This window comes from Cavia porcellus, unplaced genomic scaffold (genome assembly GCF_034190915.1).
Source record: "Cavia porcellus strain 051 isolate PalLab524CR breed Dunkin Hartley unplaced genomic scaffold, mCavPor4.1 scaffold_1, whole genome shotgun sequence".
Lineage (NCBI taxonomy): Eukaryota > Metazoa > Chordata > Mammalia > Rodentia > Caviidae > Cavia > Cavia porcellus.
The window spans coordinates 78,706,737-78,776,356 of NW_026947484.1; the positions used below are offsets into that span (position 1 = coordinate 78,706,737).

General features: G+C 38.7%; 1 protein-coding gene across 1 annotated transcript; it reads right to left on the reverse strand.

The window, feature by feature from the left end:
• Nucleotides 1-19,586: 19,586 nt before the first annotated feature.
• On the reverse strand, nucleotides 19,587-54,885 carry Pum3 (pumilio RNA binding family member 3). Its single transcript, XM_003472193.5, has 18 exons — nucleotides 54,679-54,885; nucleotides 50,428-50,519; nucleotides 49,042-49,260; nucleotides 46,815-46,950; nucleotides 46,173-46,248; nucleotides 43,545-43,638; nucleotides 43,239-43,305; nucleotides 42,150-42,324; nucleotides 41,296-41,399; nucleotides 40,025-40,103; nucleotides 38,202-38,300; nucleotides 37,610-37,663; nucleotides 35,520-35,600; nucleotides 29,396-29,538; nucleotides 28,535-28,757; nucleotides 26,051-26,138; nucleotides 24,050-24,140; nucleotides 19,587-21,095 (listed from the first exon to the last, which is right to left on the reverse strand). The coding sequence occupies exons 2-18, from the start codon at nucleotides 50,510-50,512 to the stop codon at nucleotides 20,963-20,965; spliced, it is 1,947 nt and encodes a 648-aa protein (XP_003472241.1). The 5' UTR covers nucleotides 50,513-50,519; nucleotides 54,679-54,885; the 3' UTR covers nucleotides 19,587-20,962.
• Nucleotides 54,886-69,620: the final 14,735 nt, after the last annotated feature.

Genomic DNA, 69,620 nt, shown 5'->3' on the forward strand with positions numbered 1-69,620 from the left:
CTTTGCAAAAAGATCTGAAATCTTTCTCTTGGCAAAATTAAGTTATTCAAATAATATTCATGGCCAGATTGTTTGGCATCGGCAAGAAGCATTAGGAGCTATGGAGGTTTCAATTATAAATTTTGTTACTTGTGACTAATCTCTATGCATACAAAACACTAATAATACTGCACTTATCTTCAGTAGTCTTAGATCCACTCCATAGTTAAAGCCTTTGATTTGATTCAGATCATAGAGACCTACGCACAACATAGAATAACAAATAGAAAAGAACAATGAAACTTTCAAGTATGCCACTAAGGAAATTACTGAAGTCAGATTTTTTTTTTTCGTTTTGAGACAGGGTCTCTGCTACACAGTTTAAGCTGGCCTTGCACTTTGTAGCCCAGGCTGATCTCGAACTTACAATGATCCTCCTGCCACAGTGTCCCCAGAGCTGGAATTAGAGGCATGTGCCACCACGCTAGGCTTGAAGTCAGACGTTTGACTGAGTACAAACTCCTTAGTAACCTGAATGCCTCTGAATACCAAACCTACTTTATATCACGTAAATAACATTTTTTATACTGATCAATATTTATGGAAAAGGGATCAGTCATTTTTGATGACAGAATGCATGGATTACTTCATCAAGTTCATAAAAATGTTTTGTGCTCCTATCCTAGTTAAAATCACAACCATTCAAAATGGCAATGTACAGATGCCAACATGCATTAAATAATCATGATATTCATATTACTCTGGATTGGTGGGTAATCAGGCCTTGACACTCTATTAATAATGTTGCATTGTTCACTCTGTGTGGTAATAATATGTATAAAGATCTTGACTCAAATAGTCTGAATATTGCTAACTGAATTGTCTCTCACCTCAAATAACTAGATATGACTTCCTAAATAATAGTCAAATTCTTAACTTGCTCTAATATGTAGTCAGAACAACAACCCCATAAACAAATTTTTTGTGCACCTTAATACTTGGTTATACAAATTTTTGTGTTTCATTATGGTATAGCTCTCGTCTCTCAACTTAATCTTTGAATTAGAAAGATCACTTACCAATATTTCTGAAACAATTCTTTTTGGTCTTTTTGAGACAGGCTTTCAATATGCAGTTCAGGGTGACCTTGAACTCATTTTGTAACCCAGGCTGCCCTTGAACTTATGCTGGCTTCGAACTTGCAGTGATCCTCCTGCCTCAGCCTCCGGAGTGCCGGGATTACCCACATGTGTCACCATGCTTCAGCCTTTTCTGAAACTCTTGGAAAAAAGTTTTAATGATGCTTTAAATTCTCTTTAAGCAATACCATCTGAAATGAGTAATTTAGTCTCAGGTGTACTCCAAAAGACTTGATAAAATAACTTTTCCACAAGGAGGAGCCTTATGCTCTTAGCGAAAAATGCTATTTTTTATGTAGTCAGAAACTGTTGCTCTGAATTTCAGAGACCTAAAAAGTTAAGGTCTAATACTCACCTAATCTGAAAATCACGATCGTTGATCAATCCAACTGGATAAATCTTGTCTCTTGCAACCTGGCTTGAAACTATTCTTCAAATGCTTGGCATTAACCGCCATTCAATCATAGTGATAATATTCCTGTACACTGCATTCTCTTGGGAGGCTTAAATTGTTGGTCAGAAGCCACTAACTTCTTAGATGGCCTCCTGGAGACAGAAACTATGTAAATCTGAATCACTGTGAGGCAATGTGGGGGGGGGAGATAGTATGAAATCTTTAGAGGACGAGGAGGAGAGGATACCTGAGGACAGTGAGAAACTCAATTATTCTACTGAATGACCAAAAAGGTGAATTGTTACATGTTACATAGAAACTTTATGGAGGCCATGCTGTGAATACAACCTAGAACAAACATCCATAGCCACAGAATCAAATTTTAAAGCTCCCCCTATCTCCCAAAACTGTAAGCTCTAACTATAAACAAAATTCACACTTTCCCAAGTCAGCATGAATCTTAAAAATCCCTCGCCATTCAGCCACAAACAAGTATATGCAGCACTGCTACCCTATAAAGAATGTAAGCTTCAAGAAGCCAATCACGACCCGAAACCTCATACCAGCTCTTGTGCTTTAGGAGTTGTGTGCTGTGTTTCTTACTGCCTTTAGTTTGAGGTCTCCCAGAAAGTGGTCTGTACTTTCTCATACTCTATGAAAATAAACTTTGAAAGTTTTCTAACTTCCTGTGATTTTATTTTTGACAAAGGGAAAAGTCTGTTAAATTTGATTTCAGACATAGATGGAAGACGGACTTACATGATGTCACAGACTCAGTTTCTCTCCTGTTATTTAGTTGCTTCCTCTACATTGGCTTCCTTCAGCAGTTTTTTTTTTTTTAATTACATCAGCACTGTAACTTCTTTCCCAATAATTTTCACCAAAGATCCAGTCACCTTGCTCAGGAGACAGAAGGTTCTAATCATTAATACTGGAATAGGTTCCCATGTTGGTACAGAGGCTGAGAGTGGAGAAGTATCTGACCAAAGAAAAATCATGCAATTGTCTCAGTTATATTTTTCTCAATGCTGACGCAAAATACCTGATATTGAAGTGAAAGGGGGAAAGGTTTTTTAGCTCACAGTTTGTAGAGGTTTCAGTTGCAGTAACTGGCTAACTCCAGCACAGTGGCTTGGCAGGACAATGCAGAAGAGAATCAGTTCATGGCAAGCAGAAGACAGCAAAAGCAGGCCAAGAAAGGGAGACAAAATTCCTTGTCCCTTGTATTGAATGCAGGCTGCCCACCTAGGACAGGTGTAGCACTCATCTTAACTAGAACTGCAAAATAATCAGTGGACTGATTTAGAAATCACACACGCCCTTAATTCGAGCATCACACATTCTAGATTCATCCATCTCTGAGAAAGGCCTATCACCACAAGAAACTATGAGGGGACACCTAGACCACAAACCATAACAGTAATTATCAGTAGAAAGGGAGAAGGGTCCTAGGAATCCAAAAGACAATAGTTATCCATCAAAGACATTAATCTTAGAGAAAAGGAACTATAATTTAGCTAAGAAAGTATGATTTTAAGATAATGTATATAAAATATCAATTAAGGATATCAAATTATGAAATATAACGACCATGTTTAATTGTCTAATCACTCCTGGGATACTGAATACAGTTGTTGGCATTGTGCTTTACAAGAGGTATTAAGCATCCAACAGAAGATTGATGAGGATTTCCTAAAACTGTGCACATGAAAGAATTTATCAAGAACAGATGAAGAATTCAGAGGATGTTTTGGAGAAAAACCTAGGGGACATAAAAATCTGTGTCATTAGTTGTTCAAAGACTTCACTTACAACAGGCTGTCCTCTGTGTGACTTTAGAGAAGAGTCACAGGACTGGGCAGGATGGGGAGAGTTTTAGGATCAGGAAAGTACTCTGATAGTGACAGCTGACTTAAATCAGGGAACTCCTTTCACCAAAAATGTTCACCAAAAGGGTTTGAACGTCAAACTCCTGGAATGCTTCAAGAGTCTATTGGGGTATTACATAGTGGAATAGCGTTTTACACAGCAGTTAGGCTATGAGTCAGAGTAAGGAAAAAGCACTCACAGCAAAAAATGCCATGAAAGTCACCTATAATGTATGGCATACAGACCATAGGTTAGGGTATGTGATGTAAGTGTATACTACACTTAATAACACACATTATAAATATGAATGAAACACTGGTATTACAAATCCCTGTGAGAGGCTTGTACAATATGTTGGGACAGAATAAAACCACCACTGATTCCAGTCTCCTGTTTGCATTCACTTCAGGGCATTTGCTAAGTGAACCGGTCAGTACATTGTTGATGCTCCTCATGCTCTTCCCTTACTACCCAACAGGCACCTATAATTGAATCATGCTGTTGTATAATAATGAGTTTGACTAGCTTTTATCCTGACTCCCAAAAGGGAGACTCCAAAGACTTACAATTTCCCAATTAACAAGAATATCTTTGTTATTCATGTGACTCTTGGGTCATCTCTGAGTTTACAATAAAAGGTGCCTCAGGATGGCAGCTGGTCACAAAACACAAGAAAGACCAAGGACGTGAAAAGAAGGCTGAGATTTGAGCCAAAACTCTAAGGAGGTAGAGGGGCTGGAGATGGAGTTCAGTCACATGGTCAACTGAGTCCTTCAGTCTTGCCTACATAATGAAACTCTAAGAAGAATTCTGCACATTGAGCCAAGTGAAATTTTCTGGTTGGTGAACCCATCAATGTCCTAGTGGATAATGCACCATGATTCCATAGAAAGGTGGTATGGAAACTCTGTTTAGGACCGTTTCAGACCTTTCCATGTCTTTACTTAGTGGATTCTGATTAGTATTCTTTATGAAACTGCAATTGTGATTATATGCTAAGTTTCATGTGTTATTCCAATATATTAGCAAACCTCAGGTTTTTGTAGGTTGAATTTGCAGCCAGTGATCATAAGTTACAGTGGTCTGGGGACCCCAGAAGTGTGGCTGACATCTGAAGCAGGGACAGTCTTGTTGGTAACCATGCCCTTTACTCTATGGATACCGACACTATCTCTGGGTGTTTGGTAGCACAGCAGATGGCATCAGAGCAGGTCCTAACTTAAATATGGATGTGACTATAGAGTACTTCAAGAGCCCTGTAACTTCATAATTTCTAGTGAAAGAGAGAGAAAGAGAGAGACAGAAACAGAGAGGGATAGAGAGAGACACAGAGACAGAGACAGACAGAGACAGACAGAGAGACAGAGAGAGAGAGAGAGAGAGACCAAAATTAGTATTTTTATCTTGGGCCATAGAGAAGCTATTAGATAACTGTCTCTGTCTCAATGAAATTAATGCTCAAAAATATACAGGAAAACTGGAACACAGGAGTCTTGAGTTCATACTATTTTATGTTATTTATCTGTTACCATAAAGCAACTGAGGCCTAATGATGGATTGGCTTGTCTAGAGGGAGGCCAGGTGAGTAAGGAAGAAAAGGCAGAGCCCTTTTTTCCTGAGTCAGAATATGGCCTACAGACACTGACACCCCAGTAGTAAGATAAGCATGCCCATGGGCAAGCAGCTCAAAAATGGCCAAGAATTTTCTTTGCCTTCAAAGAACTGTGAACCAAAACTACTGCCAATTTCACAGCAACATGGTGGGAGGGGGAAGTGTGCTCGCAAGATCTTTCAGGGCCGTAAGGACAATGCATTGTTTTCACAGTTCCTTTAGTCAAAGGCCAAACAGAAGCAGCATTCATCTCAAACACAACGTCTATTCAATCCCATATGACGCCCTCAGAAATGTCACCCTGTTCCCTTGGCACAGAAGGGTAGAGTGAATTCCCAGAGAGCACAGCTGGGAACAAAGGTAGAAGGTACAGGAGAACTTCTCGGCTAAGTGTAAGGAACAACTGACTTTCTGAATGGCAGGTGCTCCTCAACAATTAGAGAATATTCCCTTACCAGCAGGGACAACTGAGGGGATGCCCTTAAAGGCAAGGGGTGAGGCCAGCAGATGACTCCCCACATTCTATAGTTGTGACAGTGTAACTGTAGCATCACGATGTGTGTAAAGAAATGCTAGGGAAATTAGCCCCACATAACAAGCTGTTGGAGCTGTGTTCTTACCACCAATATTTCTCAACAATAAATCCCAGTAGAGCACCTCCTGCATGATGTTATTTAGTGCAGTTAAGGGAGATTTTGGAATTACTGCAATGCCATTTAAATTCATTATCTAATGCTAATTAAAATGATCTGTTTCGCTGTCACCAAGGAAAATCTTGTTAGAGAAACTGATGAGCTGCAGCGAGCTCTCTGGTACCAGGTTGGGAGCAGATGTGTGTGACAGCACCACATCTCCTGCTGTTGACAATTAAGGATGAGGGAGAATTAACCTGGCGGTGCCCCCTGCCTCAGGCAGATTTTGAGGGTCACTCAGGCTTCAAAAGAGCACTCCATGCACAGCAGACCTGTCTCCGACCCTGTGTGCAGTCTCTTTGGAGTAGTCATCTCACTTCTCTGGGTAGGACTAAATCAATGGTTTTTAAACTTGCACACATACTAAGATTCGTCAAGGGAACTTTTAACAATCTGGGTTCCCAGCCACCCCCAGCAAATTAAGTAAGAATCCCTAAAGGCAGTGCTCAAGCAAAAGTGTTTTAATACTCTTTAGTAGGTCTAATACAGAGGTAGCGTTGGGTACTGCTATATTCAATGGACTCTAAGGACCCTTTCAGCCCAGTGCTCCTGCGTCCCTCTCCATTTCCAGACTGGTTGACAGGAAATCATTTGCTTATTCCATCATTCTCTTGTAGATGCTAATTATAAATCTGAGCCAAGTGAATTTCATTGGAGTACCAGCTAGGCAGTAACCAAAGCTAGTTCACTTGGTTATCTTAATATATGTCTAGCATACATCAGGTGCTCGATACTCATGTGATGAATAAATGACACAGAGGACAACTCAATTTGCAATTCATATTGGCTTTCTGCTTCATGTCCAGTAGCATTTTAATTGCTTTGCTGTTTAGAACAAGGAAAGGGAGTTGCAAATTTTAAATAACATACTAAATTCAACAGAATATCCCAAAATAATAGTGATTTTGAGTGTATTTCATTGGATTTCAATATGTGGTCCTTGAACTAACACACTCATATCAACTGGGATCTTGTTGGAAGTGTAAACTCTGAAGCTTTAGCAAGAAAATCTATTGAGTAGGAAGCCTTGTTTTCTTTTCTCTTGGTTACTTTTCTCTTGGTGCTGAGACAAAGTATCTGACACCCAAAAAAAAGGAAGGAAAGATTTATTTAGCTTAGGGATTTTGGAGGTTTCAGTCCACACTCAGCTGGTTCCAAGGCAGGGTGGCATGGCTAAAGGGCAACTATTCATGGTGGCTACAAGCAACAAGAGTAAAAGAACAAAGCATGCCTCCTTCCCTGTCTGTATAAGATCTGTATAATATTGGCTAGCCTGTGGTGGTGCACACTCACACCATCAATCTCAGAGCTAGACAACAAACCAATCACAAATGCTAGATTCAGCTGCCTTCCTGACTGTACGAGGCTTCAGGGGACATCAAAACATAAACCATAACAGAGGTAGAGCAAATAAATGTTTTAACAAGTTCTCAGGTGATTCAAGAACCTATGTCCTTAAAATAATTTGTAAGGTAAGGCAATCTGCAACTGGTACAGTCATCCCATGAAGTTGTTAGGGACCAGGTTCCTTCCATTTTCATCCCAATGATATGGATCCTGTCCATAAAATACAAATGGCCATCACATCCAAGTTTAAAAGGAGGAAAAGAGTATTTATTCTTCTTTAGTATGACTGTCAGAACACACCTCCCTTTACACCTCAGTGAAAAAAAGTTTTTTCTGTGAAGCTGCAAAGTTAGTTGGATATCCAGCCATCAGGCTAAAATTGAGGCGGTGCTTCCCAAGTTTTAAGACAGCACACTAGCTGTTTCTGTCTTAAGGAAAACTAATTTATGAGTGCTTTCTCTACATTCCAGAATTGTGTAAATAGCAGGACGTTGTTTCACCTTCACAATTCTATGAGGAGTTTTTTTGAACTAGGGATCAAACCCATGACCTCACATTTACCAGACAAGCACTTGAGCCATTGAGCTATAAATCTCCAGCCCCTGGAGTTGTCATTTGACAGATGAAGAAGCTGGGGTGTGAAGAGGTTGGTTAATGTGCCTTGTAAGTAGAAGTGATGGAGCAGGATTTTAACCCAGGCAGTTTACATCCAGAGCATGCATTTTTAGCTTTTAAGGTATGCCACTCTGCTAAGTGTTGGTAGAGAGGAGAAATGAGTAGCAATGACACTTTATACTCAATCCTCGTTAGCAAGAAAAACAGTTTTGCCATCACTTAGTAGAACTGAGCTTGCAAAACCACCCCAATGCACGTCCAAATGGCTGACTTGTTCCAGGACTTGGACAGGTCTGCACAGTAACAGGCTGAGGCTAATGACAGGACGTAACCAGGATTTGTGGCTTGGGGCTTTGTACAGTTTACAGTACTTCTCTAAGAAAAGGAAATTTATGAACATGAAATTAGGTAGTGGGCTCCAGAGGGCCCAGCAGCAAGGGGCCAAGATACTTAAGCCTTGTCAGCTTCACATGAAAGCCACCTACAGCTTAAGGCTGCCTTTCCAAGCACTACCAGCTGACAGTACCAAGGACACAACGCAGGTCACAGCAATTAGGCAACCACGTGTTTCATCTAGAAGGAACACTGGAGATTACACTGATCACTGATTCTCTAATGTCTGTTTGATGTTCTGAAGAGCAGAACCCTATTACAAAAGTAAATCTTGCTTTAAGTTAACCAGATATAATTGAGGCAACTCCTGCTGGGGCCCAGATGGTAGCTCAAGGGCTTCCTGCTCTGCCATACCTCCTGCCCCCTGCAGCTTCTCATGCATCTTGGGCACTAGAGGCTTCAATGATGCTGGCAGAAAATATATGATACATTTCCCCCTCCTCTTCTTAGGGAGGACACAGGAAAGACAAAAGTTTAATCAGCTCAGCCTAGGTCACTACTAGCTTATTGGCTGGGTGGAGACTAGGACTTACCATTCACAGACCTTTTCACTATACCATAATAATCGATTCCCAGGCCAGATTTAGAAGCTCTCACTTTATCCTAAATGTAGTATTTTTAATACAACAGAATCAAACCACAAGGAATTACTTGCTACTTTCTGTCTCCCCTTAGCTCAACCTGTACCAGAACCAAGTCCCTGGCACACCTAGGGAAAGGGAAAGGCAGAAATGAAACCAGGGGCAGCACTGGCACTACTAAAGTGGTCAGGGGAACAGAAATATCTTCAGCCCTTGGGTCTCCAAAGGAACAGACCCACCGTGATAACATAAGATCTACAGATGCCCAACTGCTATGTAAAACTTGTGTAGTATTTGTATATAACCAAAACACATCTTCCCGTACACTTCAAGCCACCCTCTAGATTACTTATAACACCTAAAATAGAAATGCTATGTAAAAATTGTCACATTGTACTATTTAGGAAAAGTCTGTACATGTTCAGTACAAACACACATTTTTTTAAGTATTTTTGATCTCCAGTTGGTTGGATCTTCAGATACATAGGTCTACATGAACATTTATTAGTTCAGTAGAGGAAAGTTACCTTATAGGATTAAAAAAATCTCAAAGGTTTAACGAAGCATCACACACACACACACATTTTGCATTTTAATTCTGCATTAACTTTGTAATTTTTGCAGTTTACTGCTGGTTTAAATATGGGCAGCAAACTTACTCCTATTTTTGGAATTTTGTATCTTTTTCTGACTCTTCTTTTGATCTTAACAGAAACTTTAACAAATATCACCAGGTATTTTAACTTGCTGGTTCACTTTCACAGAAGTATCATTTTATACCTTTTGCCCACCTAAGCCTTGAAATCAATTTTCCCATCATGTCTGTTTTTTCCTTCACTGCTTTTCTTGATTCAAACAATTCAAATATGTTGCATATGGGCAAATTGAAACAATTTAGGTTTTCTAGGGGAAGATCTTAGAGGAGCTTCTTTCCTCAATCCCTTACTTTTCTTAAGAAAATTTTGCTTAAAAATCTCAAGCCTTAATGTTATTCAGTAACTAAAATTGTAGATCTTGAAAGTTTTCTTCAAGCCAAGCCAAATATGTAACAACATGTAATCTGCATGAAACACAGTAGCATTCCACAGGACAGTCTCATCAGGACTCCCACTGACAACACAGCAATTGCAGTTTGCTTCTCCCACAGTGAAACAAGCATCACCTGGCTGTTACCTCCTAGGAAAAACAAATAGATCCCTTGGGCTGAGTCCCAGGGAAATGTGGAAAATATCAGATCTACAATTCCATACAGAAATGACAAAAAGCAACTTAGTAACTACAAGGGTGTTATCTTCAAAACATTAAACATGATTCTCAAACAAATACAAGATGAATCCAAGATTTCTGTAACTCATTAAAGAGAAAAAAGGTGGTAAAACTAGTTCAAAAGATAAAGCAGGCTGAAATTACACACACACATGCACGCACACACACACGTACATATTACCCAACAAAATGACTGGAATAAGACTGTATACTTAGATCAATTACCAGGTGTTAACATCTTTAGAGCTACCTCTACTACTGGACAAAAATTATTTGCAAATTACCAACCTTCCAGAGTCAGTATGCAATCTTATTTGATTCTGACCCCAGCACCCTTAGATTTTCTGACATTCTGCTTACCTTTTCAACTGAAAACACAGACATTCCTGGAGACTGGGACTGGACCGCATTCCTAGCTAGAACCAGGGCCACGCTGAGAACCTAGGCCCTTCTGAGACAAACCCTGAGGGCTGGTCACTGTGCTGCTGCTCTCAGCCTCTCACACCACAGGGCATCTATTAATCAGAAAATCATGCTAACCTGAGCACTCTAAGCAGGTGCTTCACTTTATAAATGAACAAACTGAGACTCAAGAAACTGAGCCTAGTGAGTTAGCAGAACCCAAACACAGCACTTTCTCCAAAGGGTCTAAGACTGCTTCTTATACAAAACAGCTCACCCTGTGTCCTGCTCTCACCCAAACTTGATCTCTGGAGGATGACAGACTTCACAGGAAGGTGTGAGGACAGGTGACTGCTAAGGGTGCTATTCTTACCAGGGTGATTTGCATTTAAAAATGAGCCTACTTGGGCTCAAGTGTTCACCTGTGGTTGTTAGCTTGCGGAGAGAAGTAACTGCCAGAGGTCAGCAAGCTGACCTTTCAGACAAGAGCTGAAAGCAGAACTAGGCCTCAGCTAGCCAGGTGTGGTGCCGCATGCCTGTAATCCCACTACTCAGGAGGCTGAGGCAAGCGGATTGCCATAAACTCAAGGCCATCCTGGGTTACATACTGGCTTGTAGATGAGCCTAAATTAAAGAGCAAGAGCCTGTCTCAAAACAAAATGAGGGCTTAACTCACTTTACATACTTTGTGTGCAGAGGTTGAGGCCACTGAAATGCTCAAAACATCTGAAGGATGCAAATTTTATTTGATTTCAAAGTCATGACTTTCCGAGTTGTCATGTGGGCCTTTCTGGTTACTTCCAACACTTCCATGATTCTACCTGCACTTACGGCAGACCGGCCTTGAATGAGAGTCCTGCCAGGTTCAGGTCCAGTTCTAAGTACTTCACAAATATAAACTCATTCAGTCCTCACAAAGACAAAGTGAAGTGTGTACTGCCTTCACCTAACAGATGAGCAAATGGAAGCAGAGCTTGCATGACTTGCCCAGCTACACAGCCAGGCTTCAAATCATAATGCCCCAGCCTAGCGTTCCCATATACCATCCTACACTGTCCCTCACCTTTCTGGTTTTTATCTTCCAGAGGGGTGTGATTTCTGTGCAAGTATGCTGCTAAAGGCACTTCATCCTAAATCTGCTTGCCTGAAAAAGGGTCCAGGCCAAAGATGATTTTTGAGCAATTTTGGAAAGCTATTACAGAAAAAGCAAGCGAGAGCATTTAAGAGAGGAAAGGCTGGAATACTGTATTTTGCCAAGTGTAATATATTTTGACTCTAAGAGCCACCATCATTTGTCATTAAGATAAAAGTTGGTTAATTAAACACTGGCCATGTTAACATGCCACTGAAGATGAACACTAAAAGATTTGCTAAAGTGTTCCCCGCAAGTTTTTCAAAATTTTATTGGAAGATCTGAAAAAATGTTCAAGAACTAAATTGAGGAAATACAGTAACATCCAGGTAGACAGGTCCAGGCTAGAGTCTTAGGAGCATAGGATCTAAGGGAAAATAAGAGCACTCTTTCACTCTTTCTCAAAGCTCTAAAACGCTCAATGTTCTAGTTTGGGTCTAACAACTGATCTTAATTTGATGCTACCAGAGTACCTCATCCAGTGTTGTGATTGGGGAGACCAGGGTAATGATAGTCCCCTCTCTCACAAATAAGATGACTATGAAATGTGAAAGAACTCCTGGAGATGCTCCTCAGACAAAAACATTATGTCCACCAAATTACTGTTACCAGTGGAGTGGGTTCCAACACATGTGAATTTAGAAGTAGACTTAGACATGGAACAATGGTGCAGAATAGTTGAACTAGTAAGAAAACCAAAATCTACCTCTGGTCTATTTCCTCAAAAGCGCTTTCCTGGAGTTATACTGGTCTTTAAAATTGGTACCACTGTCTACTGTTAAATGAAGCAACATTGATATAGGGGAATGAAACTCCTGACCTACTATATCCAGTACGAGTTCATGTTCTCTAAAATCAAAGAATGAATTTTAGGAACAACGGAGGTTAAGAGTAGCATATATTTATTGAGAGAAAGAAAGCTGCTGTCTGAGAGAGACAGAAGGGGTCCCGAGCAGGTTGCCAAGGACTCAGTCTTTTCCAGGGACTTTTACAGAGTACAATCAAGGGTGAGACAGGTTGAAGGTGGGGAAAACTGGGGACTCACAAGGCAGATTGGCATAAGGTGGGACAGAACTACAGTTAGCCAATAAGATTAGTAGTTCAGGTAAAACTGATTCAATTGGAGACAAATGGAGAAGCGAGTCACGTAGAAAGCGGGTATTCTTCGAGAACAGTGACTTGACTTTCTCAGGGTGATAGGGAACTATTCAGAATATCAGTCCTTAGGATATGGGTGCATTTGCTTGGAGGTCCTTTGTCTTGGAGGCCTGGCCCACAGCAAGAGGTGTCTGTGTCCCAGTAGCTGCAAGGTATGTGGGCTTCTGCACTGGCTCCTTTGAGGACCTAGCCCTGTCTCAATGCCTATAATATTTCTAACTCAGCTGCTTGCAACATCAAGTCAGCATGTCTTCACTACACGATGGATCAACAGAAATAAGAGTTAAATGCAAGAGTATTTCCATCTAAAAGGAGTCTGTTTTCAAGCAACTGGAAGTCATTTAAAGTATCGAAATTACTCATTATGCTTAATTATAGTCGCCAAGAACACAAAGTCAGATGATTCTCATGACCCCAGGCTTCTATCCCCTTCCACTCAGGCCGTCATCACATATCAGGCACTACTAAGAGCTAATCATTTCCTTTCAAGATATAATTAGCTCCCTAAAAACAAGAGAGCATGGGCCAGAATTTCTCATTCCCATGTTTTTTTGCAGCTCTATTTGTCTACTTCCATTGAGCAGTGGGCATAAGTCCATGCTTACAAACTGGATAAAATCTTTTTATAAATGCATGAAGCCATTTCATTTTTATGAAAGACTCCAACTTCATTTTATTCCAAGGATGGGTGTGGAGGTATCAGCATATTGCAAGGCACTATTTTTGGCACAGACTGTACTGTACACAGCGAACAGTATCTGTCTGCACACTCTGCTGAGCAGAGAGCAGCTACTCAGTTACTATTCATAAGAGAGATGCTGCAATTCAAACAGCACACTGCATTTCTTAGGTGAGGTTATTGTTTTGAAAATCTTAAAATTCATCTTGGAAGAATTTGGGGTACTTGGTAGCATTTCAAATTTAGCAAAGACGGAGATTATTATATGCTTGTTTCCTTAGGATCAGCAATATCAGAGGTGAAAAAAGTTTAAATGATAATGGCTTTATTTGTTTAGTTCATTAGTTTTGACCTAGAGATACTCTAACTGGCTCCATATAATAATGGCTGGCATGAGGAAATCTTTTCATATTTATGACTCATTTTAAAAGAGATCAATCCGTGATAATTAAAATTTAACTGTAAAATTTTACTGAAAATACAAATAGAAATTCTATCACCTACGTAAAAGAGCAATCTTTGAGTTCAGTCATGTAGGAAGCCACATTGTCTAAGGTGTTTAGTCTGTTATGGAAATGCTCATTATATCAGGTAATAAGAAAATAGGGTTTATTATGCCATGCAATAGGAAACTGGGTTCTCCTTCCTTTTAGGCAATACCAATCCCTGGAAAAAGTATGGAGTTGCTACAAATTATAAATTGCAGTAAGCTAACTTTTCAAGTTAAGGACATGTTAAAATCCAGTAAGCTCTTCCACAGAAAATATGGCCTCCACTAAACCAGGTCTGTTGTTTTATTTTGTATAAAGCCATTTGTAGACTGCCACTTAAAAATGGTCCTTTGTTTAAAAAAAAAAAAAATGGTGCATTGTTACATTTTTCTCTATCCCTTCCAGGAATAGTACAGGGCTAAAGGACAAAAATGGCATAAATTCATTAGCAACAAGGCAAACAAGACAGAAAGCAGAAGCCATCCATGGGTGAGAGCAGCAATAAACACCTGAAAGAATAAGGAGTAGAGAGCTAAATGTCCCCTGCATACAGAGGACCACAGCAGTCCCCAACAAAATGTATCAGGAAATCCTGATGAGAGGAGCCATGTCTGTGGAAGACTGAGCTGAGCCTGGGGCAGGAGGTTGAGGTACATTTACTGGTTCAACTGCTCAAGACTGGGAGACCCAAGTTTGGCAGCATGAGGGACAGGAACTGCACTGAAAGCAAGATGGTTCATTAAAACTTGCACAGAGTGCTGAGCAGCTGGAATGCTGGGTGCAGGAGGATTGCTCTCCAGAGGGCACCAAATGGCTCCAGAGAAAGAGCCTACAGACACTGACATCTGGAGGACCCCAGTGAAACAGCAGGATCCATACCTACTCATCATACAGTACAAAGAATAGTGGAGAACAAGTCTCCATCTTTCTCATCATTTTCAAACATCTGCAACATATGAGGCAAGTCAAAGATGTCTCCAGGCAAGCCTCTAACACCAAGACCAAAACACACAAAGCACAGACAACAGAAAAGAGGCAAAGCAAAACAGAGCAACCACAAAACAGAATCCCCAATAAAATCTAACATCCTCAATAAAATACAACATCCCCAATAAAACGTAATACCCCCCAATAAAATAGAACATTCCCTGACATGAAATACTGCATCTAAGAAAGAAGAAACACATTAAAGACATTTCACCAGAGGTCTGACAGAGAAAGTACCTTACTCAGAAAGTGAAACAAAAAGCCAAAGAAATGAAAAATAGTAAGATAATAATAATAATAATAATAAAATTCAGAGATTCTAACTAGTGTTTCAGACCTGAATACAGTAACAGGAATTCCACAAAGACAAAGCAAGGGAGGAAGAGTGTGAAATATAAGACAAACAGTACATAAACACCTCCTAACATAGAAAGGGCTTGCCTTTTTGGATTCAAATGGTTTGCCAAGTGTCCAGCACGAAGAACGGAAAGGACACATACATCACATGTCACAATGCACACGATCCTGAAATGAGAAGGCTGCGAATTTTAAAAAGTAACTGTATCCCTGCCCAACATCCACACGCAGAGAACAGTGATGGCACTGCAATTTCCCTGCAGCTTTGCACACTTAAGACAGTACCAACCAATGCTTTCAAACTCTAAGGCAAAATTAAACCAGAATTCCAGCTGAAGTAGGGACCTATCTGGATCTGAAAGAGTAGAATAAACATTAAGATTTGCAACAACTTTAAAATTTTACCATATGCTTTTTTCATAGGAAATATACCTAAAGTTGTGACCCATGCTAACAGGGTGGTAAAACTATAGGATCAGCGAAACAGGCTTTCTATAAAAGACACGATGGAAAGAGAAGACGGACTCTTCCCATAATGCCTAGTTGGGCATGGTTTCTGGTTTGTCTACAGCTGTCACACCCTGTCCCCAATTTCCATTGGCACCCTTTGGTTCTTCTTTCCGAGTGCTCTCCCACACTTCAGGTTTCCTTATGGCCTCTCTCTGGGGTACTGAGGTGCAGCCAGACTGTTGGCAGCAGTGTCCTCCTTTTCAGCTCTAGCTGCTGTGGTCTCTTTAAAGCAGCAGTAGGGAAACCACCCCTAACATGGCAGAGCTGAGGCCCATTATTAACATCCCAACCCTCACAAGCTCCAATAAACTGTGATTAACAGAACTAACCTCTTATGCAGATTTCCTAGTTTTGGCCCTGCAATTTCTTAAGAGACAAGACAGATATGAAACACCTGCAGCCTCCTATAGTCCACCGCCATGACAGATACAGCTGTTCTGGACATCCCACACCTGGTCTGGACATCTGCTTTGCTTTAATTTGAACTAAGCAGAATTGAGTTTGCACCAATCGACAGGTGCAGATAGCAGACTTACATTTAGACCAGTTTGGACCAATCAGCAGTTCAAATTTAGATACTCGCAGGTCTGAATTTGGACTAATCACAGGCATTCTATGTAAGTAGCACTCTTTTTCTAGGGCTGATTTAGGTAACCTACAGGCCATGTGTTAATGTTTCTCTTTTAGAACATTTTTTTCTAAATGAAAACTTCGGTATTTAATTCAGTATTTAAATGCAGTGTGGTACTTTGTAGTAAGTGGGTTTTGAGTTGCAGTTTGGCACCTGGTCTCTAAAAGGTTCATCATCACTGATTTAGGGTCTCTCTCAGGTATACTCACCCCCAGGCAGCAGGACAGGTTCTGTTCAAACAAAACCTCTCCAGTCTTCTTGTGTATCTTCTTAAGCTTTACTTCTTGGGTGTTGGTGAACTTGGAAAGTCCTAATGAATCTACTATAAATTTTTATCCCGAGTGGTGTGGACACAGAAAGAGCTATACATACTAGGAACTGTTAACTCGAAGAGTGCTAGAACCCAAGGGACAGCAACCTGTGTTGACTGGTATCAATGATGATGAACAGAGCTGTGGTTTGCCAGTTCATGATTTCTCTCTGAATTGAGTTAAAAAACCCTCAAATGACTGATGACAAAAGAAAGACCTAGAATGATAATCAAGGTCTAGGAGTTCTTTATGACATCCAGAAAGCAAAGATTGGTGTTTTCAGAAGAAAGTGTGCCACAACCCAATGCAGTTTCTGAGGTTCTTGGGGTTAAGGACCGTAGATGATGAGAAAAAAGAAGAGACAAAGCTAGGGTCAGGTGGAGTCCTTATCCTTCTGATGGAAGGAAAGGTACTGTTCAACCAATGCAGCGGTGTTTATTATTAAACTGGGAAAGATGATGTCAATTTCAGCCCCTCTGTCTAGCAACGCACTGCTTGGATTGTCTAGGAGCTTGGTGTTTTTCTGGGCTGTAGCAACTTCCTCAAGTGGCTGAACCAGGTGTTTTTGTTTTCTGGTAGGGCCACGTCTAGTTCATGCCCTAGGATCAATTATTTTTTTTTAATTTAAAAAACAAAAATCAGACAAAAACAAAAAACAAAAGGCATAAACAACAACAGCAGATTCAAAACAATAGCAATACAGGTATTCAAAAGAGAATGAAAGAAATTTAACAATGGTTGTTATATTTCGTATTGTTCACTTTTTTCAAATACAGACAATATTAAAGAAAATAGAAAAACAGAAGTGTAGAATACCAAATTAAAAAAAATTATCATTGAAGATTCACTATTTGTTACATTTCTCATTATTGTCTTAAAAAAATAGTTGCCAACGGCACAAAATCAAAGCATAGTGGCTAGACACTCAAACATTGATAGTACAAATCCTTCTGTTCAGTGTTCCAACAGAGATTCAATAATATTGTCATCTATCTACACACTATACATACTGTTATACTCTTTAGAGCACTTTCCTTTTGCTTTCACAGTATCTATTATACTTTCTGGATCCCATTTTTCTGTCAGTTTTTATTGTTTCTTACACTAGAGAGACAATCTGGTATTTACTCATGTGAGTCTTGTTTATTTTGCTAATGAGGATATTTTCAAGTTGCCTCCATTTACCTATAAAGGCCTCAAGATTATCCTTTTTATACCTGAGTAGTATTCCATTGTATAAAAATACATTTTTCTCATCTACTCTGCAGTTGATGGGCATTTTGGTTGTTTCCAAGATTTAGTTATCACAAATTGTGCTGCTATGAACATGGGTGTACATATATCTCTGTGGCATGACCTGTTCAATTTTTCTGGGAAAATACCTAGGAGGGGAATAGTTGGATTGAATGGAACTTCTAATCCTAGCTTTTTGAGAAATCTCCATACTGATTTCCATAGTGGTTGCACCAGTCTACACTCCCACCAACAGTGGAGAACAGTTCCTTTTTCCCACATCTTCGCCAACATTTGTTATCAGTTGTTTTCTTGATGGCAGCCATTCTTTCTGGGGTGAGATAAAATCTCAATGCTGTTTTAATTTACATTCTCGAATGACAGTGATGGTGAAGATTTCTTCATATATTATTTGCCATTTGTATATCTTCATCTGAGAACCTTGTGTTCATCTCAGATGCCCATTTTTGGAGGGAGTCTACCTTATATTTGACAAAGGGGCCAAACATGAGGATAGCCTCTTTAATAAATGGTGTTGGAAAAATTGGCATCCCACATGCCAAAGCCTGAAAATAGACCCATGCCTCTCACCATACACTAAAATAAAGTCAAAATGGATCAAGGATCTAAATATTAAAAGAAAAACACTACATCTACTGGAAGACAAAGTAGGTAAAAACCTTAAAGACATAGTATAGTGGTAGAGAGAGAAGTTGTGAATAAAACGCAAACCACACGGGAAATACTTGAAAGAATCAACAACTGGGATCTCGTATTACTAAAAAGTTTTTGCACTTCAAAAGAAATCACCAACAAAGTAAAAAGAAAACCCACAGAATGGGAAAGAATTTTAGCCAACAATTCTTCAGACAAAGGACTAATATGCAGAATATATAGAGCTGAAAAACATCAAGGTCCCCAAATTCAAAATCCAGGGTCAATTTAAGGCTTCAAAAGCTCCCAACAAAAGTAAGTGCTACTTGACTTCAAAGTGCTGTCTCATAGAGCTGGGTAGCATATAAATTATATTGAGATAATTTGGTATGCTTTGGCTCCAAGTTTCTGAAGATCCAATCCAACAATGACCTAAACTAAACTAGGGGTTGATTTTCTCACATTTGGAGGAGCTGCAGGTGGCTTACTGCAGTGGCTTGTATCAAAGTTCTAGATTCTTTCCACTCTTGCTCACCAACCTTCCACATTTACTACCTTCTCTCAGCTGCAAGATGGTACAACAGCTCCAGCCATCCTGCTCTTGCAAACACAAGCTAGCAAGCTGAGGAGACACTCTTCATGGGAGTCTAGGGCCTCAAAAGCTTCCCAGAAACATCACCTCTCTTCCATGGTTTACTGGCTGGCTCTTTCTTAAACCTATCCATCACTTAAAACATGGACCCTTAGGATTAGCTCACAACAGTACTCTTTTGCCCAGGGCATTCAAGGTAAGTAGATGTATGGCTGGGTGAGTAATTTCATCAAACTTATGGCCCACTTGAGAGAAGTGGCTGAGAAAAAGTGAATTGCACTAGTTAAGATATTACATTAGTAAGGACAGAAGACTCTCCGGACAGAGTAACATGGGAGGCTTATCAGGCTGAAGGTGCCAATGGCGTCTGTAAGAGAAGAGTTCAAGCAAATCTGGTGAAATTAATGACAGGATGTAGAAAACTAAATAAAAATACTAAGACAATTACTGACTCCTGGAGAAAATGCAACCATTCACTTCTTGACTGAACGCTTAGGTCTAGTATCATGAACCCTTTGACTCATCAAAAATGTTCTACAGGGAAGAGAGGGGAGGGAAGCAGTGGCAGTAAAGCTTTTAATCTGTACTTTCAGAATACAACATCAAGAAAATACCCAAAACCAACAGATTCAAAATATACACTATAAAAATAGTATATTTAGAAATTCATCAGAGCTGGGAATAAGTGAAAGGCTACTGAAGAGGGTGAGACAAGGGATGAAGCGGGGAGCAAGGAAGTGGCTGCTCTTGTCAACTTTATGAAAATATCTTTCACCTCTTTACCCCATCCCCATTCCCCCAGCCATCCCACCCCACCCTGCGACCCACATGGGTGACAGTCAGGATAAGAATTCACACCAAAAATTACAAGTCATACCAGGTCTTCTGCTCTTTGGGGAAGGGTCAATACACCCTGGCAGGGGAGAGGGTGGTAAAGTCCCAGGAGTTTTACATTGGCAGTAATCCTGGGGACCCCATAATCTGGACAGGAAAGGCACAGCCAGTTCTCTAGTGGGTGTAACTGCAGTGACAGAGCTCAGTGGGAGGTCATCAGAACACTCAGAGGCTCTTAACCAAAGAGCATGGATATAGGAGCCCACTTGACCTACTAACCCTTCTAACATCCCAAAGTAACTCCTGCACAGTAACCAGTTTACTCGGGCTTTGCTTTGTTGTTGTAGTGCTAGAAATCGAACCCAGATCCTCACATACGCTAGCTAAGTATGTTTTACCACTGAATTACCCGTGGCCCTCCATAAAGCCTTGTGTACTTTAGGAAAAGTGTCTCATCATAAGGAGCCATTTACTTGCAACCCCCAAATCCAGAGACAAGACCTGTTCCCAGTGATCCTGACCTTAACAGTGCTACCCACTGGGATCCTCTAATTCACCTAGCACATTTCCCACGATGTGTACAATTACTTTGGTGGGTTTCAGAAACAGCTTGGCATGGAACTCAATCCATGCAACAGCTAGAAATGCAAGCTATCCCTCAAGGCTTCCTGAAGTTCAGTTAAAAACCATTAATTTCCACTTACTGCTCCCACCTAGGGCTCTCCTTGGCTCTTCCTCTCCATATCCTGCCTTCCTTTAGCAGGACATAACCCACCTGCCCCAGGAAGCCTTCTCTGACTATTCACTGAAGGATCTTTACATGTAATCAAATCATCCAACACTGAGTTCCACCACGCTAACCATCCACACTATTGCCTCACACTTTGATGTTATTCATAGCAATAAAGGAGATAGCTGGGCTTTAAAAAAAATAAAAACCACCATTTTATGTAATTTTATATAAACAGATTCTTATGAAAAGAAACATAAGTATAGCGGCCTCCAAATTACCAGTGAGGTGGACCTTCACCCTTCTTTTCTGCAGTGGGAAAACCAGACAGCGAATGGGAAAAATGATTCCATTCTGTTTTTAACCGTTTCCACCTATGCAGTCAGTTTTTCAAGTAGAATTTCTATTCCTTTGCTGGTGTTTTTGTTTTTTTCCAACGTGGGAATCAGGCTTTTCAGTCCAGCTCTAACTGTATTTGCAACTTCTTGGTCTGTACTCTGTAGAAGGCTGAGGAAGAAAAGAAAAAAAATTAATGAAACTTAAATTTAATACAAAGCCCCAGGTAATCTACAAATACTTTTATACCTGCAGCATAAAAAAATTCACTAATTTTGAGTCAAGTCCTGTAACTATATACAGTATGTATTTTCTTTTTTTAATTCACCAGGTAAGTAAGGAGGGCCACCATTCTATATTCTATGACCACATTAAAAAAGTTTATAATCTTGCAGGGGGAGTCACTCAAGCAGACTTGACTGACTTTATCTTAGGACTTAATTATATCCTGCATTAAAATTATTCTACCTATACTCTTTATCTGTTCTATCTTGTTTAGATTAGAAACCTGAGCGCAAAGCTGACTCAACCCAAGTGAACGTGCAAACCAAGAGGCCAACTGTGGAGCATGAATGATAACCATCAGTAAGTCCTTCTAAACCACAGCTACAGCACTTAATGAAGACAGGATGAATTTTATCTTCAAGTTTCACTGACTGGCTTTGAAACTGATCTCTCTTACTAAATGGTTATACAACCAAAAAGATACTATTTAAATTCTCATGGACTCAGTTTCCTGATTTGTAGACTGGAATTAAAAACAGGACTCATCTTCTCCCTCAAGGAGTTGTTGTTTTTGGTACAGAAACTGAACCCAGGGTTTCATACATGTTAAGATCACTGAGCTACACTCCGAGGCCCCACAGTGTTCATTTCACAAGCACAAAGATCTTGTATTTAAAGTCAGAGATTGACATTAAACCAAAAAATCCCAGCCTCTGCTTGGTAAAACCTTGTTGGACACCGCAACACCAAAATGTACAGAAGTCTGGAGGCTGGGAAGACCAAAGGTATTTGGTCATGGTCACCTGACAACACAGCACCAGGCCTGACTTTCCTGTCTCTCCCCACTTCTTCAGGACCACATGTAAATGTTGATCTCTGAATCACTCTAGAAGGAAATGTCTTTGGACTTTCAAAAGTCCTCAGTCCTAGTAACTTCCATCATGTCCACAAAGAGCACATCCATTGACACCTGGTGACATTCCACTGCTGCAGGGGACCAAGCAACAGTACAACCTGCTGCCACCTGCAAAGCTGAGAAAGTCAAAAAGCGAAGTTTCCCTCAAAGAGATCTGTGGCTGTTTTTATTTTATACACCTTGGCTAAATACAGTTATGTAATTCCTAACACCAATACAAGTTAACATTTATCATATCAGATGTAATGAAAGGCATTTTTATGCAATTTTCACAACTTTATGGTCTTTATTAACTTTACATTACAACAAAGAAACACACACCCCCACAAAAAAATCACTAATTTTCTCAAGACTACAAAATAAGGTGGGACTGGAACCTAGCAGACTGTCTAGTACCAGTGTTGTTAGATGCAAGAGAATTCTGCTTCCCTGAGTTATTTCTTAGCAAGCATGCAAGGCAGCTTTTGTCTTTCGACCAAAAAGGTACAGTTACAATAAAAAGACTCAGCAAAACACACATCAAAAAATTCCAAAAAAAAAACATGAGTTTTTAAAGTAAAATATAAATAAGCAGGAAACTTTACCAACTAAGTCAAACTCATCAAAATATTCAGAAACCAAACAAAATGATTACTGTACTGTTAAGTTATACTGTGTTCAATTTCCATTTAGAACCTCAAGTATTTTATACGTCTCTTACATAACCCATAATACCGTTCTTATTTTTGACACCTACCCAAGATTGATGAGCAGCTGTATAAATTAATTTCATGGCATGACTGAAATTTCTAGTTAACTGAGTGTAAAGAAAGAATGTGTCAGTAGGTTTTAACATTTTAAATACCTGGTAAAAAAATTTCTAACAAAAAAATTCATGTTTCAGTTAATAAATTCTGACTGCTCAACGTCAACTGGAAAATGAACTAATTTTAGTGAGAAATGAACAAAATGATCTGTGATCTGATCAAACACCAAAATGCTTGGAGATACCGACTTACTGGAAGACATGAACATTACTGTGCATTGTTTGTGAGCATTTATGTACTAGGCAAAATTATACACTGAAGAAACAGAATATTCAAGTAAAATATTGTGAGAAATTTAAGCTGGGAGTGGTACCTTTGGTAACACAGCAGTCAACAGTGACTGCTTCAAATCAACACACAACTCTGCTCTTAACAGAAGGGCTTCATCTGGACATAAAACGTACAGAAATTTCAATGACCTGTAAACTACAAACTCAGTGTAACTAAGCTCAGAGAATAATACACAAGATGGACCTCACTTTGCACTTCATCAATTTTTTCTCATTTTTAAGTTAGAAATAAACAACTAGCATATAAATTACTGTAACAGATGATAGCATAATCCTTTTGGAGTCCACAACAAAAGAAACGGCATGTAAAACTTTAAGGCATGAGTTACACTGTCACAGTTTTCAGCGGGACACGACCTGTGCAGTACACACTTATAACCCTCACACTTACAAAGGCAGAGGTAAGAAGATCACAAGTTCAAGCCAAGCCTGGGCAACTAGCAGGCAACCCTGCTTGAAACACACGCGTGCGCGCATACACACACACATACACATACACACACATACACATGCACGCACGCGCGCGCGCACGTGCTCAGTGACACAATGTCTTTGAGTTGGACGTGGGCCCAGTGTAACAAAGACCACAAAAAAAGATAATTATGTTTTAGTCAAAACCATAAATAGTGAAATCACTATACAATATCTTGCAAATGACACAATTTTGTGATCTTTGACATCCAACAGATGGCAGTTTAAAAGAAATCATAAGGACAAACTGAAAAAGCTATTATGTGCTATTTCTTTGGTGTATTTGTCTACACTGTGAAGACAAAAGTATCAGGCTACTAGGCTACTGAGAACAAATACTAGAACTCAGGAATAAAGATAAAGAAGTGTGTTTTGCATGACAGTTCCCATGCACAAAAAGATACACAGTGAACATACCTGGAAAGAATGATGGCACCCCGATTTATACTAGTCCAGGACTTCAGGTTCTTCATACCAACATGGTCTACAAGGGTTTTTGCAAAACAACCTGTAAAAATATACTGGAACTCAGGAAACCTTTCACACCGAACTCCCAATCCTCTTTTATAGCACTATAAGCTTGCAAGTTTATTTTAATAATTAAAAAAAGCTGATAATAAGACTTCTTATTCAATCTCCCTTAACAATGAAAATTCCAGTTGAGGTTTATATTATGCTAGTACAGACATTTCTTACAATTCTAACCAAACTCTAAGCTATGTTTACTAGAAATTACTCAAGAAAAACTAATTCTTAAAGAGTGCTTATTTGGTCACATTTATGATTCTCTGCAGTACCTAGTGATTTAACCTTTACTTGAAAGTTACTGAAGAAGTAAATGTTTGACAGCAGCACTTTGGCTTAAACCAAGTTTTCCCTCATTGAGGAATGCTTACCCAGAAAGTGCCGTAAACACAGTGACTTCAGAACAAGTATTTGAGTTTTTATTTTGCAATCTCTCCCTACAATGCTTACATATCCACACATCAAAAAAACAACTCATCTTATTTAGTATTTTTGATTCCCAAGGTCTTGGTAAAAATCACCCACTGTGCTGTCTAGTGTAGTGTATTCTTGGACAAAGAAGAAATTCTAATGGCTAGGACTTACAGCAGGAGGAGGAAGGAATAACCTATCCTGAAAGCAGTGATCTGGGTTCGGTAGCCTGTAGAATTCTTTCAAAGACAGCCAAATGTAAGAGCTCTTCAAAGCCAAGAGCCCATAGCTATTCAGCCCATCACGGCCCCTGGCTAATGGGAGTCAAGTTAGCTAGTAAGGCAACTTGTGTTTGCCAAGCGTGATCACAGTGTCTCCCAAACTACATGTATGTGTACTAGGCATCTCCAGAGGGGCACAGCAGAGGCAAGCTACACCGAACACTGAACCTGTTTTGGAAACTACTACGTTTTGAGGTGGCTTCTTACAAAGCAACAGATAATCAAAACTGTCAGACAAACTCCTTTAGTGTGAGGTGAAAAAGACACACACACACACAGGCCCAAACATGCATATTTTAGGACTCTGTGTACACTTTCATTGAGAGAGAAAAATCACTTGACAATTCCTTGGACTTTAACAACTTCTCTGGCATTAATGCAACTTTGCATCAGCTACCTCAATGAAAAAAAAGATCATACAGTACTTTTTCTTTCAATATTACAAGCATCTTCTAAAAAACAATTTTTTCGTGGTAGAAACTAGCCCTAAGTCCCTATTCTTAAAGGTAAAGTGAGAAATGACAGCTCTATTCCCATACTGAGTGCCTCACTGGCCACTGAACTTGCAGCCTGCCTTGACATAAATCCCTAGGCTGTCATTCTTTTCCAACATAGTAACAGGAAGTTCAAGCCATGCTAACTCAGTGGGGGAACTTTGCTTAGTGGTTTATACACCAGATGGAGTTTGAATTCAGGAAGAAAAAGACAGGACAAAGAAGGAAATAGTGTGCAACTTTCTAGTTAGAAAAAAGAGGCTGCCCTACTCTTTAGAGCCGAGTTCTTACAGAGGAACTGTAAGGCTTTCAAAAAGTCAGAAAGTGCCAAGGACTGGCTTGCTCTTCAGTCACACGTGTTTCAATGCCAAATAAACCATCCAAAATTCCCCCAAAATGACAGTAATTTTCTTTTGCTTATTCCTTCCTCAAAGGTAGAGATAAAAATCATGCCTTTCAACTAAGGGTAATGCTGTACCATCCTCAAGGAACAGAATAGGCTGACAGGGCACTCACCTATTTTGGCTAAGTCTGAAGGAGCAGAAAAGAGAGGAGTGAGACAGGGTGGGAAAGAGAAAAACGACTTGGGACCCAAGTTCTACTTCTCAACACCTGACAGGCTTTATGTGAACTTAAACGGCCAGAGATGTTAAGAATTACAAAGATTCCACTTTGGACACAAGAAAATGTCAAAACGCGTGGCTTACCTTCTCTTCCATTTTCTTTCATCTTTTTGTCTTGCTCTATCAGCCACTTCAAAACTAGATGTCCTGCAGGATGTTCCGCAACATGAAGCTACAAGGGACCAAGCACACGTCAATTCCAAACACTGTTCACAACCCTGCCTTGAACCAAAATTTAATCTGCATCACTACATGCAGACGAAAGACCCAGCTGTGTTCCAAACTCCACCACGCTGTAAACACTTTAAATGCCCATCCTATCTAGAAGGGTCAGAGCCCTGCACTACTGCCCAGGCTGAAATGAACAGGGCTACACAAGAGGACATGGCTCCAGCAAGGAAGCTCAGACGACGATTCAGGTTTCCTGTTGATTGGCGCCACCATACTCATCTCAGATCCTGCTGGTCCTGTTTCCCATGGTAACATGTAGTTCCGGGGAAAATAAACTTTTGCAGCACAATGCTACAGCAGAAACATTAAAATTTAATGCTGAATTTTTAAATGATCCTACCAAATTATTGATGAGCCGGCCAAGAAAGTGTTGTGTAACTCAATCCTGTTCCTTTTCTAGGGCCACACCACCTATTCCCATCATCCCTGGGAGGGTCTCCCCTTACCAAAGATGAGAGACAATGGGCACAACCCCCTGACAGAAAAAATTTGCACTGTGCATTCACCTTTCCCACTTCATGCTGGGCTCTAGCAGGGTGAGACCCACAGCCTACTTCTTTCCCAACCCTGTACCTCAGAAGCTCCCCAAACAATTGCTACCTGATGACACTTTTATTCAGAACCAAATATGTGTTGGTAGGAAACATTTTCAAGTGCCCAACTGGTTACAGCAATTCAGGATGAATAACATAACACACGCTGGGAAACAGCACCTTGCCCTCCTCAAATTTCCTCCCTGTGACAGCTGCTCCCTTCACCACCTTCTCTAAACATTCTTTTCCCCTTTTCAGAGGATTCACCCTGACTGATCTCAAGTAGCCCTTGTCATTGATTTATTTCTGCCAGAGATTGGTCCAGAAGCAGATATGACTTAGTTATAGCCAATAAAATATCAAATAAGGTGCCTGGAGGTCTTTTTCCTAGTCCCAGGAGAAGCTCTGCTGCTCTTGCTGGGACTCCGAGTAAAAGACAAGGGCTGAGGTCGTGAAAAGTGTCTTGCGACCGTAACAATTAAAGTTATAGAGATGGTAGGAGGGCAAAGACAGTGGAATCTGTCACAGCACATCTCTGCTTTTCTTCTTATTCATCAATAAAATGCTACCGTGAGGCAGTCTATCAATTGCTGCCAAAGCATTTTGCACTCAACCCTCTCCATAGCGTGAGTTTAAAGTCCTGCCAGGACCAAAAGTCAAGTATTACCTTGCACTGTAACACCTGGTTTGCACATGTCTCCTCAATGGATCCCATGCTCTTAGAATAGCGAGCTTGCCATTCTGGGGATGCGTATTTTTTAGGCATTCAGTCAGTGCAGGTTACACTTCTGATTAGTGTGTGAAAGGCATGGAACTTGAATAACTTATTTCAGACCCTTGAATTATACACTAGGGGTCATACTGAAGGCGACTGTGAGACTGACGCAGAGGCTTTTGTGAAACTAAATGAAGCAGAGGTGGCTGCTGCTGACACCAGCAGGATCTCAAGTTCGTTTACTGGGAGCTGTGAGGGCCTACGAGCCGGTGTGGGACACACATCCCGTGCGATCTGCCTCTGCCTCCTTTTTCCTTTGTGTGCTGATTCCCACCTCATGCCTTTCTTCTCAAACATGCTCCACTCCTACCTTCTCCATCCATGCTGCCCTCTCAGCCTGGAATTTTCTATCATTCTTCATTTAATCTTTCAGGTCTCAACTTCACTGCTCTGATACCATCCAGCCGAGCCTGTAGTTGTCTTTCACAGCTCTCATTTCAATACTAACAAATAATTATTTGTGTAAGTATTTAAATACTGTGTCCTTTAAATGCTCGGCAGGGCAGTGCTGGCCACTGCTGTGAACATACAAGTACATGCATCGGTGACTTTAAAATGCAATGCAAAATACTGGGCTCACGTAACAGAGGCAGGAGAGATTAGAATGAGCAAGAATTTGTGTGAAGAGAATTTGGGGAAGGCTTGATGGGAGGATTCTGGGGAGGTTAGGTGAGTAGAGCTTTCTATAGACATAACACAGGGAAATCGAGAAAGGGGTCAGCAATCAAGAATGAAAGAAGCATCCACAGCAAATCCAAAACAAAAACTAAAGAATATGGAACATTGTGGAAAGGTGTTATGGAGGCAATCATTGAAAAAAAGCCACAGCGTGAGCCTGTCTTTACTCAAGATAACATTGAATAACTGCACATTTTTGAAAAAGACAAAGAACACAATGGGCAACATTTTGAATGCCATGTTAAAAGGTACTGCTGACGTGAGGTAAGCTGAGGTAGTTACTGTTAAAATTTCCTGCAATGACACTCTCATTGGCTGGAGCCTTCCTGCCTGTTTCTCAGCAGCACCCACCTCTCCATCCTTGCCACTAGGGTGTAATTCTGCTGCCGCGAGGCTGGCGATGGCATCCATGGCAGGCTGAACGTCTCCAGTGGCAGAGCCCAGAATGGCAGGCACCAGCACACATGCAGACTTATCCAGCACCATCTCCTGGGCATTTCCTTGTAGATGCTTTAACAATGCTGGAGAAATAGCTTCTAAGAGCTCACGACGGCGGATCTCTGTATCTTTCTTACTGTGGGTAAACATTGAATGCGGTAGTAAGGGAAAATAAAGAGCAAAGGAAATAGGATCATAGTAGTATCACAAAACCTCTGGGAGCTTCTCACATGCTACTGCAACTTTATGTCACACTTGTTTAACTGTCTCTCATTCTGCTAAGCACATAGGTAGTAGCTGACTTGAGGGTGTTGTTTGTCATATTTGCAACCTGAATCTTGAGTAATGCCTGACACAGAACAACCATTCAATAAAGCTTGGCTTATGCAATACAAAATAATAATAATAACAGTGACATACCCAAAAACCAAACCAAACCAATCTAAGGTCAATCAAGTCATCTCATAAGCTGATACACATTTAGACTTCTTTAGAAACTCTCCACTTTCCATGGTGCTCAAATACATGGTACTATACTGGGAAGCCCTATACCTGAATGCCATCTATGTACATGACACCCGTATTTCCTTTTCAATGTAATGACTTTAAAGTTTGTCAAAACTGAAGATCTAAAAAGTAGAATTCATCTTTTGAGAAGTTGTAGAGATGTCAAGGTAGAGTGTGCATATGTGAGTGAATTTCTAGAACTAGGTGCTAATGGAATGAATGAATGACAACAAGAAAAAAAATTAATGAACAATCAGAGGCTTTTACCTGTGTGCATTTCCATCTCCTTTCTGCAGAACTTCAATGATTTCTCGGACTATATGTGCAGGATCCCTGGGACTCAGTAAATACAACAAGACTTTCCTTCCGTATTTGTCATTTACTATGTTAGACAAGGAACTGATAATTTCCTGTAAAATTACGAAGAAATAAATCATTATCTACATTCCTAAAGTACAGAATAGAAATGATGACTATATACTTAAATCCTCAGCGTACTTAATGGCAAATGTGCAGTTAGTTCTGAAATCATCTCATTAAAGCACAGAGAGATTTTATTTGGAACACAGAATCAATTTTCTGCTGTGACTAGTACTACTAAGCAAGCCATTTATATTAACTAACCTACCTCATGGACTTGAATTTTTTTTTTTTTTTTTGTCTTTTTCCTTTTTATCGGTACCTGGGATCGAACTCATGACTGCCTGCTTGCAAGGCAGGCGCTTATGCCACTGAGCTAAATCCCCAGCCCCTTGGGACTTGAATATTTCAAGGAGTAATCATCATTCATTACATCCAGTGTTTCTTAGGCCACTATTCTTAGGGCCAGTATTTGTGAGGGTCACTGACTAGATAGAGATAATGTGCAGCTGCACCCGAATGCAGCATCAGCCTTGAAGATGAAGATGCCTCCGGGATGCTTCCTGCTGAGGCAGATGGGGTGAGGGGGAGATTAAGGAAGTGTCTTAAATGGAACAAGTGGACAAAGCCTTTTAAAAAGCTAGGTTGAAAGCCTATATTGTTGTCTTGGGGTTTTCGTTATTGTTGTTTATTTGTTTCTTTTATTATTTTTTGTTTTGTGTTTTCCCTCTATTAAAAAAAAAGGTTGCTTATTCATAGGAAATGATGGCTATTTAACTACTGTAACAAAAGACAAAAACAGAAAGTGAAGGGAAAACCCGGAAAGATTCCTCTGAAGATATAAACTACGACATTTTCAATCAACATACTCAAGAATAGAACCCTCCTTTTTAGTGGTTTTCTTTTATTTTAAAGAGAATAAAACAAAACAAAACAGAACAAAGCAGATCAGAACAAAACAATGCAATCAACACAGGATTTCAAAACAAGACCAAAGGAAATCAACAGTGGTTACCATAATGTTTCCTGTGTTCTTCAGAATAGTTGTCCATACCTTCACATACAATGAATTCAAACAAGACAAAAATAGTATAAAACCATTCAAAACAAAAGAATGAAAGCATTACTGGCTTTCAAAACTAGAAAATAGGAAAATGAACAATGGCTACCATACTGTCTCTTGTTCTCTTCAAAATAGCTGTCCATACGCTCATACATACTGAAATGAAACAATAGAAAACAAAACCTACTCATTGCTTTCCTTAAAAAATGAGATGAAATCTAATACCTTCAAAACCAAGAATATGAAGTCAACAAATATAATGGTTAATACTTATTTTTTAAATCAGAATACTTTTCTTGGTATACAGAGGCCGAAGGACAAATCTAGCATGTCTTGGACAGAAATTGTTTTTTAACACAAGAAACTAGGACTTTAATATATGCATAAAATCTGTGCACGACTATATTCAAGGATTAGTCCCTAAATCCACTGAACTTTATTCTCTTTTGGTTTGCAAATCATTTTTAAAGTTTTTTTTTAAAGTATGCAAAATTTACAAACTTAACATTTTTATGCAACTCAAAAACACTTATCTAAAAATGGAGTATTTAATTCTCCTCCATCTCATGTTTATCCCAGCTTTGCCCTACTAATGAAAAATTATAAATCTTTGGAAAATATAAAAACAGCATGAGTGTTGTTCTATTATGTGGTGCTACCCCCATTTCTCATCAGCCTGGTTTACAGAAAAAGAGAAATATCTAGATTATCATCTGAAGAGTATTAATAATTCCTTTCACAAATAATTAAAAGACAGTTAAGTCACAGCTGATTTTGTGCTAAATTTGTTCTCTGGAGTTTTAAAGTCAAGCTGTGTGGCTTTTGGCAAATCCTTTAACCTCTCTGCACATCAGTTCTCTTATCTATAAAAGGAAATGATGCATCTGCTTGACTATGTGCTATTACTGTAAGCAAATAAGAAAATTTACACTGTAACTAAAAACTGCTGAACTTATTACACACCTTTCAATATGCAGCATCCTTAACTAGACATTAATTAAAATTGGTGGAATCATAAGTCTTCACCCTCAAGAAAGAGAGAATACCAACAATGTGAACCTGATTTTAAGTTTGGCTTCGCTTATCCCTTATAAGAAGTAACAGAAAATCACATAAAGGACATTTGTTGTAATTTGTTATGCTCTGAAGCAGGCATGTGAGCAGAAGGAAAACATGGGAAGAACAGATCTCCCTCTGAAAACTTTGTTTTAAAAGTTCATTTCCCTGTTTATTTATTTATGGGGTGCTGGGTATCAAACCTGCAGTCCTGTCCATCTGTCGACCTATCAGTCGGGTACTGAGGATCAAACCCAGAGTTTTGTCCATACCAGGCCAGTACTCTACCACTGAGCTACATCTCCAGTCTTGGCTAGTTGTGACTTTCTAGTGTTGAGTCCCTGCCAGACTCCCTGGAATTCTTGTTTCACCAATTTTCTTTTAAGATGATGAAGGGTAAAGGTCAAAATCAAAGGTGAATACAAGAAGTAGAATTAGGGCATATACATATTTTCCACAGAGTACAGAAACGCAAAGAGCAACACAAGTTATGGAGAAGTGAACCTGTGGTATACACAATCTATGACGGAGGCTAAAAGAAATGCATACCTCTTTAGCCATAAGCAGCTAAAATCTACCAGGAAAGGCAAGAAAGTTAAAGATAAAAATCAGAAATTCAAATAATGAGCACTAAGAAAAGAGCTGAGGGTAGAGTGAATCACCAGCCAGGCTCTGGAGTGTTTTTCTTTAAAAATACGGAGATTTTATTCCAATGCCCGCTTTTTGGCTATAGTCAAAAAACTGGCAAGTCTAGTTTAATGCAGGTAGCACCTACAGGGTGCAGGGTTTAGGTTTTATAAAAAAATAATTATCTGGAGCCTGGTTGCACAATGCGTGTATATTTAATACTACCTGACTGTACACTGAAAAATGGTTAAGATGGTGCATTTTATGTTAGGTGTGTTTTACCTCAATTCAAAAGGAAAACAAGTGGACGGCCCATCAGACTGCTGGACGGGAGGTGAGTGGGGGCCAGTGGGAACAGCGGCCCTCTTCAGTCCCCGCTACTCACTCCACTCCTCCTCTCCTACCAGGCCAGGCCAGGCCAGGCCAACTCATTTACCTGTCTGGTCAATGGACATTTCTGAGTTTGTGAGTTCTGCATCAGATCGCAATTAACTGCCCAATGAACAGACAGCAAAAACAAAAACAAGAAGGCTTGAGAGGATACAGGCAGCCTGGGTCTAGATGGGAGATCAGAGAATACAGTAGCGATAGCTCTTAAGAGCAGCGGTTATCAGCTTGTAGGTTCGACCCAACATTTCAGGAAACCCAGTTACTCTGATGACAATGTTCAGCCACACCAAGCTTTTTCGGCTATTTTTATAAGGACAGTGTACTGCAATAGGTGTCAGAGTGGCTGACAAGGAAAACAGACATGTGACTCTAAAGAAACATCCGCAATACTTCCAGCAACCCAGAAATTCTGTTAAGTAGATACCTTAGAAAAATCTTTTATGTTTGCATAAGAAAACAAATTATTGTTCACAGGATTATTTTGAATACCAAAAATTAGTAAAAAATGAAGTAAAAAATTACTACAAAAGCAAACATTGGGGACAATTTAAAAATTATAGTATATCAATATAGTAAGTAAAGGGCCAGGAATTTAGCTAAGCGGAATAAGCATCTGCCTTGCAAGCACGAGGTCACGAGTTCGATACCTGGTACCAAAACAATAATAACAACAATAATACTGTAAATATCTGCTACTGAAAAATAAATGACGTAGGACAAGAGCAGGCAAATTATACTTCATAGGTCAAATCCATTCTGTACTCTTCATTTTTACACATACTGCAAGCTAAGAATGGTATTTACATTTCAAAAAGGTGCTAAAAAGTAGAAACAAAAGAATGGGATAATAAGACAGAGACCTAATCTAAATTAATTATCTGGCTCTTTATAAAAAAAGCTTGCTGACCTCTGATGATGAATCTCATCAAGTAAAATGAGAACAACACATTGAATAAGATATAAATAACACGTAGATTTTTAAACATGAGAAAATGACACACACACAAACTGATTAATGGATTACTACCTTCCCAAGGAACACTACTGTCAAACCAGCTGTACCATACCAATGACTTCGGGGAAAACTGTATTAATCTTTAGGAGCAGATTTATTTTAGAAACTAAAGTAGGTGAGAAACAATTTGTATCCCACTTTGAAAGGGTGAAGGCTCCACTGACCAGGCTGGGATTTCAATCTGATATTTAGAGAAGTCCGGGTTTCCTGCACAGAGTGCTTAGCAACACCAGGCTTTCTTGGTTAGTTTTTAAAAGCACTGCACAGTGCAACAGGTTTGCCGTGGATGGGTGAGAAAAATACAAGAGAAACCAGCATTCCAGAGTTTTATCCCTAGCCACACAGTTTAATGATATACAAAACCCACTGAGCATTTTTCATTTAGAGGCAAGAGACCAACAAATCAGGCCATTCAGGGAAAGTTGCCTTGAGTAACAGTCATTAGGAATGTTGGTTAAATATCTGTGGGAATCCGGCTAATAAGCACAGGAATTAAAACTCCCAACAGCAGCTTTAAGTAGGAGAAATTTCTGCAAACCAATTTAACAGACAATTTTGGCAAATTGTGAAGAAACTTTGGTTTCTCTTGAAATCCATTTGGAACAGTTATGCAAATTGTAATTGTCATGAAAATATTAAACAAAAGCAAACTTTGAATAGCCCAGCCCATTTCCATTTTTGTGAAACAACTTTATTTATTAGCCAATTCTATGGCTTCACATCTCTGTCACAGGAATAAAAACAATCATTATTGATTGGAGTCAAAAGGGTAATAAAGTCACAAGGAACATGTCAAAGTACTCAGTCTGTGACATCAAAGTCTTGCCAACTTGCTTCTTCCCACAATCTTACCCCAAGGGAAGTCATCACATCTTAAAATAGTCAAAAACAGAGTTGGAAAATGACAGCAAGGGCATGAGAAATTCCCACACCCTGGGATCTATCGACAGCTGGCATCTAAAAACACAAATCTCCTTCCTTTCCACAATCTAATACACTGTTTTTCTGCTGACAGTACAAGAGTACCATTTATCAACAGGACTTCTCTAAGGGCCCCATTCATATACATCAAGCAAAAGAGCCGGCTTTCAGACGAATAACTTTATCTATACAAATTACATAGTTTTCAAAAACATTTCTAAGTCTGGTCAATGCTATCAGGGTTATAATTTCTTATCCCCGATCTTGTGCTTTCTGCCACATACTCAACATCACTTGTGTACTAAAGGGGAGAAAAGAGAGGATTACAGGATAAAGACTCAGAAAAAAGAACAAGAGAAAAACACTTTGGCATCATTTTTCCAGGAGGACAGCTCAGTTTTTCTGAAAGCCAAGTTAATGATAAATAACCTCTATTCAACCATTACCCCTTCATGGTCATTACGTACAATTACTAGACTATACTTCAGAGATGAAAAAAAAAATTGCTTATTAACTTGAGTAGTAACTTTTAATCTGACTTTCAAAAGCTTTCACGAAAGCTCTAATAAGCACAATGACTGTGTTTATTAGACACTGATTCTGCAGGGGCAGTTGTTCATAGGACAGGGGGTTAAGATTACCGTACTATACAAACTAATTTCTGATCAATTCTGAAGAAGGCTTTGCTCATTTTTCAGTTAACTTAGTGTCTAAAAACACATGCTGCCCCAATCCAAAATAAGTGTGAAACATAGATTTAACGAGTTTTTAAATTTGAAACAGAATTACTATTTCACAAGAACAGAGCAATCCTCCAAAATATGACTTACCTGAGAGAACTAAAAAGTAACAGAAAATACAGACAGAGAGCACAGGTAAATCTTTATACAGCAAATCAAACTTAGATACCCACAACTATTGTACTAGTTAACTTAAACTTGAAACTACCAGTTACTTACTGATATGATTATCTGCTTCACAAGCTTAGTATCATCAATACAATCAAATGCTGCCAGCAAAACCAAGTGAGAGTACTGGCCCTATAAAATTATAAATGAAAAAAGATCAAAAAGGTATCGATTTTTCCCTCTTAACCAACACTGAAGAGCCACAAATAAATGGTTATCAACATAAAAAGCCAACCCATCCAACATAATGCGAACAAGATGAATAAAAGCCATGGAAGAGTACTTCCTTATCAGGACCACGTTAATCATATTCTAGAGATAAGACTGAGTCAAAAAGAAGAAAAACACATTTTTCATGTCTAAATACCCAAAACTAACTGGAATTTTAATACCTGTGTAAGTATCCTGTTAATAAACAGCTATTAAAATTAAACTCAAGAAAACTCAAGTGGTCAGAAGGACGAACTACATAGAGGAAATATTCAAATCACAAGAAAAAGAAACTTATATACAAGCTTACATATAATTATACACAAACACAATGTTCCTAACACATGTATGCAAAAAACTCTGGAAGGCAAAACAATTGTTATGTAATAGTCATTTCTGGGTTACATGGTTATACACTATTTTTTATTGCATACTATCCAAATGAATTTTATTGTATCTTGTGCAATTTCCTTAAAGTGATTCTACATAATTAAAATGTAAACAATGAAAAACAAACTTGAAGAATACAATATAATTATGTAATTGAGAGTAAGATAAAAATAAAAATCACAGCTTTAAAAATGTACAGAAGAGCTTATACGCACAGTGGCTTTCACAATAGTCACTTCTTGAAATAATGCAATTATTTCTGTGATGCTGATATCGCTCTTAAGAGTTTAAACAACTTATACTGTATGTTAAGGATAAAAACAAAAGAAAATGAGAAACTATTTTCAGAGCCTGAAGTATATTCTTGTTAGCACTCTGGATGATGATGATACATTTTTTTCTTTTTTGGGGTACCAGAAACTGAACTCATGACCTTGCACTTGCTAGGCATGTGCTTATGCTACTGAGTTACATTCCCAGCTCCACAAAATTTTTTTTAAATTAGGGAGCTTGGATCTTTGATAACAGCCAATAGTCATTCAAGCCAGATCAAATGAATATGATAGGCAATACAATTTTAATTAGAAACGTGAGGAAATTACTAATTACATGGTTACAAATACAAACTGGAGGAAAATAAAAAAGGCCTCAACTTCCTATACCAACAATCGACTAAAGATGAAGAGTATGTTCACGGAAATGAGAAGCACAAATGACTTTAAATGAAATGATTAAGAACAATATATAATTAAGACAATAAAATAACATTTTCCAGTTATCCTATACACACTTGTGAAAATGTCTGAAAGGTGAATATCAGAGGTTTGGAGAGTAGCAGGCACACTTCTAGGCTGGTGAGAGTGTAAGTGGTCTAACTTCTTAGAGGAGAGCAACTGACAACCTGAATAACATTTTAAATGTGTATATGCTCTGATCCAAAAATTTTAATTCCATGACTACAGTGCAAATTTATCCCAAGAAAAACGATACAAATTTGTAGTATTTTGGTGGTAAGAAAACTACCATTCTGTTTCTAAACCTAGAATCTAACATACACATCTTAACCAGAACAATAATTCCCATGTTTGATTAATATTAGACCAATTCATAAAAGAAACTAATAAATAACAGATCTTCCAAAAACACCTACTAAAAATGGAAAACCAGCACAAAATGTAACATTAAATTGAGAGACAGGAAGAGAGACAGACAGACAGAAGAGAGAGAGAGAGCGTGCCCTGGGGGTGAGGATGTAGCTCAGGGGCAGAGTGCTTTTCTAGTATGTGTGAGGTTCTGGGTTTGATTCCGACCCATGCAAGATATGAAAAGAAAAGGAAAAAGAAAGACACAGAGAGAAAAGAATACATGTTGTACAACCACATTTTGTACAAATAATTATATAAAAGGTGTAAGCCTAAAAACTAACAAAATTATTTTTGTCTTGATAATTTTCTGAATTTTTCGATTTTCTGTAACATACATGAATCCTATTTACTATTAAACATAAATAAAAGATTTATATATACTCTTACTCTACTTACATTAGCCACTTTTTCAATGTAACTCTTCATTGTCTTCACAATTACTTTTCTGTCCTTAAAAAGAAAAACTTGTCTCAATGAACTTTGTAATGATGCATTCAGAATGAAAAACTGCAATATACTATGTCCTTTCAGAGCTGCAGCATTAAAACCTTAATACTTGCATATGACAATCCTTTAGACATTTAACTACAGAACCATTACTTTATAAGCTGCAAGGCAAACTCGTGAAAGGACCTTTTACAATGAAACCCGAGGTCCTTGCTCCAGTGACTGAAATGTCTTCAAATGCAGTCAGGCACACAGACAGTATTCAGTATGTATTTGTTCAATAAAACTAAATTTTCATTAATGAAGTGGTAAATGCACACAACTATAGTTTGAAGGCAGAATTATACTCATCAAGGACATAGTAATCATTTCTGCTGGAATTTTTCTCAAAGTATGAAACACTTGCAAGAGCATGTGTGTAGCTAACTGTCCACGATCTCCTCCTCCTCCCTTTCTCTTAATATCATCAGTCAATGAGGAAGGCACGAAAGAGCCTAAGATCACTACCTACATCCCCACATCCAAGTGCTGGCATGCTTACCTTGGGTGTGCCATGCCACAAGCAGTGCATAGCCACCCTGGCACCATCGTGTGTGTGTGCCAGGTACACCACCGCTTCCCGGATGGCTTCAATCAGTTCCTAGGAAACAAAGGCTGTCAGGGAATTGGTTCATTTTTTTTTTTCCTTTCTTTTTGTTGTTTTATCTGTCTACAGGAAAAGTCAGACACAGGGAATGAAGACAGGAGGGCAAAGGTGGCAAACATTTTCATTTTCCATTCTGTAGACAAAGCCTCTCTAGAAACACGTTTTTCCGTCAAAAGCAGCAAATTCTGCTGGCAGACAGTTTCTGCTACACAATGTATCTGACTTCTACCAATGTCTATTTTAAAAGTTACCAAGTATATGTATAATTAAATACATCCTAAATGATTTTTCAAGAAGAAGCAGTCTAGTAGTTAGCAGTGATAAGTAAACCCAAATTTACTTTAACTACATTAGCTTCTCTGTGTTAGTATACCACTGGATTATTTCCAAATATCATAGTAATTTTTTTACCATAAATAAATACACTTAAATAACATTTTCAAAAGGAAATAATTCTCTGTATTAACATTTGGGCTAAGCCTTCACCTATAAATGACTCTTGGAAAACAACCACTTAATTTCTTACAAAGTAGTTTACTCTTAAGCCTTCATTTTCAATGTATATCATTTTTTATTTATATTTTCAAGTCTAAGTGCACTAGTTGTAAATAAGTTCTGGCAGCTAACAGCTGTCGGGGCCCATTTTAGTCTGTTTCCAATTTTTTTCCCAGGATATTTCTCAAGAATACATATTTCAGCTAATGTACCTGAACTTAAGAGATTTCTTGAACGCTATTTATATAAATTCTAATTATGCTCCTAATAGCCCCAAAGGTATGTTAAGTCTCTCTTTTGAAAATGCTCCCCATCAGTGCCAGAAAAGAATCTGACTCATTAATTCACACTGTTACTTTTTACTATTGCTAGAATATATTCAACACTAACAGGATAAATACTTGCCAGCACTAAATATATTCAAATGACCACTCTGTCAATAAGAACAGTGTCCTGCCTCAAGAAATATAGAACTACAAGATCTTGTGTTTTGTGAGAAATGGAGAGAAATTACGATGTGACACTGCTATGGTCTCTGTACTAGAAGCTTAGATGGGTGGCTACTGCTGAGAAACTGTTCTGGGTTCTAATTTTGAGAGTTGAAACTCGTATGAATGTATAACCTGGCGTTAAAGAAGCTAGATCGTTATTTTGGTTATCCTGTGATGGGGAAGTGAGGACGAATGGACAATGACCTCAATGTATGATAAAGCCAACAAAGTTCAGGGAACTGAACGATGAATTCTGTTTGTATCCCATCACTAACTTGAAAGGCAGTACAATTTCCCCTCATTCCATTCCTCCTTCAATTAGGAAAGGCCCAGGTTTTCAGGGGCCATTTAGCTTTGCATTAAGTACCCTCCCCTAACCTTTTAATGTCAGGATGATTTGTGTTTTGTTTTAGCACAGTTAATTTAAAACTACAAAAATGCTGAATATTCCTCCAATATTCGTTAACTTTCAGATGAGATTAAGTAGAGGATATTCTCTGGTTTACAATTAAAATATAAAGATTCAACAACATTGATAAAACTGGAGTCAATTCTATTGTTTTCTGGAAAAAACTGAAATGGAATTTGCAGACTTGTTCAAAGTTTAGTGCATGATTTATTATATAAATAAGAAAGTAAAATTTCTAAGACTATGTACATTGAACCAGTGTTTGAAATTTGTACATGGCTTTTCCTCTACATTTAGGTTAAAAACAAAAACCATGAACTTACAGATCTGAGTTTTGGGGTTGCATGGGTAAAAAAATCCAAGAATACTTTATGGACTAATGAATGCTTAATCACAGCTTCCCTAAAACAAACAAAAAGGGAAAACAAAATGAGATCTAGCAAAATAATCACACAGACACAGGTAACCTGGGTTGTCCTTAAATGATCTAGACAAGTAAAATAGTTTTACTATATAATTTGTCCTAAGACTGACAGTACCTTTCAGCAACACTAAGATTTTAAAATAATGTTTACTCTACATATTTAAAGTTTATTTAGTGTCGCCCACAACCAAACCCAGTAAAAATTCCTAGTATCTAATCAGCAGAAGTGAAATCATCATTCAAAACATATGCTACCTTCTTAAATACATACATCTGTATTTTTCCTCCAGGACAAAAGACATGATTAGAAATCCATGTATAGACTTACTTTTTATTATCTGTTTCTGTTAAGCATCCTTTAAAATGCATGAGCTTCACAAAATAATTTTAGCAGGAGTAAAAAAAATACACAATAGCTATGACCTCCACTCGACCTATAGCCCCTAGTACAACACTTGGTCATACACTGGAGGCTGACGTTCAGGCATCAAAGATATGAAGTTCACATTAAGTATCCAAGTAGACAGCAGAAATAAGCACTGCCTTTATGGAAAGCATGGAAATAATGTTCCATTTAATCTTCCTAATTTTAGGAAGTCTGTAATAGCATAATAATTTTATAGATATGGAAATAGAGGGAAAGAGATGCTTCATTTCCAAGGCTACACTAGTTCCTGTAAGTGTGCACATGTGTGCTGAGCAGCTGGGGACCTGGTGTGCAGTGAGGCAGTCCAGCTCAGAAGCTCCCTCCACTTGACAGCAGCATGGAATCAATGCCAAGAAGGCCATTCGCAAAGCTGTTAAGTCTTACAATGCAATTTAAACAACACATTGTATTTGTGAAATCACCTAACACAAAGTTCAATATAACATATTATTTTGGAAAGAAATGTTTTACTGCTTAAAGAAAGTTTACAGGCCTCCATAATAAGAATTCACAAACCTCTTATTACTAGCTATCCTTTTACAGTATATGTTAACAAGAGACCATGTTCTGCCTGAGGAACGGTTTGAAACCAAAAAATTTTAATACTCTTATGTAGAATAGAATAATGCTACTACGGAGGAAATAGCCACCTTTTCTGGGCAAGGATTATACAAAACTTTCTTCCTTTATATACCTGTCCAAATTTGTTTAGCAAAAACAAAATGAAACAAAACCTTTCTTACTTTTGAGCCATTGGAGTTAGAATCTGTTTCATTTCATCCATAATGAGCTCTAATTTTTCTGGCTGTACCTCTAATACCTTGTCCAGAGTAGAATGTTCTGTAGACTACAGCAGAAGAAAAAAATCAAACCTCTCAATTAATTTCTTCACTTGAGAACAAAGTAAAGCAACTATAGTCACTATAAGTAAATTTACAATAAACTTAAGGTATTTACATACCCCATATTTATATAACTCAAGCTCTGCTCTATCCTCATAAATTAATAATCCCATACTGCTTTGCAAGTCTACCAATGCACAATCATCCTCTGCTATCCATGGGGCATTGGTTCCAAGACGCCCCCTATATATGCAATAATCCAGAGGTACTCAAGTCCCTTATATAGTACTTATCTAAAGTTCATATGTATCCTCCCATCCAGTGCTTTTGTTTTGTTTTTTGAGAGAGGGTCTCACTTTTTAGTTCAAGCTGGCCCTGAACTCTATAAGTAGTCCAGGCTGGCCTCACACTTGCAACTATCCTCCTGCTCAGCCTCCCAAGTGCTGGGATTATAGGTATACATCATTATACTCAGCCTAACTCCCAAATACTTTAAATCATCTCTCTTTGTAACATCTAATACAATGCAGACAGTAGGTAAATGTCATATTTTATTGTTTAGGAAAAGTAAGAAAAAAAATCTGAAACATATTCAGTATAGATGCAACTTTTTTCAAGTATTTTTAATTTGGAGTTGATTTCTCAGATGTAGAATCCATGCATTTGGAGGATCAACTACATATAAAGAGCCAAACTAAGAACTCAACAAGGTCCTCCAGCAGAAAGCACCTGCCCAGCACCTAGCACGTGCCCACCTTGTAAAGCTGAAACGTGTTCCCATAGAGCTCTTCGGTCAGCATGTTCCTCTGCTCCAGAATGGCCTTGTCATTATATGCATACTCTACGATGGCAGAGGCTTCCGCATGCCGCAGCATCTTCCTCACGTGGCCTTTGAAGCTTCTGATTATCTCTGCAATCTGTGGTTTACTTCTAAACTCAACAGTCATGGAAAAAATAAATGATAGCAAGTTGGGGCACAGTATATCATAACTTACTTCTGAGGCCAACTCATCAAATGTGCGTGTATGCTCACATGTGTGTATAAACCCCTAAAGAGAAAAGCTGATAAGCAGGACAATCACACTGCCTGCATCCTTACTGTAAGCTCTATGGGATCCAGGCAGTCAAGTATCCTAGGTCTAAAGCCTGGCAAAAGATCCTGAACAAGTTATTTAACCAACCTGTGCTTCACTCTTCATTTGCACAATAAGAGCAAGGGTGCTTTGAGGATTAAATAAGCTCAGATGTATCAAAAACTGTGAGCAGCACACAGAAAATGCATGACAGTTCCTATTAACAGTTTATCTTGGAAAGAATGAGCATCAAGGAAACGATGGTAAAAGTCAAGGAGGCAGGGAAATATGAATAAAATGTACCCTGAACTAATTACAAATTATTTGCCCTCTTTTTCTACAATTTCAGAATATAAAAATAAAAACTGGTCTCTAACAACAGGAAAGGCAATACCATAATTCTACATTAACTTCAGTAACTGTTTTAATTGGTGATATGCCCTAGAAATATCAGAAGCATCTGTAGTGGGTGATTACCAAGACCACAGACATTTATTGTGTGTGTGTGTGTGTGTGTGTGTGTGTGTGTGTGTGTGTGTATGAAACTGTGGAACTGGGGCTTCATGCATGCTAGGTGAATGCTCTAGGAAACTATACCCTGGTTCTTTTTATTCTGAGACAGGGCTGGCCAAGTTGCCCAGGTTGGCCTAGCTGGGATTACAGGTATGTACCACCACGGCCAGCAGACCACAGACTTTTTAAGTAACACTTGAATATAGTTGAAATAAAAAAAACTAAGGCAAAATATATTTTATAAATAATGCAACTTACCCATACATGAGAAATTTCTTAACAATATTTCTGGAATATTTGGCTTTACTTAATTCAACCAAATCATCTGAAAAACAAAATATATTATAATGATTTGGAATCTTCATTTCAGTTCTCCAGAGGAAAACAAAGGAAAGAACTAAAAAAGTACAAATCTAGGAAGACAACTTTTTTTCCAGGTAAAGAACAAATAAAGAGTCCTACAAAGGACACCACCACAGAAGTATTGCCTAGGGCAATTTTGGGTATTCTGGAGAAAAGAGTGACTCATTACAAATGACACAATCTTCAACGTATAACAAATACCTCGTAATTCTTCAAAAGCCTGTCTTCTCTGTTCTTCATTACCATACTGAATATAACACTGGATCACACGGGTCGAATCATGAGCAAACGCGATCTATAAAAAAAACCAGTTTGAGCCTTGAGACTAATGCTCTCTGAAGATTTACAGTTTTCTCTTATTATCTGTTTTGATGCTACCTTTCAAAAAAATTTCTTACTAGGAAAAAAAAAAGTGATGTAGTCATAGACAAAAATCTCATCTAGGCTATTTGAGAGTAGAAATACCTACTTACTTATATAGAACATCATTCTTTGGTTTCGCCGCCTCTCATAGTTGATAAGTATAGTTAATATAAAACCAAGGCAGAGACAGATTAAACCATTTTACAATATTCCTATCATTATAATTAAAATTAAACCAAACCAAAATCTTGTAACAATGTGCATTATAGTTCTCATTTCTCAGAAAGTTACCTTCCTCCAAAGGGGAATGTTCCAGTTTTAACAGTCTATTATGCTATGATTTTTATGTAAATGATCTATGAATCTTGGGTATGGAACCAAAAGTATAGATCCAACATAAATCAATCTAAAAGCCTTGCTACCTAAACAAATACAATGATATATAAATTGGCAAATTTATAATTGGCATTATAAATTTAGCATCCATTTCTCACATTTTCAGTGTGTTCCCGCATGCACATGCATACAAAGAAAAAGTGTTCTATTTCAGATCTGATGCTCTGACCCTCTCCCTCTCAGAGACCCTCACCGAGGGACTCAGCAGCAGGCACAGCCAACTTGCAGCCCACTCTTTTACTTGCCCTAACTTTTCTGAATGAAGCTGAATCGTCTTGGGCTACAGAAAATAAGTAACTTAGTTAATGTACCAGGTTTTCTTTATATCAGTTTTTGTTATAACACTAAGAAGACAAGACAAAAATAAAAGACCATAGGGTTGGACACAGCTGTTCAATTGCAATGTCCACAAAACATCCATCATGTGCATTGTTTTTACTATGCTACAGTAGCGTAGTAGGCTTCAAATGTTTGTTTGTTGTTCATTTTATCTTTCACATTTTTTAATCCCCCAAATTTGGAAAGTTATACATCTAAAGACATAGACTTCTTACTTTTAAATGCAAACGTTTTTGTCATATTTTATAAACATTTCTGAAAAATAAGGCTATTTAAGTAAGGCCTTTTGAAGCAACTGTTAAAGAGTGACTTGTTCCCATTTTATAGCTGAAAACTGTAAGGTTACAAAAAGTCAATAAACTTGTACCCATGACTGAGGAATGAACTTAACTTTTCTGAGTCCCAGATGTACCAGCTGTACAAAAGGATGGTAACACTACTTCATCGAGACAGTGCATGGTTAGCATCATTCCAACACAGGAGGTAGTCAAGTTACTTAAAGGAACACATGGCTTAATGAGCAGAGCAAGAATTTTAATACAAGACAAATCCCCAAGTCCATGTTCATGCTGCACAGCTTAAGGAAAGTTGACACAAGTTTTTTTTTTTTGAGACAGGGTTTTGGTGCATATTCCAGACTGGGGTTGAACTCACTATGTAGCCTACATTGGTCTTAAACTTGTGGTAATCTTTCTGCCTCAGCCTCCTGAGTGCTAGGATTACAGGCATGCACTAATATGCCTGGCCTGATAGAAGGCTTTAAGTGTGAAATATTTATAAACATAGTATTGCAGACTACTGGAGAGCTGAAGGGCTTTTCTATATTAAAAAGAGCTTACTGAATACTCCTTCAAACAGTAATGCAGCATCCAGTTAGACTAATGTGTAAGGTTTGGCAAAGACTGCCCCTCTCAGGTCCCTAAAACAACTGGCATCTGTTTCAAGTAAACAGTCACCATGTATCTACCCAAAACACAGGAAAGAGCCAATGGAAGTTTAAATTTCTCAACACTGTATTTTAAAGACCTTTCCACTATGTTTATAAAAATCAGAAATAAAATAGGTAATATCTGAATCACACATACATATAAGTTGACAATTTAGAATATACTAGAGTTCACAACAGGAAACTCAAACTTGAATTTGAACTCATAAATATCTCAAATGTGAGAATCAAAAATGCTCCAAAACTCAAAATTTTCTAAAGGCCAACATGCCACAAGTGCAAGTCTCTATGCCTAACCTCATGGGACAGAAAATGAATCAGTTAAAATGCGGGCAAAACAACCGGGCTCAATGGTACAGTCATGTGCATAAAGCCCTGGGTGTGATGCTCAGCACACAAAAACAGAACAACAAACACGCAAGCCTCTTAAAGACATTCTATAAAATTACCATCAGGCTGCATGCATAAGGTGCTTATGAAATGTAAATGAATTCTGATTTTAAACTTGGGTCCTACCCCCAAGATGTCTGAATACATATACATACATATATAAGTATATATAGGAGTATCTTATAGTCTGAAAAACCCAAAATCCAAAACACTTCTGACCCCAAGATTTTAGACAAGGACTCTGCAAATGTTACAAAAGATAATGAAACTTCTGGCCATTCATGTTGGAGACACTCGCAAGTTGCCCTATCATGGAAGGCCAAATACCCTTCGCTCAGAGTGAGGTAGCTTCCACTATTTAAAACTGCAACGATGAACTGGCTTACTCTACTTACAGTTTTAATTTTCCCTTGAATCAACTTCTGTAAATCACTCATCAACTTCGCTCTTTTTTCTTTGTCACAATCTTTTCTGTGTAAGAAAAACACAATTTAAGTAGAAAAGTTATTTTAAACACACAAAACTAAACACTGTACCAATTTATATGCACCAAATTCAACCTGATTTTCTTTCTGAAAGTGGCGAACCTCTGACATTAAAATGACTATTCCAGAGCAGTCAGACAAAAGTAATTTTCTCAGAGGCAGAAACCCATCAGAGAAGGTATAATTTTATGTATCAATCTAAATCTTAAAAGCCAGAACATCAGAGGAAAAGAAAATAGTAAGTCAAAGATACCAAATACTTAACTACCTCAAAACCTTTCAGAGAAGAAATTGTTCATTTCCTCAGAAATCGCTCAAGAAGGATGTCACATCCAGTTGGACTCTCCTGTACTTCCATAAATAGTTCTGACACAATCCTAATGATTCCACACATTTGAGCAACGGGAAGACATCTAAACATTGACTCTTCCGCTGCGGGGTTAGGCGCACTCCCCAAGAACCCAGGTGCTGTGGCATTTATTTTAGTACATCTCTCTATTTACCACTCCACTATCTTAAAGCGACCGATACAGAGCCATCAGGTAGCATTACCTTCTTAAGATCTCCCAAATCTGTTTGGCTTGAACAACAATGTCATAGTTGGTTTTGTCACTGAGCTGTCTGCTCTGCTTTAGTTCTCTCTTCTTTTTTTTGAAGTCATCCCATTTGGTTTTCTTGGATGCTGATTCTAGTCATTAAAGAAATTAATTTCAATAATATTAACATTCTGAGTGCTGTAAACAAACACTAGAAACTAGGTAAAAAGGGCAACCACCAATCAGGATCAATGCTTGTGGACACTAAAAGGGGGAAAACAACTTTTATAAAGTTGCTCTTTGCTGCATTTTCTGAGTAGTATGAACACTTTAAATTTGATTAAAACCAATCATTCAGCAGCTTTTCAATGATTTTTTAATAGGATACTGAGTAAGACAAAAAAGATTGGGAAAACAAAGGCACAGGGGCTGAGGAGGCCACAGCGACAGTGCTGGGTTCCAAATCCTGAGATAAACTGCTGCTGCCTTTCACTGATGACAATGTACCATCACAATTCCTAAGCTTTCTGAAGAGTGATGTCATTTAAAACATCAATTATCTATGTATTACTAATTTTTGTCTTTGAAATTGAAGATTGAAATTGAAATCTCATTAATTGAGCAAAAACCTAATGAAGCCAAACAAAGAACTTAGTACAATGGCTATTATTTAATAAATGTTCTATAGAAAACCTTTGGAAATGAGCTATTCCTAAGTATCTTCCCTTTTCTAATTATAAAATATGCTCATTTTAAAAACTTAGAAGACACACAAAAAAAATTCCCCTTAATATTAAAACCTACAGATAACCACTAATTATTTTCCTGCCTTTTTCCCCATACATATTTCATTACTCTATCTTCACTTAACATCATTCTGTCCCATTTTCAAATGAAACTAAGTACTCCTCAAGGACATAATTTTAAATGGCAATACATAACATAGTACAGTAGAGTATATTTAATATTCCCTTATTTTTGCTTATTTCCTGCCTGGTAATACAGTGGAATATAGGCAACAGAGGGAATTCTTACTGTACTAATACTACATAGCAGAGACTAGAAACAGATAGAGAGCTAATTTCATTCCACACATATCTAGAATGGCCTTGATACAAACCAGGCTGGGTTGCAATAAATACATCAATTTTTGCGATGTCTAAATAGAGACATCTCTATAAGAGAATAAAATTAAGAGCTCCATTTTAAGTCATTAGGAAGATAAATCCTGTAACAAGAAGAAACCCGTCATAGCATGATAAGACCTCAATGCTGGAATGAGTATGTGCATCATATGCTGGTGTCAAAACTTCAGCAGGCAGAGGAAGATACAGGAACTAAGACAGGCTAGGACAGAGGAGAAGCGAGAGAGAAGCTGCAAGAAAAACTACTGGGCATGGGAAAGATGAAGGGGAAGAGAAAAGACAGGAGTGGGAAAGGACCCCGCAGGCCTAATGGGAAACAATCCAGGGGTGCTGCCTCCTTAAGTAAGCAGTTTTCAGGCACAGGGTTCAGGCCCCAGGGCTGTGGTCTCAGCTGGCAGTGAAGGACAGTACCAGAGACAGAATGAACAGATTAACTATTCGAAACCAGCAAGGAATTTGGAGCCTTTGCACACCCTGAAGAAAAGACTGGCAGTTTGTTACAATGACAAAAGCCTAGTCAACACTTCCAGCTGGAAACTGAATTCTCCCAAAGCAATTAAAATCACGTCTGTCATGGTGCACATCCTCTCCTAAACTGCTAGTGGATCAGAGCCATCTAACGGGCTGACTGCATTGCACTGGCCCCATCTCTGTGAAGGCAGGGTCTATAAACCTCTTGTTCATTGAGGCATCTTTCATCTAAGGGACACACTGTGTTTTTAGGGCCAGAGTCTATGATTAGTTGATATATATGCTCTATATCCCAGTAGGATGAACAAAATAACTCAAACATCTGTTCAACGAATGAATCAGTGAATTTTGGCCTACAGAAAAAATGTTTTATTGAGGTTCTGTCATAAAAATCCATTATAATTTAGCTAACTCTACAATTATGGGTTGAAGCTCTAAGCACTGGAGAGAAATTTTGACAAGGAGAGATGCTCCACCGTTGAGGTCCATCTGTCTTTCCCTCCTGTCATCCAAACCCGCCTCCTGCTGAAGAGCAGGAATGTGAGGTCTCAGGCTCACACCCACAGCCACTAACTCACTCACGCGGGAAAGCTGTCTGCAGAGGCAGAGCTATGAGGCAGTGCTCACCGCTACTTTTACCGTCCGGCTGAAACTTTCTCTTCTTGTTGAACTTATTTGCCTGCTGGAGTTTGTTCTTCAGTCCTTTGTCCCCTTGTGGCTTATTCTTGAACTGTTTCACACCCTTTTTCCCAGGTTTTGTGGCACTTTTCTCAAACTTCTTAGATGTAACTTTAGGTCTCTCCTCCTTAACATCTTTCTTGAGGAATGTCTTTGAAGAACTAGAAGCTAATGACAATACATAATTATTAGTTCAATGATTCTGGGCGTAGATCTTTTTTATATGCTGGAATGTATCTCTTACAGAGAACTAGATTCTCTTTAGTGGGGCAGACTTTGTTTTACTTTTAAATATACATTTATCTAAAAAACCTCACATTATAAAATAAATATTGGCTCATGATATAAAACCAACAATGCAGAGAAATGGATAATAAAAACTACCTAGAATTTTACGACCAACAGATAACAACTTGTCAGGTTAATGCATTTCTGTTTTAAACACACATTAGAGATGACCTACTACAGTATTTGTATGCCTCTGTATTATCATGATCATTAGTCTTTAAATATAATTTTCAGTGGTTCATTAACATGATGAATCTCAGAATAAAGTGAATGCTCTAAAATAAAATGCTAATTTCTCAAAATTTCTAGTTTTCAGAAAAACTGTTGATGACTGTATTTGACAGAAACCTTTGACCAACAGAGCTTGCAATGTAAGTAATAAATGAAATGCAAACAGTAAAAAAGAGGCCTTAACATTGTCATAAGAAAAAAGATAGATTCCTTAGGAAACATTAGTTATGTATGCAGTCTTTGACTTACCTATTTCTCAATACTGACACCTGATGGAATAATGAAGACATCATAATTCAAAAATCACAAACCAAAAAGTATTCAGTTTATCAGTGGTATGTATTAACCAGCCCCAATTCATCAAACATTAATGAAACATGCAACAGATGATAATGAATAAAATTGGGCAAAAATAATAATATCTAAGCTAAGGGATCATTAAAAAACTTCATTCTTTAATTTTTTGGCTACTTAACTCTTTTTTTCTTTTCTTACTTTTCTTTCTATATCTTCTGTGCTTTTTGAGTCTTACTAAATAGGCCAAACTGGCCTCTAACTTGAAATCCTCCTGCCTCAGCCTCAGTCAGTGAAATTATAAGCATGTTCCACTGCACCTGGCTCATTCTAACAATTTCTTAAATGTCTAACTTTCATGAGAAACTAACTCAGAAACACTAATACCTACTTCTTCTTACTGTTTAACCTAATCCTAGCCCTTGAATGCAGACTAGAATTTGCTAAGTAAGTATCCCTCCACTCTTAGTTGTAACGGTGAAAACTACCGCATGGGAAGTATGTTTTGCATGTATATCTTACCACTGTGTTTCTGAAATTTGTTTTTTTCTTGTGAAGCCATTGTATTCCTTCCTGTGAGCTTTTTATCCCCTTTGACTTTCACCATGGCAACTCTGGAAAACGAGAAACAAACCAAAAAGTATCGCTGAATCGTTCTTCATCAAGTAAGAGTCATTAAGTCATCATTTTCATACTCAGCCCTTGAGTTCAGATGCCTTACACAGTGCCTACGTACAACACGGAGTCCACACAGGTCCAGCAATTATGTAATCATTGCTTCATGACCCCCAAGGCTGGAGATGAAAAGACTTCAACACAAAATCTAAGAACATGGACAAGGCCTGGGTAGTGTGAGAGCATCAGGAAGCAACACTTAAGCCAACAGTACCAGCTCAAAAGCAACCAGTGTTAAGTACAGGCATCCACAGTCTTAAGTATTGTCAATATTCCAATTTGATTTCTTGGTCTCTACACTAAAAAGCTAGGAACAAACAGTAGGCTGTACTTACCACACATTCAAATTCAATGAAACAAAGAAAAGGATTATCTAAAAGATCCCTATGTAACTCAACATAACAAAACCGAAGTTACTATCCAATGTTTAATCTGTTTAAGAAGCACAAAGTAACTCATAATAAACTCCAAAATAAATCATGTTGAAACATCTAATATTTTATTACACAAATTTACCTAAAAGGTCATTTTACTATCGAGATCCCATAGTGCACAAGACAGACTTCAGATAATCCTTCACTTACCCAAGACCCTTATAAAAAGCAGGATAGGGCAAAGGTTATTAGGCTCATTTCTAAAGTTGACCTTAAAGAGTTGACGTTAGGAGTCACAGACAGTATTTCTAGATTACATTTCTACATTAAAATTTTCCATTCCAGAACTAATTCCTGTGGATATTGACAGGTATAAGAAAAAGAACAGGTATAGTGATATATACTTGTAATTTTGGCTACTTGGGAAGTGAGCAGCCTAGATAATTTCAGGACACTCTCAAAATAAAAACAAGTTTAAATAGGGGTCAATGGAGCTATAGCTCAGGAGCAGACCACTAGCCTAGCAGCATTAAGGTTCTGGGTCCAATCCTCAGTACAGAAGAGAAAAGAGAAGCAGTTTGGGTTGAAATGTATTTGGGAAACAGTAAGTTAAAAGATAATAATCAACCAGGAGGACTAGCTTTTCAGATTTCTTAGTTTCCTAATGTTAATGATACACTGCCAAGCAAAGGCTAAGAAGTACGCAGGATTTCCTGAACCTAGGTGAATCACTTTTTCCTGGATCATCTCAAGGGAATGGTAAGGGTCCAGGGAGTACTCTGAAACATGGGCTTCTTACCTAGATTTTATTAACCTGATTCTGAGAAATGGCTAGCACTTGACTCACTGAACTCCCTCAGGACATTTAGCATGGTAGATAAATTTACCACTTGGCTAAAGCCATCACAACTATATTTACTTAATCTCTTATGTACATGTAATTTAGTAGTAACACATTTATTTACATATTTTTCTCTGTATATTTGTTTTAGGCTCTTTCCTAGCTTACAACTTACCATGACAAAAACTAAGAAATGAACATTCATAAAATACTAGTATAAACGATTTGGATTTCAACAGGTTTCCCACTAAGGCCCTCATTCTGATATACAATACACTGAATTTAATATTTAAATGAATAGCTGTCATGTCTCCTTTGTATCTGGGTATGACTCACAACTGGACTGAGGTTATGGATATTTTTGTAAGAATGCCACAGAGAAGTCCTCTTCCAATAGCATCATACCAAGAGGTACACGACTGACATAACTGTACCCTGTGCTTTCTAACAGTACTGCCACTAATTTTAGCATTCAGTAGATTCTGGCTGCAGATTTCTACTGTGTACAGATTTTCTATTTCTCTTCCTTTTTCTGTCTTGATCACTGAGACTTCTGCAGAGATCTGCCCATCTTTTCCATCTATTTATGTATATCAGTATGGCATGTTTATGCTCCAATTGCTTTAACCCTGGCAATTCACACTGGCATTCACAGCCATCCAAAATTTGGTCCTAATTTACCCAACTTATAAACACTACACAGGAGCCAAACTTCCTCATTATTTTTTTTCAGGCTCCAAACTTAAAAAACAAAAACAAACAAACAAAAAACTCCATCAACAGAATTTCTATCCATCCTTCAAATCCAGCTTAAATGACATTTTCTTGTAATTTCTCTTCTATATGCCCTCCCCTCTTTTCCATGCTACTTTCCTTTTCTTCCCAATGGCAGATTTTTAATGGACTTTTCAAAATTTAATTTTAGGCTCAAGGTTATTCATGGATGGTTCTATTATCTCTTACCCAAATTTACTGAATACCTACTTATATGTGCCATACAGGTACCAGATTGAAAAAAAAATGGAAAAAAATTCAAGATGTGACCTAAGTAAAATATGAAAACAGTGGAATTAAGTATCATATCAGATTTTCCCGAGATGGAGGAACATACACAGTATGATCAAAACATACAATAAATGCTTGAATTTTTAAAAATTTACTGCAGTAAAAAAAATTATTATAGTAAAAGACAGTATTGCTGCTAATCTCCCTCAAGATACTCTCCCTCACTTCAGCCACACTTATTCCATTATTCTTGCCACTTTGTAAAGCAGTTCTCTGTGTTTTTACTCGTAAAATAGGACCAAAAATATGGTGAATACTGCAGCTGCATGCGATCCAATAGAAAGGCTGGCTTAGCAAAACATGGTAAGTCCTTGTCTGTATTTTCACCAGACCTGGCACTGTGACCTCTCCACCCTCCTCAGACTCAAAATGACCATGAAAAGGATATGTTTTTTAATCAATTCATGGTATCAAAGGAGCCATGATAGTACAAAACTGAAGCTATTCAAGCAAAAGGACTTCCAGACTTGCTTCACGAAGTGACAGGAACAATGGGCTGGGTAAGTTTGAAGTGACGGGGAATGTTTTAAAGGGGTTTAATCACAATGTGTATTTTACTGTAATGTTTCTTAAAAAATTAAACACTCAATGTACTTTTGATCATATGAATGGTCTTCCATTCCGCTCAGCAGGCCTAGCAATGTGACTGCAAAGTAGTAAACACTGTGTGTAACCTTAGGCAATCCTGAAGTCTTTCGTCTTAGTGAACTCTAAAACCTCCCCACTCCGCTATGTGATCCCCTCTAGTACCCTGGCTTTCTATGCCGAGGACTCCCAAATTATTTCTCCATTAGAAACGTTGCCTTGAGTTCCAGACCTGTGAATTCCTAACACTCCTGATTATACACCTAACCAGCACCTTACCATCTGCTATGTTTTGACGTAAGCCGCTATCTTCCGCTGAAAATCACTCTCAAACAGTATCTATCTGCTTCCCTACCCAATTCTTCCCCACATCAGCCAGTGGTACATCATTTACTTCACTGCTCAAACAAGAAACCTGAATTATCACTCGACATTTGTCTCTCCTTTATATTTCAAATTTAATCCATCAGTAAGTTTTCTTAAAATTCCCTTAATAACTAACTTTCCAATTTCTGTCTCTACTACCACCAGTGTAATACAAGCCATCGAGAATCTCCTTATTGACCTTACAAATTATATACATTTTCTAAAGAGAACCAGGGTCTATCATGGTCACTCTTTTGTTTACAGGCTTTCGATGTCTTTTACACCTGAAAATAACACGAAACTTTCCTATTGCATGCAAACAAAAACAGTATAGCCCCCAACGAACTACAAAAACTCTCTGCTTCTTTCTAACTTTACTTTGTTTTGCTATACTGCCATGCCAGCTCCTACCTCAGACTTGGCCCTTTTTGATTCTGTTTAAAGTACTCTTCCCAGAGGTTTCCGATCTCAGGGTTGCGTCCTGCTGCGCTTTGGGTTTCGACGTAGGGGGTCACTTTTTCCACCCCCAGTCCCTCCCCATCTTCCAACTCATTACCCAGAGTGTGTTTCTTTCTCAAGCGCTTTCAGCCAACAACTGTACATTCGAGATGCAACCTCAGTACCTAGCACTGACTGGATGCAGAGTGGATCTCTGTCAAACACAAGCCGAGCAGACTGACCCGAACTAGCTCAGGTCTGGACCTCTGAGCGAAGGTACCTCGGTCTAACTCAACATCCAAGGCCAGGTGGTCGGAAAAGAAGTCGTAGCTCTGCCCTCCTACCCAAGTTTCTGTCAATTTCCAAACTCCAAGCCTACAAAAAGCACCACAGAAGACTACTCCGCGAGCGAGAAGTCAGAAAGCTCACCCTTCGCCACCTCCCCGAGAGAGTACCCCGACTCCAGCGCCAACAAGGCGATGAGCCTTTCTCCGGGGCGACCGCTGAGATATCGCACTCTGCACACGTGGGGCCGAGCCAGACACCGGCGGCCGACTGAGAAGCGACGCTTCCGCTTCCTCTTCTCGATCCACCCACAATCCACTTTTCCTATTCTTCCGCCTACTGGGGTTAAGGGGTGGCGCTTATTAGGAGATACGGATTTTCGGCGTTTCTATTGGTCCGCTTCTGTTACAGATTTATGGAGGCCCGAGGGCTACGCTAAGCGAGTTTTGGCCCTTGGCAGGCACCGTCCGGCGTAGGGCGCCTCGGTGGCGCTTGAAAGTGACGAGTTTAACCCCGTAGATTCCGTGTCCGCAAGAGCCTTCTCTGAAGGGCTGATAATGTTGTTGAAAGAGAACGCCCGCCAACAACTAAAGCGATGGTTAATTTCTGTAGGCTGAAATATCATTACGATACTAATCTGTTGGGAGTGTGTTCATTGCGTTTTTTTCCGAGTAGTGTAGCTTGGAGAGGAAAAGAGCTATCGCACAATCAGGTTTGAATTGCAAACCTGATTTGTTTGTTTCTAGCTGTGTGCTCCAGACAAATTATTAAATTTCTCTGATGCTTAGTTCCCTGATCAATACAATAGAGGTAGGTCGTAGACGCAAAGCGCTTAGTACAGTAAATGATCACGAAAAATTTCTCAATAAATCTTTGCCATTTTAAATATGTGCTTGTTCCTGCGTACTGCAATCTTTCCATTTTCCACTTAATATAGTTAAGATAAAATAAAGAAACTAGCATAAACTTGATCTTGTCAAACAACAGAATTTTATGCTTGAACACTCCAGTAGTTAGAAATTTGAAATCAAACTTTGGCTGGACCAGGTACCTTTTGAAAGCCTCTTACTTCCGGTTGTTCCCAGTGTTGTCTTGCAAGAGTGCATTTTCCCCCTACCTCTTCAGCTGTCCATCTCCTCTGTTTTTGTGGTAAAAATCCTTGTCATTGGTGTTGAGGCTCAAAAGGATGATCTCAGATTCTACTGAATTTGTAAAGAGTTTCCAAATAAAGTTACTTTTTCAGGTTTCAAGGGTTATGGCATGTACAAATCTTTGGAAGACCATTCTGCCCACTACATCTGTAGAGTTGAAAAAATAATACTTGACTCTCCGATGTATGGGGCTTAGGATTTTATTATCTTCCATGTCACTCCTTCTTGCTGTTCGAAGCATTCAGCTTAAACTGTAATACTAGGCTGTATGTTTTTCAGAGATAGGAAGCTATCTTTACTTTGTAAGCAACTATCTCACTACTCAGCACAGAAAAGCTTTATAAATGCTTGTTTTGTGTTTAAATCTCATCTGAACGGTTTTGAAGAGATTTTTTTCTTGTTTTTTTTTTCTCCTCATGTTATGAAAAAAAGTGGAGAAATACCAGCTTTAGTTCCATGGGCCTAACTAAATGCAGTATGGCAGCCTTGGGACTGTTTCCACTAACCTGTTAGTTCTTTGGTGGATGCTAAAGGAAAGAAAACATGAAGCAAGAATTTGCAGCAGCCCCATCAATAATGTTTATTGGGCAAGTAGTATAGTAGTGTGTGTATTAGACACCTTGAAATTTCTGACAAATTCTGACCCAAAACAAGAAATCATAAACTATACCTTACCACGCAGTCCCTGGATAGACACTTTTCTGTGTTCAACTCCACAGAGAGCAGCACTCCATAAAGTGGAATACATGTCCACGCAGTTGCCTTAAACATAAAACCAAAAGCTTGCTACTCATTTGCCTTTTCAAATGAAAGACAAACATCATATACCATAGCTCTTGATTATCATTCATAATGTTATCAAGTCTCCTGTGCTATCAAAATTAGATTGATTTACGTGTCATTTTTTGGAGTAGAAAATAGCTTGTGCTTTTACAGCACCACAAAAAAGATGTGTCCTGGAATTTTGCCTTTAACCCACTAAACCTATTAATTCTTTAGATATTTAATGATCTAAGTGTACAACACAGCGCATCTGCCTACAATAATAAGATGCTCTTCCTGAATGAGGTAGCATAAAGTTCAATTAGAGCAATTGGATTAGCAAGCAACATTCCTGTAGCTTTCCCATAAAAAAAAAATGGCATTGGAATCAAGTGAATCTGACTTTAAATTCACATTCTGTATAGTGATGGCCAATATAGTTAACTTGTATGGGCCTCAGTTTCTGCATATGTACAGTGACAATAATACAGCTTACTTGGGTGGGTTGCTATTTGGATCAAGAGTAATAATGTCTATAAAGTTCTTAGCTGACAGTAATTTTATTTGGTACTAGAGAATGAGCCTGATGTCTTCACTCTGAACTATGTTTCTAACCTCCTTTATTTCTTATTCTTTACATTGTTACAGTAAACTTACTAAGTTGTCCAGCTTGGGCTCAAATTTGAACTACTGTCTCAAGCTCCTAGAGTTCTGGAATTACAGACATGAACCAATAGTAAATGTTGAGTGATACACAGATTAAGAAAGAATCAAGGTATATCCACTAGAAATATTTTCAGCTGCAAATAATGGATAGTTCAGTTCAGAGAGAATTAAGCCTTAATTTTCTTCACATAACAAGAGTTCTAACAATAGTTGATTGCTGCATTTCAGTTGATTGCTACAATGTTATCGAAGACCCAAGCCAGCCAGCCACCACCCTCAACATGTTAACTTTTCGATCCTATATTTGTTGCTTTCTGAATGCTAGAGGTACACCTCAGTTTCAGGATATATAGCAGAATTCAGGGCTACAGGAATAGGAAAAAAATGAAATACACTTTCTTTTCTCTGGGTGGGCTCTGCTCTTCTCACAGAAGACTCCTATTTCTCTGCAAGAGCTGGGTAACATGGCTACTCCCAGGACTAAAAGGTTGTCAGATATAAAGTTAACCAGGCATTTGGATTTCATTCTTTATTAAAGACTGTGGTAAAATTAAGTCATTTGGTAAATGCACTTCCATCATCAGTATTGATTTAACTTGTTACTTAAATGAATCTGGTTTAAAATTGAGCTGTAGTATCCAAGATGGTGGCTCTCAGTCTTGACAGCTGTGTTAGCTTTCCATCTCTGTGGCAAAATACCTGATAAAATAAACCTAAAAGAGGAAAGATTTATCTTGATTCACAATTTTAGAGTTTTAAGTCCCCGGATGCTTGACTGCATCTCTGTAGGTTTCCGATGAGGCCGATCATAATGATGGGAAGACAGTAGTAGAGGAAAACTCCCCACTTCGTGGCATCCCAGGAAAGAGAATGAGGTAGAAGAATGGGGAGAAAGGAAGGAGCAAAGAGAGAAAGAGAGCCAGGGACAAGGTGTCCCCTTTCCAGGGGATAGCCAAAGTGACATACTTCCTCCAACTAAACCCCACTTCCTACAGTTTCCATACCTCCCAATAGTCCATCCAATCATGAATTTGTCAAAAGATTAAGCCATCCATCGGAGCAGAGCTCTTATGAATCGGTTAATTTCCAAATCCCCACCTCTAAACATTGCTTCATTGGGGATCAAAGGCTTCAAAACAGCCTTCTGAGAGACATTTTAGATGCAAACCAACAGCATATTAGACTCACCCATTGATGTTTCCAAAAAAGTATCCGTAAGTCTTACTTAATTGGCCTGGTATAGGACCTGAGTGTTGTGAATCTGGAAAGCTCCTCCAATCATGCTAATGCTCAGCTAAAATTAAAAGCTACTTGTTTAAGCAAGGGTGTTCAGGTTGTTGATTTGATTTTTTAATTAACTGGAGCTTAAATTTTGCAACCTCCTAGTCTTTTTATTGTGGTACCAGAAATAAAAAATTATATGTATGATATACTTGTTTCTATGAGTGGAATGTCTTGGAATGTAGCTTGTTGATTGAACTATCCTATTTGATTAAATTTGAACCATACTCTTCCAAATGTATTCTGAAAGTGCTTCATTTCAATTCCTCAGGATTCTGTGAATTTTTTTCTTTTTCATAAATATAAAGTATGTTAGGTGTCAGCTCCCACACATCTCTTCCCCAGATCAGTTCTTTAGAGTTCTAATTAGTATATTTTTAACTAATTGGGACTGTTTTTCTATTTCCCAAACACACGCACAGGGATAAAGGGCATGTTGTTGATATAAAGCATAAATGAGATTTTGGCAAACGCTGAGTTTTATTTTCAAACTCTATTAGAATGATAAATCCATGGAAACAGAGCAGTTGCCAAAAAATTTTCCATTAGTGAAAAAGCACTGCTTCTGAATAGGGTGTGTCATGTTTTTTAATACCATAAATCCGCTTTAAAGTGCATTAATATAGTCTAAAATTAATTGAGCATTCATAATATTCTGGTTGCTGTCTCGTAAACAAAAATCAAGCTTGTTCTAGCTTTCTTTGGTAACATGCCCTGGAGCAGCAGGATGAAATTTATCTGATTAGAGTATTGCATGTCATCTTTAATGAAAGATCATGTCCACATGTGATGGAAACATAAAAATTGATCAATATCACTTAAATCCCACACTGATTACCACTTAGAAAAAGTGTATGGACAATATACCACGGCTTTGTAAAGTAATAATCACATTGTAGCTTTGTGTTTTTGTTTTACTTTTTAGGTAGACTGAGGACAATATGTTTACAATTTAAATTTCTGCTTACAATTTTGCTTTTAGGATTGATAAAAGCTATTTATTCTTGGAAGGTAGTGATTAATTTTACCTTGTTGTTCCCTCAATTTATGAACAAGAAAGACCTGATAAGTAAGCATATATTTTATTAGATATATAAGAAACGTGTTTGTTTTCAATATGAAGAAAAACCAGTAATTTTTATTCTTCTCATTTCACTTTTTATGAAAACTGTAAACTTTTTAACTTGGGCCTGAGAATGATGACTTATCTCTAACTACCTCTCAATTACCACTTCGTTTTAAGGTGAAGAAAAAAATTAAGAAGCTTACCCAAACTCAGTATGCCAGTTTGAGTTTCCAGGAAGCAGATGCCAAGAGAGAATTGGAAAGGCAAGAGATTTCTTGTGAGTAAAACCTAGGAAAGATGAGTGGGTAGGAGAAAGAAATCCTTGGAGAGAGCCTCAGTCCGTGATGTGGATCTGGTAACTGTGGAGGGAGAGACAGAAGGGAGGAGGATGTGATAGAAAGTCCTCAACCTACAGTTGAATTCTGAGAAAGTCTTGATTAGGCCAACAAGGAACTCCAGAGTAAGAACTTCCTACGAAAGGAGACTAACACACGTAGGAATGACCTGGCTCTTTGCCTGCACTGTTCTCTGTCGCTGGCAAGGAAGAACCCAGGAAGAGTTTGGTCTCAGTATGAATGGTAAGGTCAGCCTGAAGTCAAGGCAGCTGGAGGCTGTCGCCCAACTCCACCTCTCACACAGTGCACATATAGTTCTCTTCTCATGTTGGGGAAGTGCTCCTCCCCTGATCCTGTGATTTTTCTTCTCCTGGGTTGAATTAGAAAAGAAAACCTTGTAGTATGAACTACCATCTTGTTGGAGCTGCAGCAAGTATTCAGCATCTCCTTTCTCCATTCTCCACTTGGATTCACCTCATCTTGACTATTCACGTGGTGAGTTTTGATGGCTTACCTGGTGGTAGCTGTTCAGTCATCAGTTGAGTGGACTGAGATCCTTCTAAGGCAAGGGTTGCTATGCACATCCATTTATAGTTTTAATAGGAACTAAGGAGTATTGGGAGATACCTAATCCATCACGTGGGCTCTACAGATATTCTTCCATGTCCTTACTGTGCAGAAACTGTCTTGACTTCCACCAGTCAGAGTTAATCCCTCCTCCTAAGATGGAGCTTTCTCACTTCTTGGTCCTAGGCATAACCAGTCCAAAATAACCAGGTAACATCCACAGTTTGATGGAACTCTTACTCTGTCACCTGGTGAGGGTACCCTTTGGCAACAAGGACTTCTAATCCTTCAAGGTCCAGAATTGTGAGGACCAGACACAAAAAATATCCCAGAGGGTCATTGAAAATGATGGAAAGTGGGTCACTTTGAGCTCTATTCCTCAGTTCCTACACCCAGGGATTCTCAGTAGGGACATAATTTATTCTGCATTTTGGAAAACAGTATCCAACTTCACCTGTGCTTCAGCAATGTCTCCAACAGGCCGTTGAATATTCTATCAGGCTGTGTGTGATATGACCTGTGGGTGTCATGACCATGGGCCCTACTCCCTCCTGTACTTTGCTTCTGTGAGGTGCACCGTCTCTTTGGGGGTTATGTTATATAGCATTCCATGCTTTCCATAAGTTTCTGGATGATGATGCTGATGGAGCCTCTGTGGGAGGAAACCCAAACTTGGAGTAGAACGTTTTCCAGTGAGGAGAAACTGCTGGCCCTTTCAGAACGAAAGGAGCCCAATATCATTAACTTGTTATGAAGTGACTTTTTGGTACCTTTGAGAAATTGTGTCATATCAGTACATCAGCATTGGTTTCTGTTTCTAGAAGCCTCTACATATAGAGAAAGCAGAATTTGTATTGCTCATTATTAAGTTAAAGTTTATGCTGTTAGGTCCATGTCTGGTCTACTTTTGTTGTTACTCCATTCATGTATGTATCATGCACAAAGCTGAAAAATGAGTAATATTCACTAGCGAGCCATTTATTCTACTTGATTGTTCAACCCCTCTTCCTTAGTGGATGTTTTTTGATGAGTATTAACATGTGAAAATGGGGGCGGGGGGATTTAGCTCAGCGGCATAAGCCCCTTCCCTGCAAGCAGGCAGTCGTGAGTTCGATCCCTGGTACCGATAAAAACGAAAAAGACAAAAAAAAAAAAAAAGAGGAAAAAAAAACATGTGAAAATGTTCACAAGTGTGTCCATTCTCATACGACTCCAAGTAGCTTTACTAAAGTGGCCCATCCCTGAAGCTTCATAGGGTTTATCTCCTGCCCTCTGGAACACATGTTTCTTGCTGAGGTCTCTAGAATATCATCCATATCTTTATTTTATTGGTGTAATGGATCAGTGTGATATTATTCTGGGTGTCCAGATGGTCCAGATCTTTTTGGACTATATTAAGTTAGAGAGGGTGGGCGAGCTAACATAGCCCTAGTACAAAACTGTAAATGATGATGTTGTTCATTCCAAGGAATATGAACTGTTTTGATCTTATTCTCCATATACTTTTTTCATTTTTTTACCATCTGCTACGACAACTCAGACATTTCACCTTTGCTTAGCAATAGCACACTGCTTTTTTCCAAGCTTTGGGGAGCCACACAGCAATGTGTATACTCTGTACATTGGGGACCTTGCCAGGGTACTAAGATTCATGCCTTGAGAGAGTGACCCCAAGTCATGTATTCTTGTGTGTGTACTTTTAGCTTCCAGTTGCTTCATCAAGCACTGTCATCATCCATTCTTTTTTTTTTTTAATTTTTATTTAAGGAGAAAAGAAAAGAAAGAAAAAAAAACAGTGAAGGGGTACAAGTTATACAGATTTACAGAATAAAAAAATGCGCAGTAGGAAATCACTAGTTAATGGATTGCATATTGCCATCTTAGAAATAATTGTTCAAGTCACAAAATTAAAGCTTGTAGAGTGGACATTCCAACAATGATACTGCAGACAGTTCTGTTCAATGATCCAATAAAACTCTGTGATATCATTTTCTATCTTATACACTTAAATATACATGCAGTTATATAGTTTAGAGCACTTTCTTTTCCTCTCTTTTGTACAGTGACTATTACACATTTTGGGTTTCATTGCTCCCACGGTTCTTGTTGCTTTTTTGGAAGAGAGTAAAACCAAATGTGACATAACAGAACAGAATCGGTCAAGTCAAAAGGGTGGACATAATAGATAATATAAAAACATAATACAAGGTGATCAACAATGGTTACCATAATGCCTCCTGCTATTTCTAATAGAATTGCCTATATCATTAGTTGTAATACAATTGAACAAAACCGTAAAGAATAAAACCGACAAAACCAAAACATTGGAGATATTGTAGGTCTTCAAAAGTAGATAAAAGTCAACGAGAATGGGCGTTATAATGAATCTCGTTATCTTCTCAGCTGATGCCTAAACTTTCGAACCTGGTACTATCCAGCAAAACAGAATAGAGGAACCTCAGTCAAAAACAGGACGGTGAGAGTAACACAGGGCTTCAAATCGAGATAATAGAAAGTCAAAGTGGGTTACTATATTATATCCTGCTATATTTTTCCCTTTAATTAAATGGATAAAAATAAAAAAGTAAATAATGGAGTGGAGATTGAGAAAAAAGAGGGCATAACAGCGAAACAGGGCAGATCAAAACATAACCATTTAAGCAGAATAGTGTTTCACCACCAGATAATCCTGACCCAAAAATAGTTACCATATTGACTCCCTCCCTGAAGTCCTTGAGTACAACTTCATATACTGTAGCATTAAGTATATCAAAACAATGTAAATCCATTTAAGAGAATGACAGCATTATAGAGTATTTAAAATCGACTAACAGAAAATGAACAATGGTCTCTGTATAATCTCCTTGTCTTTAAAAGGTTTTTTCTTATACTATCGTACTTAACAAAATCCAATAAGATACAACCTGTTTAGACCATTGGAGACAGAAGAACAAAAGCTAGATGAGACTTCAAAACAAGATGGTACTAAATCAGCATTACCTATTAAGATGTCATTTTCTCCAAAAAAAGCTGTTCCTATCATCCAATCTTCTCTGTCTCATTTCTGTTGAGCTCTTTTTCTGTCAGTAGCTGTCAGTTTGTCTTCTTCATTTTGTCCTCTGCTCCATTCGTTGTGGCCTCCCCACCCCTATTTCTGGGTTCTTTGTATTTTTCTTTTTTTAGAATATCCTGCAATACTTTCTGTAGGGTTGAATTGGTGGTTGCAAATTCCCCCAGTTCCTCTTTATCCTGGAAGCACCTCGTTTTTCCATCAATTTCCAGGGACAGTTGTGCAGGATATCTCAATCTTGGCTGGAGATTATTATCTTTCAAAGCTTGAATTATTTCTCCCCATGCTCTTCGTGATTTGATGGTTTGTGAAGAGAAATCTGCTGTAATTCTGATGGGTCTTCCCTTGTAAGTGATCTGTTTCTTGTCTCTTACAGCTTTTAATATTCTGTTCTTGTATTGAATTTCTGGAATTTTTATTATTATATGCCTGGGTGTTTCTCTGTTAGGGTTGTAGGTAGCTGGGGTCCTGTATGCCTCATACATTTGAGTATCTTTACCTTTTGCTAAATTAGGAAAATTCTCCTGGATTATTTCTGTGAGTAGCTTTTGTAGTTCACTTGTTTGTGTCCCTACTTCTTCTTTTATGTTCTTAATCCTTAAGTTATGGCTCCTCTTATCATCTTCTTGTCTTTGTATTATTGCTGTGTGTTTCTTTGTTATTTTTAAGAAGTTTTTCATTTCATTCTCCCATGTTTCAAGTCTGCCCTCCAATTCAGATAGTCTGTCCTTAGTTTCTTTCAAGCTGTTATGCCAGTCTTGGGTAGACTTCTTAATTTCTTGATAGTCCCTTTGCACCTGCTTCACATATTCAATGCTTTCTCTGTTTTCTCCATCAAGCAATTCTCCCCTCTTTTTCTGTTCTTCTATTCCACCATCTGCTTTTTCCTGGGTGGTGCTTAGCATTTCTCTAACTATTCTGCATACTTCTAGCTTCAGGTCATTGATAACTTCATTCCTGAATTGGTCTATGAGGCTCTCTAAATGGCGCTTAATGTATATTGGTGCAGTGTCCACTGCCTGATTCTCAGGATTGGGGGTCGAGGAGCCTTTTTTGTTGCTTCCCTTCCCCATATTTTCTGTTCCTTATAAAATGTAATCTTACACAGGAGGCCCGGCTTCCCTGCCTGTCAGCCACAGCTTGATCAAATTGCGCTGGCTAGTTGTTCCCGCTCACCGCTGCGCCCCAGGGAGTTGCGGAGGAGGCAGCCTACGCGGGAGTCGGTCGCCCGGTCAGGCTCTGGGATCTGGGTTAGGCCAGCCTAGGGAGTCCGCCAGTAGCGTCCCTCCGGTCAGGCACCTTTCACCAATCCCGTCCGAGAGGGAAACATGCGGCTGCAGTTGCCACCGCGCCCTGCTCTTACAGGACTGCCCGCGCCCAGAAAAACCTCCACTGGAGTCAACCTGCGGTAGGGAGTCAGTTCCTCGCTCACCTCGCCGCCAGTCAGCCTTCCTCCCTGTCCGTCGCGTTTCCGACTCCGTTCGCAGATTCCCGTTCCCAAGCCTCTGCGTGTCTCTCCTTGCCGAGCCGCTATGGAGGTAGCCGGCCGCCTGGCGGCGGGAAATCCAAACCGCGGTTTTCAATGGCGCGGAGTCGAGCCTCCACACCGAGATTTTTCTGTTCTTATTTTAGCGCCAGGACTGTATTCCAAGTTGGATTCTCTCAGCCCAGTTCGTTCCTGAGTCAGCAGAGCATATCTCTACTGGTTCGTATCTCCTTAGTCCGCATCATTCCTGGCCTCTGAGCCGAGCCTTTAGAGAGCGTTCAGTAGTTGCTGTTGTCTGTCCGCCATGTTCTCCCCCAAGTCCATCATCCATTCTTGACAGTGAAGAAATTCTTGAAGCGTCTTTCTGATATGCTCTCTTTATCCCTCACCAGGTTCTGTATGTTCATGGACTTAACTAAGGGTTTAACTTAGCTATTGGCCTGGCATCAAGGAGACACTCTGGGAGACAGTTGCTTGTCAGAGGAGGGAGGCAGCTGTTATGTTTCAGAGGAGAGGAGGCCTTTGCCAGGTTGTTATGGTTTATATCCAGATGTCTCCTCAAAGTCACATGCAATTTTAGGTAGGGATTTTGGAAGATGATTCAATGATGGGGACTCTGTACCCAGAGATGAGTTTACAGGAAAATGTATTTGGAGGTGAAGTCTAATCAGAAGAGGTGAGTCACTGGGGACCTGTCTCTGCTTTCTGGTCACCATGAAGTGAACAGTTATTTCTCAGCATGCCTCTGTGCCATGTAAATTTGCCTTGGAGCCAGCTATGGACTGAAGCATGAGCCAGATTCTTCTCTTTTAGTAGCAGGTGTTGGGTCTTCTGTCCCAGTGACAAGGAAAGCAACTAAGGCAAGTGTCTTTCTGTCTGGGGGCAGTATCAGTCTTGGTAGAGAGGTAGGTCAAGCAATGTGTGTTCAGGAAAGTCACTGAAGCCATCCTCCCTGAGGCCACCTATTCGTGTCCTTGGCTGATATTTCAGAGTCTCAAGTGTTCCCTTCAGGACCTGGATCACTGCAATAGACCCTCTTGGCTGAACACTTAAAATGAATCTTTCAAATCTTGTATTTGTATTTACGATGTTTTTTTTTCCTGCAGAAGTTAGAAACCAATTTGTAAGCTATCAAAATGCCACTGGCTCTTGCACTAGCATTTGATTATGTAACTTCATCCAGCTTATCATCACTCTGTAGGAAATCATCTGACTCTGCTGACCTTAAACACGCTAACTGTAACTTTTAAACACCCAAACCATTACACTGGAAGAGCATTCCCTCTCATCAGTTGCTCGCCAGGTCAACAAAGGTGATTTCTTTAGCAATTCAGCAGCTATGTTGTACCTTGGGCCACGTGTGCCACACAAATCGACTACTGCCTTCCTTGTCAGGTGGTGGTGAATGATCTACTCCTAAAACCCCCATCTCACAGCTTCCATCAACAAAGAAGTTCACAAATCCAAACGTCAATAGTGATGAAATTGAGAAAAGCTAGAGGAGAAGCCCTCACAGACTAGGTAATGAGACTGTGCCACTGCTTTCTGAAGGCAATTGAGTTTTTGTAGTCTGTGGGAGTCATTACGTCACTGGACAGAAAATGATTGTACAAACATCCTGATGAAAGATCCCCACCCCTGCTTTTTCTACTTTGACTCGATAGGAAAGTGAGTTGTTCCACCAGGACCTGCTTAGGGCTGCCTGTTGTTCTGAAGCACTAAAGTAAACCTAAATTTAATCTCTTCATCCCAGTATTTCAGTCGATTGTCCAGCTGTGTGTCTGTTCCTGGGTGAAGGAAAGAAAGAATGCAGCTCCTCTAAGCTGAGAGTGAGTCCAGGTAACCCTGCACTTACTTATTTATTTATTTTAAAGAGAAAAAATTGATAAAAACCATAATACCGAATTTCAAAACAAGACAATAGGAAATTAACAATTGTTGATATATTGTGTGTTTTCTTCAGAGTAGCTTCCCAGATCACAACATATAGACATGCATACTTGATCAAACAAGACAAGCGCAAACAGTTTTTTTAATGAACTAAAAGAATCGGTAGAATCAATACCTTGACTATGTTAGGTATTTTTTTCTTTTCCCTTCCTTCTTTTCTCCATTTACCCATCCCAGCTGTGCTTTCTTTTTGAGCAGTTTCCTTCCCTTTCACAATATCTACTACAGGCTTTGGATATTATTTACCTTTTCAGTTTCCTACACTAGGGAGACAATATGATGTTCAGACATGTGAGTCTGATTTATTTCACTTATGAGTATGGTCTTCTATTCACCTATAAAAGCCTCAAGTTTATCCTTCTTTATAGCTGAGTAGTACTCCATTGTATATATACATCACATCATTTTTATCCATTCCTCAGTTGATAGGCATGTTTCCAAGATTTAGCTATTATAAATAGTGCTGCTATAAACGTGGGTGGCCCTGAACTTAAACAAACACTAGCTACTGGGGCAGAAAAAGCCAATGGCACAATGACTTCATTCATTCATTCATTCATTCATTCACTTGACAGATAATTTTTGAAGAGCCCAGAATCTCAAAGGTTTTGTGTAAATAAAGCAACCTGGTCTTTGTTGCAGGTTTTGCAGTTTAATGGTCTAATGATAGAAGATAGAACATGAAATGCAGTTACAGATATGTTATTTAGGATAAATAGAGGTTGCTATGCTTGGTAGTCAACTTCATTGACAAATGATTATTGCCACATTCTGGTGAAAAATAACACTTTTAGGCAGAAATGTATCTCACAGATCCCATCAACATCCCAGCTTTTAGGGTTTCCAGCTGGCCCACTCAGTTGTCTTCTTAGATCCCCTATAAAATAGGAATTAAGTACATGCGATCCCATCTCATGCGGGGAGAAGCCAGTGCAGCGACTCATGAAAGCATTTTGTCGGCTGTCAAGCAATGAATTAGTGTTTCTCAGCCCTGTCTGTATGTGAGGCTGTACCTTTTTTTAAATGCCAGGTTCCTGGGTTCCCACCCCGGAGTAATTGTATCAGTATTTCTCACTGGAAGAGCCTATAGATTGGCACTTTTAAAAAAGCATCTAAGGGACAAGAATCAACTCAGAACAGATCAAAAACTTAAATATAAGGACCCAAACTGTAAAACCAATAGAAGAAAATGTAGAATAAACATTTAAAGACATTGGTCTATGCAAGGATTTTTTTGGCTAGGGCTCCAAATATACAGGTCACAGCAGCAAAAGTAGATGAAATGGGTTACAGCAATTTAAGAAGTTTCTGCACAGCAAAGAAAATGAGGAATAGACTGAGGAGACCACCTGATGGCAGGAGAAAACATTTGTAAGTGACATATCTGAGTAGGGGTTAATGTCCAGCATATATATGCTTTGACAACCCAACAGCAATAAATAATCTATTAAAAAACAGGCAAGTGACATAAATAAATATTTCTCAAAAGAAACTGTAGAAATAGCTAGAAGCATTTGAACAAATGCTCAACATCAGTAATTTTCAGGGAAATGAAAGAAATATCATTGTACCTCATTATAATTTGTGTCATCAAAAAGACAAAAAAGAAAAAAAGCCAGAGCCAATGTGGAGAATGTGTTCACTGCTGGTAGAAATGTGAATTTCTTCAGCCATAATGGAAAACAGTGTGATTCCTCAAAAAATTAAAAAAAAAAAAGAACCGCCACCTGATGCAGAAGTCCCATATGCAGAGGAATGAAATCTGTATGTTAAGGAGACATCCGCACTCTCACTGTTCAAAAGAACCATGAAATAGAATCCATGAGGTGGTAGATGGATGAATAGATACAGAAAACATGGTCTATACGCAACAGAATATTATTACGGCACAAAAAAAGAATGAAAGTCTGTCATGGTCAGGACTGGGTGACAGGAAGCTAAATGAAATAAGTCGGGTACCAAAGACATTTCTCGCTTCAGCAGCACAAATCCAGAACTGACAGAGAAAGACAGGTACTACACGTTTTCACTTCTATGCGGAAATGAAAATGCTGATCTCACAGAAACAGAAAGAGAATAGTGATGACCAGAGGCTGAGAAGCTTGGAGGGCAGAGGGAGAAGGATGGCTGATGGTACAGATGTGTAGTTGGGTAGGAGGAATAATTTCTAATCTTCTGTAACATAGTGAGTCGACTGTGGCTGACAACAATTCATTAATATTTTAAATACCTAGTAAAGAGGATTTGGAATGTTTCCATCTCAAAATAATAACAACAACAACAAATGCTGAAAGTGTTGGTCAAGGTACCTTTATCATACACTGAAATATTACACGGTCCCCTATAAGTATAAATAGTCACTGGGTGTCAATTAAAAATACAGTTAAAAACAATTTTAAAAAGCTCCCAAGGAGAAATTAAAGAGCACTTATTCTATACAAACATTGTTGTTTTGTGCATTGCTATTTCTTCAGAAATAATCACACTCAAAACTTGCAATGTAATGATCCCAAATTTGGTTCAAACTGGATATAACAAAAACATTTGGCTCACTCTGCTTTTTTGGGTGTGGCTTTCATGCTATAAGCAGCTACTGAAACCTGCCATTGCCCAGACAGTAGTTGAAGATGATCCAGGGCCCCTCCTAGGCTGGGAGAATCCAAGGCCAGGGCAGATCTCACTTCAGTTATGGCCTAATAATGTTCGTCTACTGGGAGAAGCCTGATCTCCAAATGGCAGCATGTATGAACCT

Excerpts from the sequence above, each read along its gene's own strand:
- Pum3 (XM_003472193.5), bottom strand. The coding sequence starts at position 50,512 with ATGGTGAAAGTCAAAGGGGATAAAAAGCTCACAGGAAGGAATACAATG. Across the intron at positions 37,664-38,201 it reads TGTGGCATGGCACACCCAAG|GACAGAAAAGTAATTGTGAA; the intron begins GTAAGCATGCCA and ends TTTCTTTTTAAG. Across the intron at positions 35,601-37,609 it reads ACATTGAAAAAGTGGCTAAT|GGCCAGTACTCTCACTTGGT; the intron begins GTAAGTAGAGTA and ends ATAATTTTATAG.